Source organism: Equus caballus, unplaced genomic scaffold (genome assembly GCF_041296265.1).
Source record: "Equus caballus isolate H_3958 breed thoroughbred unplaced genomic scaffold, TB-T2T haplotype2-0000784, whole genome shotgun sequence".
NCBI lineage: Eukaryota > Metazoa > Chordata > Mammalia > Perissodactyla > Equidae > Equus > Equus caballus.
Genome location: NW_027221997.1, coordinates 11,694 through 83,782, shown reverse-complemented (window position 1 = coordinate 83,782; position 72,089 = coordinate 11,694). Strand labels below are relative to the sequence as shown.

The 72,089-nt window shown below is 35.0% G+C and overlaps 3 long non-coding RNA genes across 4 annotated transcripts; 2 read left to right on the top strand and 1 right to left on the bottom strand.

Annotated features, from left to right (window-relative positions):
• Positions 1-4,800: 4,800 nt before the first annotated feature.
• LOC138922383 (uncharacterized) lies at positions 4,801-12,956 on the top strand. The gene is made up of 3 exons (XR_011435472.1): positions 4,801-5,712; positions 7,763-7,832; positions 10,873-12,956. It is a non-coding gene; the product is annotated as an uncharacterized lncRNA (long non-coding RNA).
• Positions 12,957-39,258: 26,302 nt separating this feature from the next.
• On the top strand, positions 39,259-69,099 carry LOC138922381 (uncharacterized). 2 transcript variants are annotated; one of them, XR_011435469.1, is made up of 4 exons: positions 39,259-39,374; positions 40,322-40,414; positions 55,929-56,015; positions 65,750-69,099. It is a non-coding gene; the product is annotated as an uncharacterized lncRNA (long non-coding RNA). The 2 variants fall into 2 exon arrangements; XR_011435468.1 differs by lacking the exon at positions 65,750-69,099 and having other exon boundaries at positions 55,929-56,030.
• On the bottom strand, positions 50,084-61,311 carry LOC138922382 (uncharacterized). Its single transcript, XR_011435470.1, has 2 exons — positions 61,199-61,311; positions 50,084-52,363 (listed from the first exon to the last, which is right to left on the bottom strand). It is a non-coding gene; the product is annotated as an uncharacterized lncRNA (long non-coding RNA).
• Positions 69,100-72,089: the final 2,990 nt, after the last annotated feature.

The following is a 72,089-nucleotide window of genomic DNA, read 5'->3' as shown; positions in this document are numbered from 1 at the left end:
GGGGCAGCCTTGAGGGCCTAATGGATAAAGTTTGGCGCTCTCAGCACTTTGGCCACCCGGGTTCATTTCTGGGTCGTGGAGCCACACCACCCGCCTGTCAGTTGTCATGCTGTGGTGGCAGCACACATTGAAGAAATAGAAGAACTTACAACGAGGATGTACACCATGAACTGGGAGACTTTGGGGAGGGAAAACAATGAGGAAGATTGATTGTCCCTGCAAAAAATAAGAACTTTTTCTGTTTCATTTGCTCCCTTAGACCCAAATGCTAGCATAGTGCCTACCATGTACTAGAATCGTACTTCTCTATTACCTTTCAACAGTGTCGGTCAGATCATGAGACTTCACCAGATCAATGAAAAGAGAGCGTAAGCGATATTTCTCTCTCAGAAGTTTTGAGGGCCAGCATATGTCTCACCAAATTCCCTTTTCCTTCCTTGGAGAATACAGGTGCATGTGTCAAAGTGGAAACTCTGCTGCTACCTAGTTATCTAAGATGAGCAGAGCCTGCATGACAGGAAGTATGACTAAGAATACAATATTGGCTATATGATGTCATGAAGGTTTAGGTTTATTTGTTACTGCAGCAGACTGATTTGTAAAAATGATGCTTGAAGTAGGTGCTACTGTGACAAAAGCAAAACACAGAAACACAGCAATGGTTAAAGAGTCCGTTGATTTAAAGGGTTGGATGAAATTAGTACTGAAGTCTAGAAGGAGAATGATAAACATTATACAGCGACAGAACAGTCGGTACAACTGTCCTTGTGATCAGGTGGAATGTGCTAATGTTCTACTGAACTTTTATTTATAGAAGATGTTAGGAAACATAATCTCAGTATGGATAGATGAGTGACCAATGGTTTCAACAGAGTAAGTACTATTTTAAAAAAAGCGATGCCACCAAGATAAAATATATAGCAAATTTGAAGAAGAATGGAAAAAGAACAGAGAGAGGCTAGAAATGCAGAGACTTGCAGGGTAGGAAAACACAAATTGTTCTCAACTCTCGAAGAAGCAAAAACAAACTAAGGAGACCTACAGAGGCCAATGAAAATTTAGAATTGTGTGAATGATCAAATCAAAGAATTCCTTACTAAATTGTATGAACGAATTAAAGTGGTAATATTAAATCGCATCAATTAGACAAAAATAGCTCATGGAAAAGAGGCCAAAGGTACAACTCTCCTACCAAAGCCTAATAAACTCACATTAACCACATGAGATGAAGAGGGAGAAAGAGAGGGGGCGGGGTCTGGGGTCAGAAAGCAAAATAATAATAATAATAATTAATAGTAATAAAGCAGATACGAGACCTTATGCAGGAAATGAACTGTGTATTACGGTCTTATACTCACAGCTATGTAGCACATGGAGTTCACTGAATTCAAACAGATAAGAAGCTAATTGAGTTAAGGTTGTTTGTACTGTCATAAGCATCACTGGCCTGTACTAAATGACAATAAAAGACTCTAGTGCCTGCACACATCAACATGCACAAAGCAGGCTGAGAAAGCTGCTCAGCCCCTGGGTGTAGTTCTGGATACCAAATTCCAGCGTGGGCAGGGATCAGACTGTAAAGGAAGGGTCACACAGAAGGTGAGGCCACTGGTGATGGAGAAAAATACACAAAGTTGCTTGAAAAGAGCTTTGTCATCCCCTGGTTAGGAGGCCTACTAACAAAAGCCAAATGACTTGAGCATCATTCCAAAGTTCTACCAGAATAACAGTTACAACGCAAAACAAAGACAAAACTGTAATTATAGATCATATATATTTTGATCTTTGCCTATCTGAAAAGATCTCTTCTACACTCTGCCCCATTTGCTCCAATGTGGAATCTAAATGTCACAATACTTTTCCATTAAAGACCTTGTGATTTTTTTCCCATGGTCTTCTAGAGCTCAATGTTCTGGAGGAGCTTTCTAACACTAACCTGATTCTCTTTCCTCTGTAACCATCTCCCTGAATTAGGTAACTCACAGGCTTCCTATTTATCCTTAGAATATGTGACTTTCACTGAGTAATATTTTGTTTTGTTTTCTTTTCAATACTGTCTATTATTCAGTGGCCTTTTTGGTATTAACGATTAACCATTTCTTTATTTCAGTTTTCACCATTAGTTTGATTTTTTTATACCTCCCTATCCACCCAATTTTGTGCTCCTGGAAGTATTATTCTACGGATTTGGATGTTCTAGATCCCGTGTGTCATGTCTTAGCCCTCAGTATTTTAATCTCTTCTTTGTGTGTTTGCTCTGCATTCCAGTGGAATATCTAATATTTATCTTCCAAATCACAGACAGTATTCCATATTATCCACTCAGTTTCTCTGTTGACTTTTTCCCCATTATTTTTACCACCATACCTTTTGTTTCCCAAAATACTCTTTCTTGCCAAGCTTATTTATTGATTCCTTCCTGAAAAAAGTGCTTGAAGTTGTTTTTATTGCAAAGTCCTATCTGTTTTCTGCATTCAGCTTTTTTATCAATAGCTGGTTGTCCTAATGAATCCACTCATTTTACATCTATTTTGAAAATTTTCTGTTTCTCCTCGTATGTCTGATTATTATTTTTTCAAATCTGTCATTTTTAGGAAAAGAATGTCTAGATTGACATAGAATGATGGATTGTTCAGCATCCTTCATGAATCATCTCATTGCTCAGTATTCTGAGGAATACATTTTCTATTTCAGTTGGTCCCTGTGTACGCTGAAAAAAAATCGAGAAGAAATCTTATTTCTATCTCCCTAAATCCTTTCACAGGAAAATAAATAGAACATGCTTAATATAAGGCAATGAATAACTATTACTAGACCCATTAATTACTGGTGACAAAGTGAGCAAATCTGTTGCAGTAAACATCTAGTGTGCTGATGTCACCCTCTTGTCCCTAAGGCAGGATCCTCTCATTTTCTTGGCATTTTTCTCTGGGACAATTGGAGCTATCAATTAGAAGGTTATCAGTTAGAAGGTTAATTCCACATCCTGGACCATACATTCTGACATTATTTTGTGTTTCTGTCAAATGTGTTTGCTCCAAGAGAACAAAAATGGCACACTAATTCTAAAGGATATCATCAAAATGAACAGAATGTTCAATAAGGCAATCCCACCCCTATTGGTCTGTGTCCCAATACTTATCTTCCAAAGCAAGTGCTTTCTTCTCATATGACTGATCAACCTTAGCGTCTCTTCAGTTATGCAGGCCTAAATTATTATCAGGCTGCCTTCTATGACTTAGTGAAAAAGAAGTTAATAAATATTACTGGGGTTATACGATGTGCAAAGCTTTTACATGTCCTTTTTAAAAGCTCATTAACTTTTCAAAAAACTAAAATGAATAAATAGATGTTCTTCCTACTTCATCATCCACCCAAGCACAAATTTGTGACAAAGATCACTTCCACATCCCTCCTGGTAATCCAATCCCACATTAATGAATTGTCAGGGGCTTTGTCTAGTGGAAGTTTTATGTGCGTGTTGGTTGAGTGAGGTGTTTGACATGAGAGTTTGGGTCTGTTTAGAAGTCTTCCAATAGATGGTAAACTTCTTCAATCAGGAGATTGCCTACGAATTCCCTTAAATGGCATGATCCCTTTTAAGTTGCTTTTCACACCAAATGAAGCCTGAGTGCATAGCCTGTGGTTAACTATTCAGTGTGTTGGTCCCTGGAGGAAACCTTAAAAGTCCTGTACTTCATCTCCTCGTCTATTCCCCAGGCAGCGCAATCTTCCAAACTCTGAGGTGTTAGGGTTGTTTGAGTCCACTTAGAGTCGTAGTTCTTGAGATTCAATAAGAAAGGAAATACCACATCATTCAGGATGTTTTCCAAATATGTTAAATCATTTTTGTCTTCCAAGTTTTATTAATGGCACCCAAATGCTTGCTGTGGTAAATCCCTTCTTCTCTTTGTCTCTGTTGCCAACATTGACAGATTTCAGTGCCATATCCCTCAGTTCATTTTTAATAGTCCCTGGCAACTCGGATTGTACAAGTCAACTTGTGTGGGAATGACTAGCTCAGAATCTGAATCCCTTCACTTTCTACCTTATTACCCAGCTTGCCTTGTTTCCAGTCCCTTCTGTTCTGAGCTTTGATTGTTTTCAGGGCTCAGTTTAGAAAATCTGCTCACTTATTCCTCCAGGTTTTCCCCTTTTGCCTGCTTTGAATCAAAGGCTATTCTGCACTGATCAGCTTTGCCCTCCATCTGTTCCCATCTGCTTCATATCTCCCAGAAATTCCTCAAAATTCCGCTGTATTGAGACAACCTCTCTTATGTCCCAGGGATGCTCAAATTTTTTAAAAATTATTTCCAAGTACCTTTTTGAGAAGAGGAAGAAAACATACGTGCTAAATAGTCTATTTTTAACAAAGATAATTGAATTTACCCATGAAGTCCCCTTGCCTGTCTGTATTTTCATTTATCTTCTGTTCTACTTTGTCTTCATGTTTGCTCCATAGTTTTTACATAAGACGGTGATGAGAAATCTCAAATACTCATGTTCGTAATTTTCCCTGATAAAAACATCTTCACGATTCCCAAATATTCAAAGGTATTCCATTGGAAAACATGAAAATTTTCAATTGACTTTGGTCCCTCTGTACTTTTAATTTGATTCTATCTAGAAATAAGATAACCTTTTCTTAATCAATATTCCTGTTTACAGATTATGCTTTATGAGGTAGATTTCCACTTGATTAAATTCTTACGCTAATCTGCTTCACCTTAATATAAGGAAGTAAATTTAGAAGCCAATAAAGTGTTTCTCATGATGACTACTTGCGTATATTTAGATTATTTGAAAGATTTCTAGGTTTTCTATCAAGTCATTTCAGAAGCCTATCTTTGTGTGTGTGTGTGTACATGTGTGTGTCTGCCTGTGCGCGTGAAAACAGCTGTTCTGCTAATCAGGGAATCAAAGGCTGCAGAAGTGGATTCAGTGATGAGACATCCCTTTGCATCGGACCAAATCTAATCCAGAGTATAACTTATCTAAGCTATCAACTCTTCAAAAGACTGTGACTTCTGAGCACTCCCAGCTTTGTATGTGATTCCTGTAGACAATACAACTGATTATAAGTTAGAACTTACAACAAAGACTATGTCATCATATGCCTTCTTTACACTGTTAACAGTGTCTTCATTAATTATTGGTTACATCTTTATCATTCTATTGCATCTGTCATTGCCGTCATTTTGATGCCCTAGAATAAACTTTAATTTCTGCATTTGATTTCATGGAGATGACAAACATCGATACATTGCCAAATTTCCTTTACATGACTTATGCACAATATTTCAAAATAGCTTTAGTACCTGCAGTGAAATTTACCAAAGTTATCTTTCTTCTCTTCTCTTTTCTTTTTTTAATCTTTTCATTGGGCTTCTTATCCCCTTATGTTGAAACATAAGAAGATAACTTGTCTGAAAGCATTGTTTCTTGTTTTTCTATTTACTTTAGTAGAAGATTATTCCACTATGAGTTCTGATATAATGTTACCACTGAATTCAAGTAGCACAATTTCTGTTAAGGTGACAGTATATTGTACTTCACTGTAAATGCTTAAAAAGATTTACATTTTCTAGGCCAAAACCAAATTTTGTTTTAATTTTAAAATAATTGTTAATTTGCAAAGTAGTCAATAATAAATATCATATTTTTCACCCAGATTTGACTTTCACTTGAAGTGTTCTTGGATTGTTATTTCAGGTTAGTAGATTTGGCTAAATTCCCTAAGGCTTTGTCAGCTGCAAGTGTTTTAATGAGTGTTAAGAGACAATTGTTGGAAGACAGATTGAAACATCATTCAATCAATCAAGAACATTATTCAATATGTATTTATTTTACTAAGTTATTACTTAACTTTCAAGAAATTATTATATCTTCTCACATAGTGGTTTTAACATGTAATAGACGAGTTACTTGGAATTGAAAAATACGATATATTGATGATTTACTTTTGGCCAAACCCAAGCCATGTTACAAGTGAGAAACTTTCCTCTTAAACAGAAATTCCTTTTCGGTACCACTCAAATATGTTATTTGAAATGTTCTATTTAGCTATCTACTCATCAGTGGCTAAGAGCAAGAACTGTGTTTTCAGAATATGGGTCCTGTCAATTCATTTTGTAATCTGTGAACTTGGGGAAATTACTTAAACCTTCTTGTTATCAGCAGCATAAGACAGGAATCATAAATTTACCTTTTTAAATGGATGGGGTAAATAGACAATTTAGGTACAACTCTTAGAGTGGTACCAGGCATAATCATATGTGCTGAATAAGTGTTACCTTCTATTGTTCTATCTGCCTATATAACTATCCTTCTGGGTTCTTGTCTAGCTACATTGATTTTGTAAAATCTTTTATAAGTTATGCTGTGATATCAAACAAGCTAGTTGCTTAAAATACATAATATCCACTCATTTCTCATTTACGAAATGTCCACTGTGGTTAGGGCAACCCGCCATAGATGCTATCCCCTATGTGGGCATATTATTTTAGGTTGCTTTGATCTGGGGCACCACTGTATGAATCCATGTAATGAACTCATAAGATCACAGTGGCATGGCAAGATATCTTAACTGCTTTCATCTAGAAATGGCATTCATACTTCAGATCACAGTTCATTAGTCAATGAAGTCATCTGGCTATGTCACACGTCAAGGTGACTAGAAGCTTCAGTCCTCTGACGTGCCCAGGTGGGAAAGAGAATTAGAAATATTGAAGAGCAGTAACAATATCTTTATCTTTATCTACTGATTCTTTACCTTTCTACGTAGAAATTAGAAGTGCCATACATTCTGAATCTTCTTCACTCAATTTGAGAGGAAGAAACTAAAATCTGGAAGGGAAAATTATTTATTTAGAGTAACATGATATGCAAGTGACAGTACTAAGACTCATAAAAGGGATCTCCTTATCTTTAGTTGTCCATATTCTTTCCACTACAAAAAACACACAATAATTTCAATTGAATCCAGTGGGTAATAAATAACTATTTGGAGTCCGCAGAAATAGTAGAGCTTTAAAATGATCAAAACTACACAAAAGTTTTGGCAATAAGTATGGAGAAGAAAAGATGGCCACAAAGAAAACTACAAATCTTATCTGAAATATCTAAGTAAGGAAAGCGTGGTAGCCAGTGTGAAAAATAGAATTCTCCAACGAGGTCTGATTCAGTCCAGGGCGTCTCTTCCCTGGGTGCTCGATCTTGGCTGTAGGTGTAGTGATTGCTTCTTATACCTGCTCTTTCTGTAACTTTACAGTTCTCTTTACATCTTACCAGCCAATTCCCTACCACTTTAATCTGTTCTTGTGGAGAATCATTCTTTGTATTAAACTTTCCCTTCTCAAATTTTGTGTGACTCTCTGTCATGATTAGACTCTGACTAATACACAGCAAAACCTAAATCAAATATATAGCTCTGCTTAGGCCAAATGCTTTCAAATTTCTGAAGATACTTACTCTCCTGTTTAATAGGTACATGAATAATAAACCCTCATATAAGAATTAAAGATAATATTATATACTTTAAAGCTTAATGTAAGTGCTTAATAAATGTTTCTTGAAGCTGAATCAGGAATTAAACCTGAATCTGAATGAGGTAATATGTATCTAGAAGGGTACTGAACCCAGATTATCAGAAGTTAAGGAAACCAGATTCAAGAGATTTGTTAACTAAAGAATAGGAATGTTTGAGATATAGAATTGTCAGCTAGGTTAAATAATTTTACATTTTTACTTGGTTGTATTATAGTTGAGAACAGCAAACAATGGAATGCAGAAAGATCCAATAACGAAAGAGACTCTGAAGATGCCAGAAGAGTGTAAGTGTGAGAAGGAATGTTCTCTGGGTAATATCTATGATTATAAAGGTCACATTAATTAATGTGATATATTTTATGCAAATACAATTTAAATAAATGGAAAATTGTGATAAGAAAGATATTAACGTAAATACTAAGCTATATATCAACATTGTGCCTTTTCAAAGCAAAATTCAGTTTATGATTCTGGGAAAATTAGAGGCATAATATATTAACAATTTGCTATTAATTGCCTAATGGAATTCCAAGAAATAGTAATGAAAGCTAATATTGTTATATATTCAAATTTTATCATAATTTTTGTAGTATTAATATTTAAAGAATAATAACTTTAATTGAATATTTGTTACACTAAGATAGGAAGGAGATTGTTAGCCATTCTCATAAATTTTCGTGTTAGCATTTTGTGAGTACTCATGTACTGCTTATAGACTGGATTTGGTTATGAATATATGTGTGAAAATCAGTGTTTGAAAACATCACTATAGCTTTTTGCTCTAAATTTGCACAGCAGCTTAGAGAGGAATAAGTGCATGAGATATCTGCAATTTTAGACCTTCTGCACTTCAAATTATTGCACAGCAAAAACTCCTATAGGAGCTGGAGAAACATAATTATTTCACAGTCGATGTAACTTAAAAACAGTTGAAGAAATTCAGCTCCCATTTCTCAGCAAACTGAAAAATGAACCTTTTTGTGGCACCAATTCTAATATTCATGTCTCCAGAACGGTATTTTTTACGTCATTGTTAAGAACTAACCTGAGTTACGTCTCTGGAAATTTATTAAGAAATAAAGCAAAAGGGTAAACAATGACAATTAATAACCAATACTACCTCTGAAAGTTGCATTAAAAACAGGATATTTTTATGATAATCAATACATTATTTTTCTGCTTATTTTTTATGGTAAAGTTATTTTGCTTATATTTTACACTAGAGATAGTAATAACTTGCTCCTCACTTACAGTTCCTTCTTAGCAAAAACACTGCCTTCCTGAAGTACTCCATCACACTATCGCCTTCACCACTGTAGAGTGCTAACTCGGCCACTCTGAACTAATTAGCTTTCACTTCCCAAATGTGAATTTTGTCTGCAAAGATCCAAGCTCAAAAGTTGATGCACACTCACAGCCTAACATCCTATATTGGGCTGTCATAACAGGTATTTCCACATAGGGGAAGATGCCTGGAATTCAGTTGCTTGGGGTGGTAAGTAAAACAGTGTGTAGGAAGACCCAGAGGAGAGAAATGGAGGAAACATCAGCTGCACTCATCTAGCGGTAAAGTTTTCTGCAGACACATTTTTGGAATAGCACTTATACTTTCCTTCTTGAGGCATTATTTCTGAATGAGTTTTAGTTCTTCGGAACCAAATAATCACAAAATAATCTGAATATAAGACATGTTTGAAAAATGCTTTAGGGACCTCACCAATTTGATATTCTTTCTTAAAGAAATCTAGTAGGAAAAATAGAAAGAGTTTAATACATATACGATTTGCATATTTGTAACATATGCATTCTAACAATGAATGCTACAGGGTTCAATACCCTTCATTTTCATTCACATCTGTGATGCATTTTCACATTTGCCCTCCCCTACAGATTTCGCTGAACACATAGACTAGGACAGGAAATAAGAACAAATCCTTACGTAGAAATGTTTTATGTAAATTGAAGACCCCAAAAGACAAAGAAAAATATCCTAAAACACCTTAATGCTTTCTTAAGCCTTTCTTCATAAGCTGATCTAATCATAATTTTCCCTGTCACAGTTCATGGTAACACCTAACACCACCCTTCCAGATTCAGAGGACCAAAGTAGACAAAACAAAACAAAACAGGAAAGCAGAACTATGCTTGCCTTGTCTCCTTACCCTCTTACTGCAACATCACAGAATCCATCAATCAGATAAATCAATAAGACAATTTCCATATTCAGTTTGATTACTCCTCAATTACTTTGATTACTCACTTCCACAATTACCATTCTGTTTCAATCCCATTATTTCTCCCTAAAATAATTACAATAGCCCCCTATTTGGTCAATCTTCTTCCTCACCTTTGTCTTTTCTAAATATAATAGTAGATTGGTTCCACTGAAATGTGTCAGGTCATACTACTGCTCTGCACAAAACTGTCTAATGATTTAGCATCAAATTTTCATTTAAAACTAAGTATTTTTTAAACTGTTTGCAAGGTCTGACATGATCTAGCCTTGTCATTTATCATCTTGGATCTGGGACTTGAAAAATAATAAATTTCATGTGGCTTTAGATATAACTGTAAATTTCCTCATATCTAAAATATATATAATATTTCAATATTTTTAATTTAACTTAGGGTTCATTGGGTCATGTTATATTAATTTCTATCAAATTCCGTACTGTACTATATATTTAAAAGAATTCAAAATTAAAATAAATTTTAAATGCAAAATGCTATCTTTAACTTTGGTTGATGGAAAAATAAATCAACAATGTTGTTTTAAAACCAAGTATATATTTTATTAAAAGAAAATTGAGGGCTCAGCCCACTGGTGTAGTGGTTAAGTTCCTGTGCGTTGCTTTGGCGGCCCCAGCTTCACTGGTTCAGATCCCTGGTGTCGACCTACACCCTGCTTATCAAGCCATGCTGTAGCAGGCATCCCACTTATAAAGTAGAGGAAGATGGACACAGAGGTTAGCTCAGGGCCAGTCTTCCTCAAAAAAAAAAGGAGGGGGGAGGAAATTGAAGTATTCATACAAATAGGGAAATTAAATTTAAGTACAGTGAAAAGCGCAAAACCAAGAGGGTAAAATCTGAAGAGGATCTTATAGGAAAGCGCTAAAACTTATGAGTGTTATAATAAAATTAATTGGCAACCACTGTGGGCAATAAAGCAAAGTAAAGGACCATTCCTTCACTTTGATGGTTCCCGTAAAGGGAAACATTTCTTTACACGGCACTTAACCAACGTTGTGGGTTATTGAGTTAAATGTTTTGGCTGAAATTCAGGGAAAGATAATTTCCTAATCATTAATAACTCTGGATTTCTAGGAGCTAAGATGAGGGTGATGAAGTTTCATGCTTCAGGTAAGTAGCAATTTTACATTGACTACAAATTCATATTCGACTTCTCCTGTGTCCCAGATTCTCTAATTCAAATGCAGTGAATATATGAAATTTGTTTTCGTTACCCTCATAGTCATTCTTCTTTCCTTACCTCCTCTCTCACTCACACAATCATTTTTGTTGGGTTATTCATGCTAAACTAATCCTATGGAACTATTTCCACTTTTGATACAATGACATGTACTATGGTAATTTCTTCTTCTAACCACATTAACCACTACTTGAGATTGAAAGTACAGGGATTGTACTGGTATGATTCTTCTTCAGAGAGAAATACTTTATTATAATGTGCTACTTTGGAGAAACTAAATTTATCATGGGTAAGATTCATTTAAAAGTTCACAGACTATAAAATCAAACATCTGTGTTTGACACTTAAATCTGCCTCCTTCATTTTGCATGTTTTCAGGGAATATCTAGATTTACTAAACTTCCATTTACTAGTCTATAAAATAGACACTGGTCTGATCAGGTGGTTGTAGCTTCTGGTTCATGTATCTAAGTTGCCAGACACATGCTAGGAATTCAATAAGTGGTGTAAATCATTGGATATGTATCTTTTATTTTCTTTCTCCAATAATACTTTTACTTAAACATCAAAAACTCTTTTCCGTTATGTTCCAAATAATAATGAAATATGTTCTTTTAGTAGTGAGGAAGAAAATAATTAATGTAAAATAGGAATAAATATGCTGTTGGCTTTTAAGATGTACTACTGCAGTGACTAGTGGAGGATTACTGACAGATACTAAGGGAACTCATCGGGTCTTTCCTTGGGCTGTGCCATCATATCCAAATATTTTCACTAGTAGTAGCAGTTTCTGCTTATGTGGGTAACAGCAAACACACAGAGTTTGGTAGCAATTGTGTCTTGACAGTGATTTTTTGTGTGACCTTTGATGAATTATTTGAACTTTTTATATGTCAAGTCTTATCACACATGAATGAGAATTGTACTACCTATCTTAAGAATTGCTGTAAGAATTTAAAGAGGCAATGCATTGGGCCCATTTCCCAAAAATAAAGTAGTTTAATTTTGTTTGTTTACTTCTTTTTCATTTTGAAGCAATCATCTTCAATTAGCTACATCCCTCCCTCAGTAATTCTATTCTTTGTGATTTTTTTTTTCTCATTTGAAGTCTTGATATATGATGCCACTTGATCTATCTTACTTTTAAAAACCACAGCTAAGATTATGTCTACATTATCAGGATACAGAAATTGGACATAACTAATAGATATTCAACAGATTACTACACATGGTTGTTTTATTGTCTTAGAATTACTGGCTTCCTTGCATTCTCTTGAAGAAATATTAAACACTTTTCGATAAATGCATCTCTTCTGGTTTTTCCAGGAATGCGGTCTCTTGTGTTCCTATATTAGAAGCACTTAGATCATACTCTCAATGAATATCTTTACACTTTATGGCATTTGCTTTATAGCTCATGTTTGAAATCATTGTTTTCTTTATTCTTTTCTTTTTACAAAATGACTTAGCAACTATGGACTTCTTCTACTCAAACACTCTTATAAAAGAACTTTTGGTGAATTTCAGTTTTTTATTTCTGTTGGTGTTATTTTGGTTTTCTTTTTTTAGTGAGAAAGCCTGGTCCTGAGCTAACGTCTATGCCAATCTTCTTCTATTTTGTATGTGGGATGCCATCACAGCATGGCTTGAGGAGCAGTGCGTAGGTTCCCACCCAGGATCCAAACCTGCAAACACCAGGCTGCGGAAGTGGAGCATGTGAACTCAACCAGCACGACACTGCACTGGCCCCTTATTTCTGTTGGTTTTAATTACTCTCGTTAAATTGATGTCCAAAATCTCTCAGGGCAAGTTTTCTAAATGCCAAATAATCAAATTTTCAGTGAATTCATGTGTAAACATGCCCTCCAAATGTTGAATATTCAGATCATCTTATATAATACGGAAAATGACTAAGAAAATTTCATTTATCTCTTAGTAAAGTGTTAAAACATAACATTAATTAAAATTGTAACTAACATTTATTGCATGATGAATCTTTTTCAGACTATGGTTTATGTATATTTATACGTATAATCCTCATAACAACTCTATAATGTAGTCACTGGTGTCATCTTAATTTTACAGATGAAGAATCTGAGACCTGAAAAGATTAAATAATATGTTCAATATGATGAGTTTCTTAGGTGACAAATCAGGAATCTGATCCAAGATCATGTTTCCAGAGCCAATAGTCTAAATCATCAGACATTTTTGTTCTAGTAAGGGTGAAGAAGTTTTAATATTTTAAAATTTGCTGAGTTATTTTGTGTTATGGTAACACAATATAAATATAAATGTTCAGAGTGAACATTAAAATATTTTAAATTCATATTCAGCTGTGTAGCCAGATAAAACTAATTAAAACATTTATTTTAGCCTTTCAGTCTTCTTATTAATAATGATGAGCACCACTTGCTGAGTATGTATAATATGAAAGCCACTGACTGAAGACCTTTACATATATTGTCTCATTTAATATACATACATGCCATATATGATATAGGTAACACTGTTTCTTCCTATATTGTAAAATACTGAGAAAGTATCAAGATTAAAAATATGACACCTGATTAATCTTAGTAAGACCAAAATTTTACTGTCATATCTGGATTATTTTACCTTAAACTTTTGCGTATAGATATATATGTATGTGTCTATGTATTCATATTTCTTCTGTCTGTATGTACTTTAGCAACTCTCCATTTCCCTAACATATTTAAACATATAAAACACTGAAAACACTTCTTTATACCAAATAAATATATTTACAAGCACTGTCTTTTGCAAAGCTTCTCTAGTCAACAAGTGAATGCAAGAAGTATGGATGATGGATAACTATCTCAAAAGCTATTAATCATGAAAACACAGCATATAACAAAGTAAGTGTTCAATCATCATGCTTAAAACAGTAACCCAATTCTAAGAAACAGTATTTGAGTTCCATCAAGATTGGATTCAAATTCCTGATTTCACACCAACCTCTTTGTCGACAGATCATCCTCTCAAATGCCAATTTATCCAGAATCCTTCTCCACGGCTTCTAGTTTTCCAAGATAGTTTGTGCCTACAGGGGGTCCACCCACCCACCATCTGCCACGTCAAGTTTTCTCTATTCATTACTTAAGAAAAACAACTTGTACAATTAAAAACAAAGTGTTCTGTTCTAATTAGGATATCTTGACACATGGTGTTTGCTTGGATTTACAAATATGAGATCCTATGGTACCCATATTCTAGAATTTGAATAAAAATTAAAATTCAAAGTAAATTATCTTAAAACCACATAAATCAAATGTACAAAAATTTAAGAAAAATAGTGAGGAGAAAACATAAGTCCATATAAGGCATGATCAAGTGGAGATTTGAAATGTTCTTGAAAAATAAATATAATGTATAAGCTTTTTTTAAATCAAGGAACACACTTCTTGACCATTTTGACAAGTGCGATCTAGATTTTTACACAGCAATTCAAGTAAAGTTTTATTTTAGACACCACACATAGAGACATTTAAAAAATTCAAAACATTAGAAACACAAGTATAAAAATAACACACTGAGCTGCCACATGAGGCATTTTTATTTGAGAACATATATCAAAGTAGCAATGCCTCTGTAGATAGAAAATCATAAGTATTCTTGAGCTGTGCTCAATTAACTGGTTTGTACAGATTTTAAGGTATTTGACCCAGCAAAACACTTTGACATTGGAAGGCCACAGTTTCTTGGTTTCTCAGATTGAGAAGAAAACTCTTGGTATCATTTAAACATTAGAATCTAAGAATATTTGACTCCACACCAGAACCCAAGAACAGTTGGCTACCGAATACAAAGGCGTATAAGAAACCTCCTTGAATGTTCACTCTCAAAGCTGGAATGAGACTGATATTCCACATGTCAGATTCTTGCTTGGTAGCAATTTTGAGCAAGACTCCTGCTGGAGTGATGCCCAAGGAAATATAAACAAAACAGAATCCCCGCCCTCTAGTGTATCAAACGTAAATGCCTGCAACCCTAATCAGGCCATGAGGGTCATGCTGCTCAGTGGAGAAACAAAATATGATGAGATTAGGGAGTTCAAGATACTGATTCTAGAGATACGGATTCTACCTTAAATTTTCTCATTTTTAGATATTTAAATATTTTATTGCACTATTTATTGCCTATGCGTGATTTCAGAAATTAGTATGCTTTCATATTTAATCATTGTTGTTACTCCTGATTTATACCTAAAACACAGATCTATATAGTATATCCCAAATTAATATTTTAAATTATTTAATTGAACCAGGATTTGACTTTTAGAGTTACATTTTCAAATTTGTGTTAAAACATAGATTTCTACCTAAGCTCTACAATGCATGTAACATTAAATACTCAGTTATAAATGATAATAAACTTCGAGTTGCTGACAGGTTATAGAAGGTAGCAATGTATTTTTGTCTTTGGTTTTAGACGAAAAAGCAAGTTTAAAACACATTCTCAAAAATTCTCACAAATAATTTACACTAATAAATATTCATTTCAACATTTATAATTCTTAGGAAGGATAAGAAGAGAAGACGTGAATAAAGAACTTTCGTTCTAAGGTGTATTAAATGTTTTATTCTCCACCAGCCCTCATTTCTCCGAAAGAGTGATTAATTTTATCATACATTGTTTATACAGAAACATGAAACAAATGATTGAGAACTAAAAGATTGCATTATTAAGAGAACAGCATGCTGCAAAGAACTTGGGTCTGGAATTTGACCGAAGTGCATTCAACTTCCAGCTCGTTGTCCAGCCCTGAGAAGGTCAACAGATCGCTTATCCGTCATCCAACTATGGCATCTGATCTATAAATTGATAAGAATAATAGCTGACAGGTTTTTTGAGGGTATTTTATCTGACTCATTGACGCATATAAATAACACAAAATATGCTTGTTGTTTATTATAATTCTCCTTAATAGACCTGATAATTGTTATCATTGTAGTATTCTATTTATGTTCTTAAATTTGTAGTTACTCTCTGTAGTTTAAGGTCAAGCTGAAAAAGTCAAAATAGGTAGAAAAGAAGCTAATTCAGCATAATGAAATATATTGTTTGAGGTTATTTAATGTACTTCTCACTGAAATTACAGCTTCACTAAAGTAATAATATAATGCAGATTTTTAAAAATTAAATGCATATCTTGACTTAGAAAGATAGAGATCTATCAATGTCTTCAATGTGTCAGCTTATGCTATTCATCTATATACACCTGAGGCTAAACCATTCCTATGTTTCTCCAAATATACTTTTATTGTTATTGCTTATCATTACAACTTAGAATTACCTTCCCAACGTTGTCAAAACACCAAAAATATTTTTTATTTTCTCTTTTAATTGAAGTAATCAAAATAAAGAATTTTATGACCACAAAAAAAGCTTTTTAGATAAGAAAAGATGTTTTATACTATTCATGTGCATTTGAAGTACCATCTGACTATTCTGGTAGTTTTGAATATCTATAACTAGATAAACAAAGACTAAGTTTGCATTGTGAATCTGTCAGTATATTTTGAATTGAAACAACATAAGAATGTAAGAACTGAGGAAAAATAATTGGTGCAGAAGTTGAAGAAGAATAAATGCTTTATCACTAGTACTTACGCTCACGTATTGCATGACTAAATGAAGAAGAACAAAGGCTGAATGTAGAATTAGTTTTTCTCTTTTTTTCTATCAAGAAAACAATTATGGAGGGAAAACCTTATATGCATAAGTTGTACAACCAACTCAGACAGGCCAGGGAGTATATGTGCTATTTTTTATACGATCTCAGAAGGCATAAATACATATAAGTTAGTAACATCAGCTTATTCTCTTACATAAGGGTTCTCCCCATCTAAGCAATTAGATGGTATGATTAAGACAAAGTTGACAATGAGTATGAAGTGTACACAGACACACAGACACACACAAATATATATATTTTATACTGTACATAATATATAATTTAATTTTATATTATATATTTATTTTACAAACATTTGGGATTGTAAATGTCTATGCAATTGCTTACAAATTGTATTAAATGATAAAACATTAATATATCAAAATGCATATTTCCAGTAAATGTAATACAGCACATCAATGAAATGAAAGATAGAAATCACATGATCGTCACAATAGACATAGAAAAAGCATTTGACAAAATACAACATCCTTTCATGAGAAAGGCCTTTAACAGATCAGGTATAGAAGGGACATACCTCAACATAATAAAGACCATATACAACAAACCTGCAGCTAACATTATACTCAGTGGAGAAAAAATGAAATTATTTCCTCTAAGAAACAATACAAGGATCTCCATTCTCACCACTCACATTCAATATAGTACAGGAAGTCCTACCTAGAGCAATTAGGCAAGACAAAGAAATAAAAGGCATCCAAATCAGAAAGGAAGAAGTAAAATTGTCACTGTTTGCTGATGATATGATCTTATATATAGAAAACCCTCAAAACTCAGCCCCAAAATGGTTGTAATTAATTAACAATTTTGGTAGAATGGCAACATACAAAATCAACATACACAAATCAATTGCATTCCTTTACATTTATGATTAAGCATCTGAAAACGAAATAAAGAAAACTATCCCATTCACAATAGCATCAAAAACAATAAAATATTTGGGAATAAATTTAACCAAGGAAATGAAAGATTCGTACAATGAAACTACAAGACTCTGCTGAAAGAAATTGAAGAGACACAAACAAATGAAAAGACATCCCATGTCCATGGGTTGGAAGAATTAATACTGTTAAAATGGCCATACTATTCAAAGCCATCTACAGATTCAATGCAGTCCTCATCAAAATACCAAAGGCATTCTTCACGAAAATAGAGGAAACAATCATGAAATTTGCATGGTACCACGAAAGACCCTAAATGGCCGAAGAATCCTGAGAAAAAGGAACAAGGCCAGAGGATCACACTTTTGGATTTCAAACCATCCTACAAAGCCATGTTAATAAAACCAGTGTAGTACTGGCACAAAAACAGACATATAGACCAATGGAACAGAATAGATGACCCAAAACTAAATCCCAGTATATCCAGAAAACTAATATTCAACAGGAGAGCCAAGAATACCCAATGGGGAAAGGATAGTCTCCAATAAAAGGTGCTGGGGAAACTGAAGAAACACATGCTGAACAATGAAATTAGACCCCTATCTCACACCACTCACAAAGGTTAATTTGAAATGGATCAAAGACTTAAATATGAGGCCTGATATCATAAAACTCCTAGAAGAAAATGCAGGGAAGCAACTCAGTGATATTGGTCTTGGCAGTAAGTTTTTAAACACAACACCAAAAGGACAAACAACAAAAGCAAAAATCAACAAATGGGACTACATCAAATCAAAGGCATCCACAAAGCAAAAGAAACAATCAACAAAATGAAAAGACAACCTACAGAATGGAAGGAAATCTTTTCAAGCCATATATTTAATAAGGATTAATATCCAAAATATGCAAAGAACTCAGTCAACTTAATAACAAAAAACACTCAGAAAATTTGATTTTTAAAAATGGGCAAAAGATCAAAATAGACATTTTTCAAAAATAAAAGTGGCCAACAGACACATGAAAAGATGTTCAACATCACCAGTCATCAAGGAAATGCAAATCAAAACCACAGTGAGACATCACCTCACACCTATTAGAATGGCTATCATCAAGAAGACAAGAGACAACAGGTGCTGGCAAGGATGTGGTGAAAAGGGAACCCTTATACATAGGTCTTGGGAATGTGTATTGGTCCAACTACGATGACAAACATAATGGAAGGTCTTCAAAAAGTTAAAAATAGATCTACCATATAATCCAGCAATTCCACTTCTGGCTGTACACCCAAAGGAAATGAAAACAGCATTTTGATGAGATATATGCATGCTCACGTTTATCGCAGCACTGTTCACAATAGCTAAGATATGGAAACAACCCAAATGCCCATCATGGATGAATAGACAAAAAAGAAGTGGTACACATACACAATGGAATATTGTTCAGCCATAAGAAAGGAGGATATCCTTCCATTTGCCACAGCTTGTATAAACTTTAAGCACACCAAGCTAAGCAAGATGTCAGTCACAGAAAGACAAGTACTGTAGGATATCACTTATATGAGGAATCTAAAAAAGGTTAAACCTCTAAAAAATAGAGTAAAAGGGTGGCCTACCCAGGGAAGGGGGGATAAGACTGATGGTATTTAAGTGTACAAACTTGAAATGAGTAGTAAATCAGCCATAGAGATCTAATGCACAGTATAATGAATATAGACAATAATATTGTAAAAGAAAATGTAGATTTCATCAGCACTGAATTAATAGTATGCTGAATCTTTTAACTAATAAAGCAAATAATGTAGTTTAAATAAATATGATTTATAATAACCCAAACCAGGTGCTTTAAAGAAAAGGAGAAATGCAAAATATTTTAAGAAAATTATTAACTATTTTTGAATTAGTACTCTTTTATTATACACATCATGTTTATAAATATTTTTGGATTGCAAATTGCTGAAAAAGGCAGTCTTGTGTGTGCAGTCTTTTGACCTTTGCATGGCCCTGTAATGGGCCTGGAACATTTCCTTGCAAAAGAGATGGTGAGCCCTCACAGCATTTGCTAGACATAGGGCCTTGCTTGAGAGTCTCTTTCCCTATTCCAGGCTTGATGTGCTTCTTTGTCTTGCTTAAGCTTGTGCTTCAGATAGCTCTCAGGCACAGTCCCAGCCTTCGGTATGTGAACCCCACCAGGGAAGGATGGGATCCTTTGCTTGCAGCAGGAGGGGGGCTGCTTGCAGACCATCACACTGTGTTGGCAGTGGGGCAAGACCTGCTGGCCACTGGGGACCCAGGCTCATTGTACAAGCTGATCTCACTCTGTCTCTTCCCAGTGTGAGTAAAGCACTGTTCCATCACCAGTTCCTGGTGACTTTTACCTTTCTTGGTGACCCCAAACCATGAAGTGAGTTGACATCCTGGGATTGCTGCTCCTGCTGGAGTGGGACTCCTCCTCTAAAAGTGACAAAAGGTGTCACTTGCTGAACACAAATACTACAAATATGTGTAGTATTAAACAGGAATACTTTGAAAAAGGCAAGATGTTTCTCCTTTCAAAAGTTTAAGAACATTATAACATCTACTTTAGAATATCTTCTGGATTTACTATTATTTGAACCAAGGTTAAAAACATGATATATGAAAGTAGTTCATTTTAACAAAAATAATTTTTGGTTTATATTTATATTTTCCAATTAATCTATGTAAAATTTAATCTGTATTTCACACATTATAAAAAGAGAATATTCTGAGCTAGTTTATTACTTAGATCTATATTAGATATAGAAAATAATTTGTCTAAATTTCCCTCTAGGAATATTACTTAAAAATAGTAAAAATTAATAAAAATTCTCAATTTACTATTTTTCTTTAACATGAATACATTCGTTTAATGCCTATTAAGAACCTTGGAAAGTAAAGATGGCAAATTCAAGTTGAATTCCTTAAAGGAAAAAAAGGAAAGATAGTTAAATATAAATTAGGAGGTATATGAAGCAAATTTCCATAATTTTACAGTTCTGCAACTATTGTTTAAAAATAAGGTGGAGATTTTTATGGAATAGCCATGATCTTTTTCCTGGCTCTGGGTTGTGGAAATTTGATAAGAAATAATAGTAATGAGAAAAATACAGATAATGAAACCTTGCTCAACTGGTTCAATTATAACATCTATATTTTCAATGATTTATCACTTGTATGTGGACTCTAAAAAAGCTGAACTCATAGAAACAGAGAGTAGAATGGTGGTTACCAGGTGCTGGGGGGAGGGGGGGATAGGGAGAGGCTGCTAAAATGGCACAAACTTCCAGTTAGATGATGAACGAGTTCTGGGGAGATAACGTACAGCATTGTGATTGTAGTCAACAATGCTGTATTATATACTTTAAAGTTGCAAGAGACTAGATCTTAAATTTTATCACCACAAAAATATAATCATGTGACGTGAAACAGGGTATGAGCTAACCCCACGGTGATAATCACATTACAATGTATAAATGCCTTCAATCAACACGTTGTACACCTTAAATTTACAAAATGTCATACGTCAATTATATCTCACTAAAAAAAGAAAGAAAAGAATGTATTTCAAGTTGCCTTGATGTTACATATAACCTATTGTTTCAGAAATAAAGTATATTTTAACAATAAAAGCCCCAAAAGCTCTGAACTTTGATACTGCAGTTCTCCATATGCTCTATGGTTATTTTATCTTTATTGATCCTTGAAAAATTTTCACTGCAAAGTTGTGTATTATTAATAGTTAGTAATTATAATAATTAATTGCAGCAATTAATAGTAAATGTCTTCCACTCAAAATAAATCACATTTCATAGTATATTAAGAATAAAAACTGGAGTGACATCAGCAACATGGCAGAGTTAAACGTTCCCTTTGTCTCTCCCCATTTTTAACTATCACTAAATGGACATTCACTGACCAATGGTGGAATCCTATGAAGCACAAGAGGATGCCTGAGAGACACACCCAGCTCTACACCTGAGGTTGGATGGACTGGCCACCCAGTAAGTGGCAGAGATAGGTGAGCACTCCCTGCTCTCCCCTGGTAGCCCTGTGCTTGCAGACAAATACTTTCCACCTGGTACAAGTGAGCAGAAAGTGGAAACACGCACTGGGGTGACAGTAGGAGGAGTCAGTGGCAGGCTTTAGCCAACTCATGATCACTTTCCTAGTGGGGAGGGGGAGCCTGCCATGCACCTGTGGCACCAAGGAGCTTCCCTAGCTCAGTCCCAGCAAAGAAGCCCCACACACCAAGCACATTGGCCCATGAGCAGAGGCCCAGATCTGCAGGCTGGGGCAAGCACACTCTAGGCCTGTGCAGGCACCCATAGTACTGCTGAACCCCAAAAGAGGAAACGTGTCCTGGGGTGGCTGTGGGAAAAGGCAGTGGCAGCCATTATCCCACTCACGATCACTTTCCCAGCAGGGAGAGGGAGCCCACTAAGCACCTATGGCACTAAGGAGTGGCCCAAGCTTGGTCCCAGTGAAGAAGCCCAGTCCATCAAGCACAGCTCCCCAGACCACAAGCAGAGGGTGCAGCAGGTCAAAATGCTGGGGAAAGCACACTCCGGACCTGCACAGGCACCCATAGTCCTGCTAAGCACCAAAGGAGGGAGCATGTCCTGGGGTGGCTGTGGGAAGAGGCAGTAGCAACCGTTGGCCTGCACGTGATCACTTTCCCCATGAGGAGAGGGAGACCACCGTGCCACTGAAGTGCCAAAAAGTGGCCATAGATCAGTCCAGTAGGAGGCCCACCTGCCAAGCACAGTCCACACAACAGCCTGAACCCACTCCAGGCCAGGGCAAGTGCCGACACTACCCCCACAGCTTCCAGCAGAAGGGGTGGTGGCCAGAAATTCTTCTTCTGCTTCCCCCTAGCAGTAACAGGTGGAATCTGCAACCTAATAATACCACAATTGCCCTGACAAAAAATTAGTTGGTCAAACACCATGAGAAAATTCAGCAATAATTTAGACCAGAAGGAAAATTACAATTCTTCAGAAATCAACCCTGAAGGCACAGAGATTTACAATCTAAATGACAGAGAATTAAAAATCTATCTCATAAGAAACTCAATGATTTACAAGAGAACTCCAAAAGACAATATAATGAGATCAGAAATAAAATGAATATCTTCAGTAAAGAGCTTGAAACTATAAAAAAGAATCAAGCAGAAATCCTGGATATGAAAAACATAATTAGTGAAATAAAAAATAATCCAGAACCCTTAAGAAATAGAGCAGATGTTATAGAGGAAAGAATTATTGATTTAGAGGATAAAAATATAGTCATTCTACAGGTGGAGGAGGAGACAGAACCAAGATATTTTAAAAATGAACAAATTCTTCAAGAAATATCCCACTCAACTAGGAAAAGCAACAAAAGGATTATAGGTATTCCAGAGGGAAGAGAGTGAAAAAGGAACAGAGAGCTTGTTTGAACAAATAATACCTGAGAACTTTCCCAATTTAAAGGAGTTTCCAGATTTAAAAGTATATGAAGCTAATAGAGTATGTAATCACACCAATGCTGAAAGACTTTATCCAAGGCATAAATAGTAAAAATGGCAAAAGCCAATGACAAGGAAGAAATATTAAGAGCAGCAAGGCAGAAGAAAATAACTTTATATAAAAATAACCAATGAAACTTTCATTCAGATATGATAGAGAAATAAAACCTCTTGCAGATAAACAAAAGCTGAGGAAGTTCATTGCCACTAGACTTCCCCTACAAGAAATAATTAAAGATGCCCTCACACTGAAACAAAAAGACAAAGGTCTACAAAGCTCTGAGCAAGGAGATAAATAGACAGAAAACTGCAGCTCTCTGTCAGAACAGAGAGGCAAAGACTGAATTATAAATTAAATGAGAAAGGGAAAGAAAACATCAAGAGTAATGGTAAATGCTTCAACATAGTCACAAACTCACATCATAAAAAACAGAGAAATTTGTAACAATAACTCAGAAGTGGAGAGGAAAGGGAAGGAACCTGCTTAGGTTAATGGAGATAACAGGCTATGAGAAAAGGGACTATCTCATCAATGCCATCTTTTATACAATCCTCACAGTAACCACTAAACAAAAATCAGAGAAGAAGCCACAGTTCATAAAAAGAGAGAAAATGGAGAAAAACGTCTTCAGAAAACTACTGAAATGAAATGGTAGTCAGGAATACAAAGAAAGAGAAACAACAAATAAAGAGAACAACCAGAAAACAAGAGATACAATGGTAGTATTCAGTGCTCATATATCAATAATGACTCTAAATGAAAATGGATTGATTCTCCAATCAAAAGATGTAGAGTAGCTGGAGGGATTAAAAAATAAGACCAAACAATGTGCTGCCTCCAATAAACATATCTCAGCTCTGAAGACAAACATAGGCTTAGAGTGGAGGGATGGAAGATAATACTCTAAGCTAATGGCAAACAAAAGGAAGTAGGAGTTAGCATATTTACATCAGACAACGCATTCTTCAAGTTGAAAAAGGCAATCAGAGACAGAGTGGGGCAATATGTAATGATGAAAGGGACATTCCACCAAGAGCTCATAACACTTATTAATATATATGCACCTAATACAGGGACCCCAAAGTATATAAAGCAATTATTAACAGACCCAAAGGGAGAAATTAACAGTAACACAATAGTAGTAGGGGCCCTCAACACCCCACTTACATCAATGGACAGATCATTCAAACAAAATGTCAACAAGGAAATAGTAGATTAAAATGAAACACTTGATCAAATGCACTTAATAGATACATGGGGAGCATTCCATCCAAAAACAGCAGAATATAAATTCTTCTCAAGTGTACATGGATCATTCTTAAAGAGAGACCATATGTTGGGAAACAAGGCAAGCCTCAATAAACTTAAGAAGATTGAAATCACCCCCAATCATCTTTTCTGACCACAATGCTATGAAGCTAGAAATCAATCATGAGAAAAAAACTAGGAACGTCAGAAATATGTGGAGACTAAATAGCATGCTATAGAACAACCATTGGATCAATGAGGAAATCAAAGGCAAAATTAGAAAATACCTGGAGACAAACGAAAATGAAAATACAACATACCAACTCCTATGGGATGCATCAAAAGAGGTCATAAGAGGGGAATTCATAGCAATACAGGCCCATGTCAACAAGCAAAAAAAATTTCAAATAAATAACCTTAAAATGCACCAAAGAGAACTAGAAAAAGAAGAACAAACAAGCCCAAAGTCAGCAGAAGGAGGGAAATAATAAAAATCAGAGCAGAAATAAATGGAATCGAGACTAAAAATGAAAAACAGTAAAAAGGATCAATGAAACTAAGAGCTGGTTCTTTGAGAAGATAAACAAAATTGACAAATGCTTAGCCAGACTCACCAAGAAAAAAAGAGGGAAGGATCAAATAAATAAAATTAGAAATGAAAGAGAAGAAATTACAACAGATATTGCAGAAATAAAAAGGGTCATTAGAGAATACTATGAAAAACTATATGCCCACAAATTGGATAACCTAGAAGAAATGGATAAATTCTTAGACTCATACAACCTCCCAAAACTGAATCAAGAAGAATTAGAGAATTTGAATAGACCAAACACAAGTAATCAAAAACCTCCCAAAAAATGAAAGTCCAGTACCAGATGGCTTCTCTGGAGAATTCTAACAAACATTCAATGAAGGCTTAATAACTATCCTTCTCAAACTATGTAAGAGAATCAAAGAAGATGGAACGCTTCCTAACACTTTCTATGAGGCCAAAATTACCCTGATAACAAAACCAGGTAAGGACAGCACAAAGATTGACAAACCAAATACAGTAATACAATAAAAAGACCTTTTACCATCATCAAGTGGTATTTATTCCAGGGATGCAGGGATGAGATTCCTGGATGGGTCTCAACATCTGCAAGTCAATCAATGTGATACACCACATTAACAAAATGAATAAAAAATCACATGATCATCTCAATAGATACAGAGAAAACATTTGGCAAGATACAGCATCCATTTATGATAAAAATTCTAAAGAAAATGGATATAGAATAAAAATACCTCAACATAATAAAGGCCATATATGACAAACCCACAGCTAATATCATTCTCAGTGGAGAAAAACTGAAAGCTAGCCCTCTAAGAACAGGAACCAGACAAGGATGCCCACTGTCACCACTCTTATTTAACATAGTATTTGAAGTCCTTAGCCAGAGCAATCAGGCAAGAAAAAGAAAGAAAAGGGATCCAAATTGGAAAGGACAAAGTGAAACTCTCACTATTTGCAGACGGCATGATTTTATATATAGGAAACCATGAAGAATCTACTAAAATAGTTTCAGAAATAATAAATGAATACAGTCAAGTCGCAGTATACAAAATCAACATACAAAAATCAGTTGTGTTTCTATACGCTATCAATGAAGAAGAAGAAAGAGAAATTAAGAATACAATCCCATTTACAATTACGACAAAAAGAATAAAATACCTAGGAATAAACTTAAACAAAGAGGTGAAAGATCTGTACACCAAATACTATAGAGCATTGTTGAAGGAAATTGAAGAAGACACAAAGAAATGGAAAGATATTCCGTGCTCTTGGATTCGAAGAATTAATATAGTTAAAATGTCCATACTTCCTAAAGCAATCTATAGATTGAAAGCAATCCTGATCAAAGTTCCAAAAACATTTTTCACAGAAATAGAACAAAGAATCGTAAAATTTATATGGAACAACAAAACACTATGAATTGCCAAAGGAATCCTGAGGGAAAAGAAGAAAGCTGGATGTATCACACTCCCTGATTTCACAATATACTACAAAGCTATAGTAACCAAAACAGCATGGTACCGGCACAAAAACAGACACACAGATCAATGGAAGAGAATCAAGGGCTCAGAAATAAACCCACAAATATATGGAGAGCTAATTTCTGACAAGGGAAATCATAGGCAGCATGCTTTTTGACATCGGTCTTAGCATCATATTTTCAAGTACCACATCAGACTGGGCAAGGGAAGCAAAAGAAAAAGTAAACAAATGGGACTACATCAAACTAAAACGCTTCTGCACAGCAAAGGAAACCATCAACAAAACAAAAGGACAACCTAACAATTGGGAGAAGATATTTGCAAACCACATGTTGGATAAGGGGTTAACATCCAATATATACAAAGAACTCATACATCTCAACAACAACAAAAATAACCACCCAATTAAAACATGGGCAAAAGATCTGAACAGAGATTTCCCTAAGGAAGATATACAGATGGCCAACAGGCACATGAAAACATGTTCAACATCATTAACTATCAGGGAAATGCAAATCAATACTACAATTAGATATCATCTGATTATAGTATAGTACAGTATACTAATTATAGTATAGTATAGCAGAATGGCTATAATTAACAAGACAGGAAATAACAAGTGTTGGAGAGGATATGGAGAGAAGGGAATCCTTGTACACTGCTCGTGGGAGTGCAAACTGGTGCAGTCATTGTGGAAAAATGGTATGGAATTTCCTCAGAAAATTAAGAATAGATCTACCATATGATCCAGCTATTCCTCTGCTGGGTATTTATCCAAAGAACTTGAAGACACTAACGCATAAAGATATATGCACCCTTACATTCATCACAGCATTATTCATAATGGCCAAGACTTGGAAGCAACCTAGGTGCCCATCAAGGGACGAATGGATAAAGAAGATGTGGTGTACATACACAATGGAACACTACTCAGCCATAAGAAATGATGAAATCTGGCCATTTGTGACAACATGGATGGACCTTGACGGTATTATACTGAGTGAAATAAGTCAGAGAGAGAAAGTCAAATACCACGTGATCTCACTCATAGTAGAAGATAAAAACAACGACAAACAAATACATAGAGACAGAGATTGGATTGGTGGTTACCAGAGGGGAAGGGGAGGGGGGAGGATGAAAAGGATGATTAGGCACATGGGTGTGGTGATGACTTGTAATTAGTCTTTGGGTAGTGAACGTGATATAACCTACACAGAATCCGAAATACGTGACGATATACATCTGAAAGTTATATAATGTTATAACCCAATGTTACTGCAGTAAAAACAAACATAAAAATTAAAATGTAGATGAACAATATTTGAAAATGTAAATGGTCGGATGGATTTGCTGTTGCTTACTTTTATCAATATGTAGGTTTCTTTTTTCCTTTTAGGTTAGTCACTTGCTAGGCCTTTCTGTGTGTTTTGCTTCACAGAACTGATAAACTTACAAAGTAGAGTAAAAAGGTGGAGTCTTATCTTCTGTACTTGAGTGGTCCAGGATCTCAGAGCAAATAAAAAGGTTAAGGTGCAGAGAACTATACAGTAGGAGTCAAAGAAAAACTCTACACCCTCCTCTCTGGACGTAGATGAGTTTATATAATTTGGAAGGTACAAATTCTAATCAAGTGGACGCAGGGTTACTATCCTCCTTATATTCCTGTATTTATTTTTTAAAATGGTATTGAACTTTTATTGTGTGCCGTGGACACTGGTGAATAACAGTAGGCTTGATACTGCTCTCGTGATGCAAACACCAGCAGAAGAGACACAAATATGTAATAATAATGGAAATAAAGGTAAACTGCAGCATTATGTAGGAGAGACTAAATAAAACACAAATAGTAATGTGGTGCTTTTTAATCTGAAAAGTAATTATACAGAAATCAACAACATGAAAAGAACAGCATAAAATATAATTTTGAAAGTCAATTCTAATAATTATATATATATTTTACACACACACTATATACACCTATATATGATATCTTTTATATTATATATAATGTAATTTATCAGACAGGATGATGCCACAAGGAAATTAATATGGATAGAAAATAAAGGAGTCAAACTACTGAGTCTTGTCACATTACAAAATTAACGGCCAGAGAGGCAAGGAGGGCATATGAAGTAGATCATAGATCAGCAGTAGTTAGTAGCTGTCGGTGACTTAGCAGGAAAACCTGTCTTCTCTTGTAAGATAGATTTTTCCCCCTAGTTCACCATTTCATTGAGGGTTTAGATCTCCATGGTCTCAAGTTTATTTTGGGGCTTGGTTCACTAATCTAAATATCTCATCTTGTTTGGTCTGCAGGCTCCCTTGCCTCTGAAGTGGCTATAGAAACCAAAGCCTTTGGTCACAGTTGATCAGTGGATATTCCCACCGGAACCACTAGCTTATTGAAGCAATATTTGTTTACTTCTCTGGATTTTTTTTGCAGTTTCTCTTTTTTGGAGTGGAGGTGCAGAGAGGGGATTCTTTAATATTTTGTCTATATCACCCATTCATAAAAAAGTGATTTTTATCTGTTGTCTGAATTTTCAATTGTTTTGAGGAGTATGGATCTTTCATATACTTACTCTGCCACATTACTAGAAACATAAGCTCAATGTATATATTTTAAATTGATTTTTCTTTATCTTAATTAATATTGCAGCATCTTTCTGTTAAAAACAAAATCTTAAATACTGTAAGTTACATGAGCCTTCAAAAAATTCACTGCATAAATATGTATACACACAAATACATGCACCCACATACATGGGCTTCTGAAATTAAACTGATGCTTATATTATCTTTCATATGAGACTAGGGGCTATTCAGTTCATACTTATCGAGAATGGATACGTCAGTCTTTTACATCTCTCAGTATGGTATTAATACTCTTCAATGCACTGGCATGAGCCATATATTTCTTCAGCTCATTAAACTGAAGCATGACAATCACATTGTTGATAATGCTGAAATTGAGAATAAAGAAAAAAGAGAATAATGTCTGCATTTAATGCATATTTATGTACCTATGACTTCATTTATCCAGGGAGATTCTTTGAATATTTATTCTGTGTTGGAGTCTGTGTTAGGATGTTGTGCTTGGGATACTCCAGTGATAAAAATAAGTAACCTCTTTGTCCTAATGGATCTTACAGTAAATATAGCTGAAGTTGATGAAAAATTGCAAAAAAAAGGATAAATAGCAGGATGAATCAAATCTCCTCTTGGCATTCTAATAAGTGACTGCATCGTCCTGTGTAAGTGAATTAGTTGGTGGAAAATATTTGGGAGACGGTTGAAGAGGAGGCTATGAGTGATTTATGGAAATAGCCATACACAAAGAGGTAAATTTTATTTTTAAGAGCATTATGATTGGCAACTTTTAGAGGAATCAGAAAAAGATATGATCTCAAAGTTCTGTTTGCTTGTTTTTCTTAGCAAATCACAACTGGATGGTCTGCTGGTTAACAGCATACTGCATAAAAAATGTTTACTACGTTTTAAAGATTCCCAAATACCTTCTCCTAATTCTTGAAATTGCAGTTTTGTCTTTTTTGACAAATTTAACCCCATTTCCTGGATATGCCAGCAGCTCCTCCTTGGTGGCCTTTGAATCAGCTTTTTCAACTCAGTTTAAGCATTGTACTCAATAATTTTACCATCTGCTCTCTTAGAAATATAGTATTTTATTTTTAAGAGGTTATCCTTTGAAATAATTTCCTTTCTTTCCACAGAGCTCTTCAAAATTATTTAATGTTTTAGACCTCCCTTGATCTAATGGTTCTTCATTATGAATTTCCATTCAATATCTTCTCACGTCACACTCAGTATATTCAAAGACTAAATGTGATCCTGTTGAATGTATGTATTGTATCTTGGTCAAGAGGCTGAAAGTATATGACATTATAAGGGGAAAATAAACATCGCAACATTAAGATGCACAAGTGACTTACACCTGACCCTGTACCATATCTGTTCTTTGCTGCGATCCCAAAGCAATTAAAGGAAAACAGAAACTTTGTACTTTGTACTTTCAGCTAATCATTTATTTTATTATATCCAGCATATAACAGGTCCCTATTCTTCACCCCTTAATGACCTATAGTTTGTAGAATAATACAGTAAACTTCTTTCTATTTAAATTTTTGGCCCATTGCCCATAAACTGATCAGTACCCTTGACTTGTTTTTCCTTAGATGTGCATGTTTCAGAAGGTTTTGTCATCCAGTATATGTAGGGTATTATGTCTTATTATACTTCTCTCTAGAGATTCTTTGCTAGATTAGAATATTTCTCTCGAATATATGGTCAGAGAATGATTCTTCTTCTCTTAACTTATCCTTATGCACATAAAGTTGTTTTTTCTTGTAATTCCTGAGCAAGGGTATATTCATATCAGTGCTTTCAAGCTTATGTGCCCTAAATATCAGCTCCTTCATGTAATCAATACCTGGAAGTTTGATTTTACCCAGAATTATTATGTCTCATGAGAGTCTCAACTTTCCTGTGAACATCTCCTGAAATCAAATGAATGAGTCAGCCATCTTACATCCGTTTTTATCTATGCATTGAGGAAGAATGTTATGTTTATTGGGGCACTGTCTAAAATTATACATATGCATATAAACATATGCATAAACTGCCCCACAATTCAACTCTTGCACTTCAATTTATTCAACTTCGCATAAAAGATTCCAATTCTAACCCTTCATCACTAGTGTAAACAGCCCTTCAGTTGGATTTCTTTTTCATTCCATTTGCACTAAGAAATGCCATGTAAGCCTAATCACAATACGTTTAGCAAAGGCAGAAACGAAGGAGAAAATCATGCTTACATGCTTTGTGAGGTGGCTGGTCAGCAACTGAGTTGTCTGCCTCCATAGCCCAGTTGTTCATTCCCATCCAGAAGCCTCCTAAGAAACTAAAAATAGCCACATATCAATGACCTGCAGAGTCACTTGTAAATATCTGAACCTGAAAATGATGGGTCTGTATTTCCTGCGTTTCTATGATTCTTGATGCCATTGTTTAGAATCATGACCGCCATAATATTTCACTTTTTATTCAGCCTTTCTATATTATTTTTATCACAGAAGGATTTTTTCCACTCTAGGCCAATCTTTTACTTAGTTTCACAAGGAAAATCACATGTCTTCAAGTGCCTGCTGGATACTGAAAAATTAATGTGGACTTCAAGTCTTCTTTATGATTAGACTGGAGTACAACTTATAAATAACAATAATCTTAGACAAAAACATTTAGAGAAATTTCCCCTTCCAGAAGTGTTTCAATAATGTAGAAGCTCTTCTTTTCTTAAATACAAATACTGCTGTCTACAGATAAAAAAAGTGGAGGATTTGAGCTATTTTTTCCCTGAAACATCTGAAGCTCTGGTGGCTGCTTTAAGTTTCCAGCTTAATATTCTCTATTAAGAGAATATTAACTTTATATTAACTTTATATCTGCTGTAAAAATCAGTTCCATTTATTGTCAGGATAATAGACTCAACAACGTTTCAAAATTCCATGACAAGATTTTGTTTTCTATTTTGAGGACTAATAGTACTTATTTGGATCATCAGCATTTCTCTCAAAAGTAGAAATACATGCATCATTCACGGCAGTATCCACTACCAGATATCAGTTGTTTTCCTGTTGCTTTCCATTAAAAGATACTTTATGAGGAAATAAGTACCTGGAGCAATTCCCCAAGATAACACTGTGATTAAAGCATTCGATCTTTTTTCCTGTCTTCCCTTCATGGATAGGCTCATCCTTCTGCTTTTCCTCAGGATAAACAGAGAGAACAATTTATAAGTGTATAATTTGTAAGGAGGGTGATGACCAATGCCTATGCTGTGTGGAGCCCGAAATGTTCCTAGAATTCATGACAAAATCTTAATAACTTAGGACCACACACACACACACACACACACACACACACACAGGTCTATAATCAATGTACTCAGCAGACTCTTCACAATTTGCTATCTTATCTGCCTCTAGTTAGTGATTTTCTACTTTTAAAAGAAAAATTTTGTAATAGCCAAACTCTTTACTCAAGAACAAAATGTTAAGTGTAGATTCAATAAATGTCACGTGGCCCTGCACTAGCTCTGGTTCTCTGGTTAGAGGTGGGAATGTGGGCCAGTGATATGCCACAGCCTTCCTCCCCTTTCTCTGAAGATCAAATGAAAGCCCTAGTGAAAATAGATAAACAGCACAGCTTGAGCGATCTTGCTCTAGGTGTTTCCATGGCATAGAGGGAATATTTGAAAACTCTTCTTGATGTTAGCTTCTGTGGGAAGGGTAAGGACATTTTTATCGTTCTTGCTGTGGATTCTCCATGAAATACTCATTTCATCAAACGGGACAAGGAGGTATTGCAAACTCAAACAGTAACTAAAATGATGAGTTTTCACACATTTTCACTGTGGTAAGTGCACCATGAAAAGAATCAAGCAAATTTTTTAGTGTTAAATATTTTAAAAGAGGTTTTCAATGAAAATTTTCTTTTAATATTTGAGGGTGTGATCCTTATTCAAATACAATAATCAAAGCTTTATGTCAAACAAAATACACTTAAGTAGAATAAATTTATTTTTAAAATGAATGCTTGAAAAATGTGACATATATGTAAGTGTAAGCCAATTTGATTTCTTCAGGTTGAATTAGAGAGCTGTACGCCAAGTCAAGTGCTCAGGATGCAGTGAGGAGGTCCAGACAGAAGAATTAGGCTCAGAGTGCTGGGTGATATATGCTTTTAGTCCAAAAAGGGACAGAAGTATTGAAAAAGAGCACATGTTCAGAGCTTTGCAGTCTAATTTAGTGTTCCTGAAAATTTGAATTAAAGTATATCTTAAACTGAGGCATTTTCCTGAAGCCCATAGAACGAAGGAAGAAAAAAAGGAAGGAAGGAGGTGGGGGGAGGCAAAAACGTGGGTACGAGAATGCTTCACAATAATCTAAAAGTTATTCACAATGTGCTCTGCAGTGGGGGTTGGCAATAGCATCCAGTAAAAGGAGCAGGAGGGGTGGAGGAAGAGGGCAAGAGGCGAGAAATTCAAGGAAGGAGAGAGGGGTCATAGATGCTTTATTTTCTGATTACTAGGGTGGGCATGTGACTGCGGAAAATGACAGAAGAACCAGCGAAAATCTTTCTCTGTTTCGTTTTGTTTTAACTAACGTGCTTCTGATGCTTTATATTTCCTTCACCCAGAGCCGGGTTTTCTATCCTGCAGCACTTTAGAACCACATGGGGATCTTTTAAAAATACCTAGACTGAACCCCGTATCAGATCAATTAATAGCATCTCAAGCAAGGGGAGACCCGGCACTAGCTTTTTGTTTTTATTATTTTAATGTTCCATAAGTTATTGTAATGTGAAGACAATTTCAAAACTTATCACCTAGACTGAGGCAAGGATTGCACTGAAATTGTGAAGTGAAGCTAAGCCTGTTGAGGGGATTTTAGCACCTTTGAAGTTCTTGCCTTCCGACAATGGCAGCTCTTCCCAGCACAGGGGTCACTGTTTACCTCCCTACCACAAATCCTATCTTAACTTCTAGAGATAGCAATAGTTCAGCCAATGCTTGTTTTTTCAATTCCTTGACACTCTCCTCTAATTCCAATCTCAGGCTCTCCTCCCATAGGCTGACCCTAGAATAGTTCTCAACAATGATTTTTCACTATATCACCTGGGCTGCTTTTTAAAAATCACAGAAGTAAATCAGAACCTCAAAGTTCACCTCTGCAATTCTACCTGTATCTGTATCCATGAATCTGCCTTCTCACCTGCTGCAATGTCTTCACTCTTCAATCCATCATCAAACCCTCCATTTGAGCTCAAGCTCTATTGTCCTAATTCAAAAACATTGATTCTTGTAATTTCCCCCTATATATCACGCATCATCAGTCTTCTTTTTTTACTGTATCCTCCCCACGAGTATATTACGTGTGCTTGTGCATTAGGCACAGATCAGGCAGAGAGTGTTACATAACTGGATGGGATCCTACCCGCAGTAGAAGTGTCAGTGAGAGAAACTGTGTGGATCACCAGGTCAGTATTCTACTCACTGCAGAACACCCTGTGACTCCTCAGATCTTCATTATTTTGCTCATTTGCTGACAGTTTATAAAGGTTGGAACAAACTTGAATAAAAATATAAAACAGAAGTTTTAAAGTTCAATTTGGCCTTGCCTGAATATGTTAATCACATCAGTTCCTCTCCTACTAACATTAAAAATATAATGATAGTCAAGAAGATTTTAGTTTCCCTTGATTTATAGGTATAAAAGGCACACTGTAAGTACAGTCCTTTCAATAAGTGCTATATTTAAAATGATATTTGCATTTAACTCTCTTAGGTTACTTCTGATGGCCGTACAATGTATTTAGAGTTTGAGAAAATGAAGCCATTCATTTGTTACAGAAACAATATTTTTGCTATAACTATTATAAAGTTTATTAGTGTTTTTCTCCCCTGCCTGAGGAGTAGAAATATCTATGGAGCCTTTTATTTTACCCAAAATAAAAACTAAGTGATTTTATTTTATTTTAAAAACTAAGTGCTTTGAAAAATTAAAATTGTGGCCCAATTTCAGAGATCATAGTACTGCGTCTCTATTCCTCACAAATTTCTAAAATGACTTTGTTTAGATCCTGTTTTGAAAACTATATAGTTGATATTAAAAAATAAAATGCTTTTGATCAAATTAAGACGCCAATAACTTCGTGAAGCCCAACATTTTCTGGATTTTAATAGAAAAAAATGCCAAGGAGGAACAAAAATAAAAATTTTATAGAAGAAAATAAAGTTCCAGTGCCACACAAAATCTAGATTAATTGTCATAAAACAGTTTTATTACAATGTCTTTTATTTCAAGTTTATCATAACCCTTTCTGAAAACTTTAATTTAGGATAATTTATTATTTAAATAGTCAGAGAACAATGTAAGAAAAGCTCTATTTTATGTTTAAAATGTTATATTTTACTTTTATTTGAATTTTTCTTCAAAGAATACCTGAAAATAAGAGGGAATTGAGGTGAGGACATTGTAAGATCTGCTTTATGACCACATAAACCTAGATTTGAATTTCTGCAAAAATTGTAAAATTGGACAAGTCATTTACTTTCTCAGTGCTGCATTTTTTAACTGTAAAATTGGGGTGCAGTGCTTCTCATCAGAATTTTCTGTAGGGTCAGCCCTGGTGGCCTACCGGTTAAGTTTGACGCACTGTGCTTTTGCAGCCCGGGTTCGGGTGCCAGGGACAGACCTATACCACTTGTCTGTTAGCGGCCATGCTATGATGGCAGCTCACATAAAAAGAAAAAAGGAAGATTGGCAACAGATGTTAGCTCAGGGTGCATCTTCCTCAGAAAACAAACAAAGAAAAGAATTTGCTGTAAATTAAATTTGAGAGTACAGTAAAAGTGCTTTGCTCAATCTATTGGTTATGAGTCTGTGCTCTTACCATTAAGGCCAGGTTCCTTTCCCAGTCAGGGAACCACACCACCTGCCTCTTGGTTGTCGTACTGTGGTGACTGCATGCTGCTGTGATGCTGAAAGCTATGCCACCAGTGTTTCAAATATCAGCAGGGTCACCCATGGGGGACAGGCTTCAGCAGAGCTTCTAGAATGAGATAGACTAGGAAGAAAGACTGGCCACCCACTTCCAAAAGAACTGGTCATTAGAACCCTATGAATAGCACCAGAGCCTTGTCTGATACAGTGATGGAAGGTGAGAGGATGGCACAAAAAGATCAGGCAGGGTTCCAGTCTGCTGTACATAGGGTCGCTAGAGTCAGAATTGACTGAAGGCACCCACAACAAACTTAATTCAATAACTAGCACATAAGGAAATCTTCATGAGTAGTAGTTATAGTTTCTAATTCAACAGTTTCACATAGTTTTTCATGGGTTCACTGTATAATCTTGTGACTTTGTAATTTCTCAGTTTGCTTCATGTATATAATCACCTTGAATATTTCAAGCTATCATCTGGCTAGAGAGCAGAAACTTTAACCAGGATTCTTTTAATAACAACAAAATAAAAATCTTTACTGCTTCTTAGGCTTCTGTGCCTTTCCTAGAGTGCTTCAGTGGTCTCACAATGAAAGCCGACGGTCCTGTGGCTTTTTTGTTTGAATAAATGGGAAGCCATAGGAAGCCCCACAGTTCATTCCACAGTGTTCCCTTGAATATTTTGTGAAGTCTTTTATATAGTTTATCGGTTGTGAAAACAAGTGAAGCAGAGAGAAAGTAACAAAACCCTACTTCTTGATTCTGTATAGACACAAATAACATGTAACTCAGGAGCAGGTACGTGGTTGTGGTTAGGGGATACCTGTTTGCATGTATGCACATACATAAACCAAATTCATAATACAGAGAATAAAAATGTACTTCACATTTCTGAATTTGAAGAAAAATATATCATACAATGCTTTTGGAATACTCATTTGGGAGGACTATGATTAAAAATTCAAACAGAAGTTTAAGGTCAAAAATAAAAATTGAAAATATAAAAGATTTATGAGATATCTAAGAGAGTGTTTTACTCATATCTCAGGTTTTATTATACTTAGAAGGCTGATGCAAAAGAAAGGAGAACTAAAGAAATGGTAATGTTAACTAAGGAGAAAGAATAGTTCAAAAATGAAGTCACACTTAACGTTATCTGTCTGAACTAAACTGAGATTTACAGATTGTTAAAAACAATCATAAGTGTGCTAGACACAACACATAAAAATAAAGTCTAGCATGAGCTAATGACGATAAGCTTGATAGTTACAGAAAATCCAGTAAAATATTAAAAAAAATAAAAACAGCAAGAGTTAAGTACTGCTCTCATTCTTTTATCAGAAAAGTCATACAACACTATTTCCTAAAGAAATTGCGTTTATTAGCTTTATATTCCTTTTGCTCCAACATGTTAATATGGAGATAACAAAAGAGAAGATAATCCTAAGAAGCTAGAGAAAAAGAGGAAACCTAATACACAAAGATTGGTTGCTGTAAAAGCATAATTATCAAACAAGAGAAATAAACATTTGTTAAGTTCATGACAGAAAGTTAATTTCCTGTTTAAGGGATAGAAAATTCTCAAACTAAAACATACTGAATGTGTGATGAAATTGATATTGTTAAAATGAACGTTATTGCTGATATGTAAGCTCTTACTTTGACAATCCATAGAATGTGAATGAGTCATATGCATATCACCATGACTGAGCCTCTTAATGATTATTCTAAGATGTCCAGAAAAACTTAAATTGTATATCATATACTAAAAAAGTTAGCTCTCAATATTGTATAACTCGTCCTAATCATTATTAATGGCTTGAGCTTGGCTTTCTTAGTCTATCTATCTAGTAAATCTGATTTCCTCCTCTGCATGAAATACTACATATCCACTCTTGAGATCCATTGTCCAATCTCCTCAGATTTCCAAGTAATACCCACCTAATCTCATTGCCTGCTTACTATCTCACCTTTGTTTTCTCTTTGCTTAGGAAAATTCGGAACTGTGTTCTTGTTGTCCCAAGTGGCCCTGCATTTAATAACACATCTTTTCTTTCTTTCTCTCTGGTCTCTCAATTTCCCATTCTTCTACTAGTTTTTGTGGGATTACCTCACGTACTGCTAGTTCACAATTCCTCATCTCAGGGTCGGCTTCTGGGGGAACCCAATTGAAGACACAGTGTTCCAATTAAATGTCTAAAAGAAAATCTACAGTATCACCACAAAAGTCAACAATTATGCAAGGATATATTTTTTAAAATTAGCTTGTTTTTAATCTTTGTTGAGCAAAGTGAAGTTTGTCTTCCATGAGCTATCAGAATTAATATAAGGAAAATATTAGGTCCTTAAAATGTCAAGAGAAATGAGACATTAAAATATAATTTAAAATTACATTTACCACCTTTTGGTACTTAGTATCTATATAACAAGTCCACTTGCTGAATAAGCAAGTACCTGAAAATTGCTGATGGTGGCTGACTGAACTAATGTACATAAAATTATATAACTTATATACTGTCAACATTAGCTTTGACAGCGAACTGAGAAATAAAGGATTGGAGCTTAAAACCACCATGAGCATCCATATCCAATCTCCCAAATATTCCTTGAATTATAAAATGTGTATTCTTGTTGTCGGAATTAAACTCCCTGGTTTCTTTCAGTCAGTGGGCTATGCTGATGACTAGCCTGCCTTTCATGGTTACCTCAGAATGTTTAGTGTTCAAAAACTTTAATCCAGAATTTTGAATCAAGTGAGATTCTTCTGTAAATTGTTTTAACATTAAAGAAACTATAATTCAGTCTATTTTAAGTAGAAGTTTAAAATTAGATTTCTAATGCTATCTGTGGGTTTCTAAAAGCAAAAGGAACACCAAGTATTTAGGAGTATGTAGAATAGTGTAATACATATTTTTGTAAACTTTCAATTAAGAATACTTTCATATTAGCAGAAAAATTGTGAAGGTAATACAGAGAGTTCGTATAACTCCCCAAACTCAGCATGAGGTGATACCGACCCTGATATCAGTTTCCCCACATTAAACCTGGCATATATGGGGTTAAAACCAAAACACTCATTCCCTGCTTACTCTCTGGCTTCCCGGCTCCAGAATCCACTATCCTCCATGGAGACAGACACCGTCAAGGACAACCACCTGGACTATCTCCTCCCGCAAAGAGATACAGGCTGGTGGGAAAGCTGCTGACCAGCAAGGTCATGAGCTCCCTCCTCTCTGCAAGTGTCTCAAGGCCAAAGACAGGCTGGTGGGAAAGCTCTGACCAGCAAGGCCGTATGCTCCCTCTCCCCAACCTAAAACCCCAAATAAAAACCCTTCCTTTTAGCTTTTCGAGGAGTTTGGGATTTCAGTGTTAGCTGCCCTCTCTCCTTGCTCAGTGCTGTGCAAAGATAAAATTCCTACTTTCTTCCAGCACACCCAGTGTCAGAGATTGGCTTGCTGTGCGACGGGTGAGCGAACTCACTTCAGGTTCGGTAACAGAGGTAGTAGATAAGAAGCTATCTGAATATTTTCTTTGTGTAAAAGAGCTTTCCTTGCTGGACTTTCTTTTCCCTTTATAATAGTGTGGAGTAGCCTCAAATGTTTGGTAATTTTGGACTGTGTCCTTATTTTTTAGTTAGAATCTCCTTACATCAACTGCCCCATCTCCTTGTCCAGAATGCCATGGGAAGAGTGGGTATGGGTGTTGATCGGAGCAACTACCTTGATTCTTGCATTACAGCTTGTTTTCTGTGTCCAATGGAGAGGATGGAAGGGTGGAGGAGTAAGATTATAATAACAGGACAAGAAAGTACAGCAGGAAAAGATCTTTCACACAAATAAAACACTCAAAGGGCAAAGAGGAAATGGGGTTGAATAAGTAAAGATCCATGAATTTAAAAAGCATCCTTAGGTTTATATTTTTATTTGTCCAGTTGAAAATATTATTTTTCATCACTCAGAAAATTTCATTAAGAAGACTCAAGTGTTTTTGTTTTTGTTTTTGCTCTTATTTTTTATTTTAGCTTAACAACTTTCCAATTTCATGGATTTCAAAAAAAAAATAAACCTTTCTGTAAGAGGAGAAACAGTGTCCCGTAGGAGAGGAATAAATCCTTTTCCTTCCACCCTTCTACATTCTCTGCTGGGCTCCCCGTAACAAAAGGCAGATTAACAAGAGAAAAACAAATAGAAGTTTACTAACATGCATATCTCATATATACATGAGTGTGACTCAGGGAAAGAGTAACTCAAAGAGACGGCTTAGAGTTCAAGCTTACAGCATTTTCAACAAAGAACAATAAATTTATAGAGAAGTGACAAGACAAAAGAAAGCAGTTTTTGGCTTCCAAAGGAGGCAAACTGTGTGAAGTTAAATATACAGGAGGAAAGTAATGGAGTACCGTTTGGTTTGCAGATTCCTTTGGTGCCATCTCTGGGCTGATAAGAGTCTAGAGTCGTCTCCAGTAAAGGAGAACCTAAACCCTGCCTTTCTGCAGAAAGGATGGAGGTGAGAACTGCTTTCCAATGTTTGCTGCTTCTTAATTGCCTTCAGCTTAAAATAGCTCTTATGTCAAAGAGGCATGCTTTAGGGTGACATATTCTGGTTTCCTTCAGTCCTTTTCACGAAATGGATTAATTAAAACTAGAAATAAACTATCAGCCATAAGTAAGATCATAGCTTCTTTCTTCCCAAGGGGCCCTCTCCTATATGTGTACATTGAACGCAAGCAAGAATAAAAAACAGAAAGTACTGGCCTGCTGGTGACATGAAACAATAGACTCTGATTAGACTCTCCAGTGTAGGTCTTAGCCTGATAGATGGCCCATAACTGGAAACCTGTCACTTTTCCTTAGCTGTTTATTAATTATCCAGATTGAGTAAATTATCGTGTTATTTCACCACTTTCTGGCAAAAAATATGCGTCTGCTTCTTGGCTAAACTTGAGATTAAAAGACAGAGTGCTTGCTGGTTTTGCAAGATAATAGGGAATCAACAGATGATGCTACGTCATCATCTAAACAAAAAGGCTTGGATAGCATCCCCGATCTCACTTCTACTGTAAAACCTTTCTACTATTTCTTAGGTTGGATCCAGGTATTTCTTTGGTCAAAATGCCATCTTACTAGGACATGGACAAGGAAAACAATAGCCTCCTGGATAATTCAAAATAGGAAATATCAAGATTGTGAGTTTTTTGTGGGGGAGAGGAAATTAGAAATAATCTTATCAAACTAAACTTGGAGAAAGGCAAATTGTCTCCTTGAATTAAAAATTGAATAAATGTAACTAAGCTTAAGTCAAATAAAAACAATTTTAAAAATTGCACCACTTTGCTGCAATTATTCACTTAATAATTGTTATGATTCTAAGTTTTCTTGACTTCAGAGGAAAAAGTTTAGACTAGCTTGATACATATTACATATGGAGTACGTATTTGTTTAATTGATGTATAAATGCATAAAAGCTTGATACATTATATTCGAAACCTAGTAGTCTATAAATCAAATTGTTTATATCTTCTGATTTCATTTAATTTGTTGATAATATTTTTCAATGCTCATCTCTCTCTTTTTTTTTAGTCTTATAGTTCTGTTTAATCTCAGGGTAATCACAAGTAGGTTTTTTTTTTTCTCAAATGCAAATGCTAAAGATATGTAGAGGGGAATGAACATAACTGTGGCACTGAAGACACGGTTGCTTTTTGTTTCAGTTTTCCTGACTGATCATCTACTAAAAGAACAATATTAAGAAAATAAATTTTGCATACATTTCTTATTATAAATGAGTTTTCCTATATACGTCCAAATATCAACTACAACTTCAACCTTAAAAATAAAACTCATTAATGCTTAGGAATAGTAGAAATGAAAAAAGAGCTGTATTACATATATCCAATCAAATCATATAAACATCAAAATGAATGTTTGCCTTGGCAACAACAAAAACGAGACGCAGCTACATTTGATAATTCTGAAATTAATTTGCAAAAGCTTCGATACTGAAAAGTCCTTGCACACCATGATCTCAACGCAGTGGGAGGTTAGGAAGATCAGCCAGTAATTCAAAGCAAAGCCTCAAAGCCTCTGTAAATATTAGCAAAAGAGTTTACAGTATTCTATCGATACTGGGATGTGACAGAGTTCTCTAGAGCCAGGGAATTTGGCATAAGGTCTCATTACAACGGAGTGAGTGCACTAATCAAATTGCAGCTAATAAGTCCTGGAATGTATTCAAGGCTACACAACTTATGGTATTTGTTATTTTTCGCCAGATGGCTCCTTGATGAATTAATAAAATTAAAAGCTCGATTTTCTTATTTCTTGTTTGTCAGAGGCAATCTTTAAATTAGACTTACAAATGTTTCTATCTTCAAGCGCGGGGTTAAATATGGGTTGCCTTTTTCCATCTCCTGGCACCACTGGGACAACCGAAACCTTGATTCAGTGTTGCCAACAGGCTTAATTGAGCTTGTGGAAAAAATAAGGATGTTCTACCCAGGCCCACAGAGAAAAGCTGAGACACAATGCAAAGAGATTACCCAGAAGCCCCATCACCACTTCAGGCTTTCATACCAGTGAGTCAGTTTGAATACAGAAGACCACTGGCTTAAAGAACTGGTGTCACTATTTTACAACTTGCAACAAAAGAAATGTTTGCCTATGTTTATCAGAATAGGAAAATAATGTTATTTGAAAACTGACTGATATGAAGTTTTTGGCCTAGGATTCACCTAAGGGAAAATATTTTTCCTTTTTTAAACCAAAAAGGTATTATGGCATTACTGATAGTGCAAACTAAGCCACATGATACTATATAAGAGAAATTGAAACAAAGAAATTAATTGATTATATAACAAGGTGATAGTTTAAAATTGTTTGAGGTCTGTATAGATCTACAATTATAAATGTGTATGATTATTTCAAAAACACATAGTTAATTTGATGTTTAGTCCACTCATATAAAGCCCTACTAAATATTTTTCCTTTTTAATGTATATATTTTATTTAATATATTTATATACCATTTATATTTTATATATATTCATTATATACCTTTTATAGAGAGAGTCATGAAAACCTGCCTGCTTTCTTTGGCCTTTTTCTTCTAAAAGGAGTTAAACTCTAATTCAGATTAGTTATTATTTCTTTAACCTATTAGGCAAAACTATAATCCATTCTCCCTCCAAATTTCTCCTTAACAGGTTAGATGGAAAAACTTGCCTTAGTCTCATTCATTCCAGTGTCTGTCTAACCTTCATTACCCATGTGTCATTCACTTTGCTTTTCACAGATGCTAATTTAATGCCTGTTTTCATTAACTACTGTTTTCCTTGAGCCAGTTTTTACAATGATTTTAAAGGTGACTAGAAGCAAAAAGGAGATGAAATATGAATTCTAATAATATGCACTACTTATTGAAAAATTAAGTAATTCAAAGTAAAATTGTACCTATAGCAACACCCCAACATTCTTCCAAATGATTTTCTGTAGTTTATAGTTGAAGAAAGAAAAATAGCCTCAAGAATTTGGTAAGCAATAGCAAAGATATTATTCAAATGTAAAGGAGTAAATATATTTTTAGAATTCTGTTGCATATTAAATACAAATTTTTTTCCTGCTCTTCTTCATTTCTCCTTAATCATAAAGTCTGATTACATTCTATTTTTATCTCATAGGAACTTTTTTCCATTTTTCACATTTATTATCACAGTGTTTTGCCATTAGATTAGGTTACTGTGCCCTTGGTCATTGGGCAGGTTCTTCCTGTTCTTGAGAATACAATTCAGAAGACGAAAGGCCCATCTGCTTCCCTTTATTTCTTGCTAGATGCACTGCATTTGGAATTCCAGATGTCTCCACAACATCTATTATCTTTTTGGCTGTCAGCGTTTTTTGCCGTGAATATTATTCCACAGGGAAATATTGCAATTCTTGTGTTTTACTTTTCTTTGTATTATTTACTACCTCTTTTCTTCAGCTAAGTTTGTCACCGAGCATTCAGCGTCATCTATCATAGGACGAAAGACATAGACATTAAGCAGCAGCTTTCATTCTAGGAAAGAAAATTTGATTCCTGGAGCCATAATCAAGTTGCTGTTTTTGTTGAAATTTTCTTTCACTAAAATTATTTATTAAATTGCACAGTACAGTGGGCTAAAAATCAGTAGACCTGGATCCAAGTTATAATTTTGCCACTAGCTTGCTATGTGATATTGGACAGAGTCATTAAGCTCCACAAATTTCTGATTTCTCATCCATAAAATTAAAAAGCTGATATGGTGGGGGGAAAGTACATCTATATATATAGATATATATATATATAGATACATATGTATATCTATATATCTATATCTATATAGATATATATACACTTTTTTTTAGTTTAAATATCCTTTTACTGAAGGAAATACACTTTAAATTGTAAATGTCTTTGTTTGAATATAGTGATGTGTCAACCAATCAAAAAACTTATTTAACCAAGTATTTCATGCTCATATTGTATTAATGAAGCCACATGAACAGTGCGAGATGTATCTTGAATAGCTCACAGAACATAAAATCTCATGGAGAAATCAACCTAATTGTAACAAAAGACTGTGCATATTAATTGACAAAATATATTGTTTAAAATTGAAAGTACCAGGTGTTCAGAGGAAAGAGCAAATGTTGTGGGCTAGGATAAGCTAAGAAATAACTTACAGAGAATAAATTTCTTTAAGGTAGATGCAAACCACGTGAAGAAATTTAATAAGTGACACAGAGTTTACAATTTACTTGTAATAGGTTTCACCTATTGTTGTGGTAATTCTAATTATAAATCTGTGGACACAGCAATAAGCAGACATCATTTTTCATATGTAAGTGGTGATTTACAATAAAATGTAATATTTCATTTTAATTTATATGATAAAACTTTCCATAATGTAATAAATAATATAAAAAGAAATTTTCTGATTTGAGAAATGCTTTAAAATCAGTCCCTGTATATCAGAATCTGAAATACATAATGGAATAATTGTAATCCTGAAGGATCTCAGTCACTGTCAACTTCTAGACATTAAATATCTGAATTTGGCATTTGACCTAGCAGGAGTATCACTTGCAAAATAGGAGATATTTATTGGTTATTGTAAGGTGCACTACTTTCAGTCTCATAAGAGGCTGATCACGATAGTAGCCAGGAGACTAGGTTTCCTCCTGATGTAGGCAGAGGTCTGGAAAGTCTGGGTAGTTATTTGCAAAGTATGCTGGCATCTGGGTTCAACGCAAATTCTGATCTGGATTGAGAATGATCACTGGTACTCAGCTTGATTTATCTTCACTTTGGCTTACTACTAAACAAAAAATTAATAAAAGAAAGAATACACCAAGTAAGGATACCAGTATGTGAAAATCTTCCTTGAGTCCTTCCAAGTTCCCACAACGTTGGAGCTGCACAGAGAGATGTGACCACAATTCAGAGCAGCCAATCATCCCTCACTGTATTGCCTTTGATAACACAAGATTTGAGAAAATCCTCAAACATACCGGATCTGATACAGTACCTGCTTTTAAAAAAATAGATGGCTTATTACAAATAAATATTTTATAAACAATAAACCTTGAAATGAAATTTATATATAAAATACCCCCACTTATATGCATATATCCCAAAATCCATATTTCAAATATAATAAAAGGGGAAAATAAATAAATTGAATGAAACTATATGATTGTCTGCTCTGAAAAGGTAAAACTTAGTTCAGGTATGATTAATAATATATATCAGTATAAGATAAATTTTCTCAGCAAATTAAACTTTCGTACCTTCAAATAATAGAAAATGAATGTAAAATATATGAACTCTCTGCAAGCCACAGAGTACAGTAGTGTACACAATAATCGTTCACCCCAGAATCTTCCCCTTGGCTCAGTGTGGACACAAGCTCGGTCTTGGTAGAACTTTGTAAACAAGCACAACACAATGTGAACGAGAGTTATCTGTCTGTGCATCACATCATTTCATGAGAAGTCTCCAACGGCTTTTCCACCTGAATCTTCTGATGATGCTGACAACCCTCTACCCTCTTTTCCACAATTAAATGCCACTGACCTTCTCAAACTTTCCAACAAACTACCTTTACCATTTTCCATAAAACATAAAAACTTCTACTTGTTATGGTACATCTGTTTTGTTAGGAATACAGTATATTTTTTAAATCATGTTAGTGTTTTATTATTATTGTTACTGCTTTTTCTAGTGTTCTTGTAACAATGTCCCATAACGTTTGGTTAGTCTTTTCCTAACCCAATCTTCCCCAAAGCTCTGATACAATACAGAACTACAAAGAACTACAAAGCCATACAGAACTGAATTGGAGGACAATCTACCTCTTAGGCCACCATGAAATCATGTGGGAACCCAGACTTGCCAATGCCAAAGCTGCAACTTCCTCTCATCATCCAGGAAGTTAGACAGTGGACATCCACATGTGTTACCTAGATTGAGAAACCATATTGGAAAACCAAGAAGCCAGCATCAACACCAAACTACTTCTTGTCATTAAAGACATTGGAGTATAGATATTGCAGTGTACTGCAGAGAACTCTCATTTGCACAACCATACTTGTCATCAGAATAAGACAAAAAGGGAGAGCAAAATGCTCTCCACCTTCCTTCTCACTTTTACATCTCACCCAAGTGCAAATGATATGAGAACCTAGTACCAGCTAGAAAATCAACAATGGGCCAATCTGTGATACGTAGCCTTTGAATTCCCATCTCCTCAAACTAAAAGGAAAGAAACAAAAGCTGAAGGAGACAAACCATAGCATGCAGCACAATATGTAAAAGGTTGAACTTGACTGCATTGGAAGACGAAACTGAGTAATCAGATCCTTGTATCTGTTTTTAGTAAGTTTGTATTTAAGTGATATCTAAAGACAGAAGCCATTTCATCCAACACATGTTCTCACAAGTAGGACCCTAATTAGAAGTGCTGTGTCAATAAATACCTATTTTATAAAATGAGATAGAATTCCTGAGAGAAACAGAATTCCACAAAGCAGTTATCAAGGCACAATTCACGTTTTAGCAGCAGCGTAACAAGGGTGAAGTGGCAGGGATGTCTGCCGGCCATGCCGGCAATAAACATGTGCATTGTCTATTAATGGCCTTTAAATTATAATAAAAGAAGACTGAAGAGCCTGTTTGTTTTTCCTTAACCTCAGTACCAGCAATTCTAAATAAAATCAGAGGTAAAATGTAGTTCCTGCAAAATTCTTTCCTGGTCTAAGTTCTCAACAATTTTTATGGTTACAGGTGAGGTTTATTTACATACATGTAAACTTCAAATTACTGCATTTTTGTTACTTTTCTTTTGATAAATATTATTCTATTTAGAAGTGAATTTGGAGAACTCTCAGCTGTAGTTAGCCCCTAACACAACCAAACACTCAGCCACATGGATGTGTTTCAGGAGCAGGTTTGTAACTGGTTGGATCCTTGTGCAGTTCCTGTCTCCAATCCTGTAGGACTACAGGTTCCTACATTTAAGCAGTAGATTTGAAAAAAAAACAGTGATAGCACAGTAACTGTAAACACGAAGAAAAAGAACTATGTTACTGCCACTTTGATATTCTATATGATTGCGTGGAGTATTTATTTGTGTTGGAAATGTAAAACCCCAAGGTTATTCAATCTTTTGTGGCATGTTTATTGCCATTACATTTCACTTTCAATTGCTACCATCAAGTCCTCTCATAAATCACATGAAAGTGGACATGAGCAGTCAAGTACAGAACCATTAGAATTTCTTTTAAAGTAGTATATTCTCTGACTTGTTTTATTAACATTTTTATAATGATAATTCATATTGGTTATAAAAATAATAAAGGCATGCTGAGTATCCTAGGTTTCACAAGATAGTCTGTAAAAATTCACTTAGAAATCAACTTATTCCAGTTACAGTGCAAATTTGCTCTCTAATCATGTATCTTTTGCCTGAGAGGATTTTCAGTTAAATCAGTTATCGGAGAATTAGCCTAAAAACCTGATAAAGTTACAATTCATAACTAAAACTAAAGGAGAATAGAAAGCATTAAAGAATGAGTGACTGAAGTCTTTCATTTTTTCCTTTACTCAATCCTGATTATTTTGTCAGCATTTAAATGAGGACAGAGCAGAGCCTAATATATGTCTGAGTTTTGATTTTTCTCATTGTCTGCCTTCCAGTATCTCATTTTAAAAGATAAGTTCTACAAGTATAAACCACTGAATATCCAAGGGTATTTTCCAGGATCTCTGAGTATGTCTGAAACAATCTAAGTGTGCATTTTTATATAAAATAATCAACATATTATTCTATCTAAAATAAAATGATTCATCATGACTACATAATCTTACCAATTATTCAGAACTCAGAATTATGTTGATGTGCATATGATTACTGCTACCTCTCAGGGAATAAAGATAATCAGATTTGCCTAGAAAACTCCACAGTCCTTTGTGACAAAGCTCTGTATTCTGTGTTTACCCAAAAATCATATTGCTATCTCAAACATGATCTTAGTCATATTTATTAGTTTTAGCGTATTTTTTAATTTCAATCATAGTTTTCATTTTCAAATTCAATTTTTTGGCATGCTTTGGAAAAGGCAGATTGCTTATTTTTTTTTTTTGATATGGGTGAGAAAAACTGATATCCCTCACCGTAGTGTAAGACATGATTGTTAGGGTAATTATTTTCAAATAGTTATAATTGATGGGACGTAGATTTTATTGTTAAGAAATATATTCCATTTGTCTCATTTATGACTAGGTCTTGGAGAGAAAGTTTCTCCACTGTACAATTTTAACACTGCAAATGAATTAGCTTAATTTCTCCTTGATAATGAAAAGCTTGCTCTATACATTTCTGTGCCTGGAAGACTGTAGAGAATTCTTCTCCTGTCACATTTTTCCTGCCCCCGAGCTGGTATTATATATGTCAGGCAATCCAGGACCATCTTTTCTTTTGTGTAGGCAGCAGTATCTAGGATTTATGGCAGCTACTCCCTCCCGCTAGGAGAGTGGAGAATAAGACTCAATATGTTTTAAAATCCAGTATAAATCAAAATTGGTGAAAGGTAAACTTGAAAAAATTCTGTGCTTTTACAAAAACACCCAAACATTTGTGAGGATTTCTCTTTATACCTTCACCAGATGGTGGTGAGCAGTAATGAGAGGAAAGAAAATTACAATCCATAATTACAAGTGACTTCATAGATCTCATCATTAGTGACAGCTGAGGTACCTGAATGCATTTTGATGTGATTTGGAGCAAATCAACTTTCCTCTCTCTGGCAATTTTTTTTTTTTTACACAAAAGCAGTAACTTTGAACAAGAGATGCAGTTGTGTGGAAAGTCTATGAGCTTTGATGTCTGCGCCCTCTATCCAAATTCCGGGTGAATTACATCCTTACTTATGATACTTAGTACAGGTTACTCAGCTTCTCAGATCAGTGACCCCCATCTCCATCTCTTGGGTATTGCTATATATCTAAGCATTTCCATTATGGAGGAAAAAAAATCCCAATATCCTAATATTACTACTGCCGCCACAGTTTTCCTCAGAAGGTATACCACACTCACAAACATTATTTTTGCAAAGATAATCCCAAGAAGAGATATAACTTCTGAACTTGAACCACACAAGGGTAACAATGGAGGAAGAGTTCCATCCACATTCTCTCTGCATAAGGCCTCCTGTTGTTAGAGATTCCAGCACAGTTCCTCTTTTGAAATGTATGTCTTTATGAAGCAATTGGGGTTAAATATATATCCATCCACATTAAAACTGAATTTTCTCTTTGTATTTTTTATGGTCCCTACATTTCTATCCTAGGGCATAATATAGTGTCAGATCTCTTCTCTGCTCTAATTGCATAAGAATTCAGGGTTTTATTAAGTGACTTTATGGTAGGTTATGTCAAGTTCATAAGACACCCTATCTAGCAAGGAATATGGCATGCAATTGTAAATGGTAGCAATTATTGATAAATTATAATGGTTTATGTTTTCTAATATCAGATTAATAATTGATACTATTTTTAGTTATATTTCTACTGTATAATATTTGTAGTATTTTCTACTGTGTTGAACAATATTAGTAACATTTAATCATGTTGATTACAGAAACTCCCACTTTAGTAAAATTGAATAGAATTCAATTTTATTGAAATTTTAATAAATCCTATGATTTTACCTGTACTACTATATTTTAAGGTGAAACGTGCAATCCAATCAATTGCATGTATTCACTAATTTGACCATTTATCCAACAAACATAACTCTGAATCTAACTTTTCCAAATCTTGTGTAGGACAGTTATGTTGCAGGGAAACAATAATAAGAGCTTGTAATACAGTGCAATATCTTACACTATCCATTTATTATTGTCTTCATTTAAAAAAATATTTTAACAATCTCATATTCAAATGAATATCTCCTTTCTTTGTCTCCTTAAAATTGAAATTTTGATATTTTCTAACCATTGCTCTGTTATTTCTTGACACTTTCAGCCATTCATCAAAGTCCCCTAGAGCAGATATTAGCAGTAGAGAGAACCTGGAAGTCATGACATTGTAGTAGCAATAGCACGCCTGGCACCCACATCTTGGTTTCTAATACTTATCTCCAGTAACAGGAACCAGGGCTCCTTGGAGAAATGGCTGATTTTAGGACGGAGGCAGGAATTAGACAATTCTCTCCTAATTGATCTATAGATTCAATACAATCCCAGTCAATATTAAGCAATCTTTCTTTTTTTGGAGCTATTGGCAAGTTGATTCCAAAATTCATATGTAAAGGCTAAGTTCCTAGAGCAGACAAAGTAACATTTTAAAAGAAGTGCAAAGTTAGAAGAGAACACTACTTTATTTCAAGATTTATTTGGGGAGCCCAAAAAGAGCCATTAAGTGTTATTTACTGTAAAATCACTCCTTTTCCTGGGCTTCAGACTGATGCAGTTTCAGAACGGCTCTTAAATGTGTGGGGGTATGAGATGAGGTATTTTTATCTTTGTTGAAAAGCATAAAACATTTAGGATTGTGTCCATGTATCATTGACTGACATTTATATTTCAATTTAAATTAGCTGGCATTAGATATTTGTTTTCCATGCTCATGTGTTATTATAATTATCTGCATTATCTTCCTTAGGTTTATTTTCATGCCTGAACTCTGGGAAAAATTAAGTCTGCAGCTTTGTTTTCTTTAAAGGTTGTGCTGCTTTTATCTGTAAAAATTCATGAAGTGATTGAATATATAGTACAGAACAATTCCTTCCTTTGCATAAAACGTATTTGAACCTAAGAGTAAATGTATTCTTCAGAATAAGTATATTTCAAATTTATTCAAATCTTTGAGTACATTTATATGCAGAATTAGACATAGTTATATAGATACATGGGCAAATTGCTCTAGATTAACAAACATAATATCCATCAGAAAACTATACTTTCTGATTCTAAAAATTCATCTCAACCCATACAATTTGAAATATGGCACCTATCGTATCATATATTTCTTTTGATGTTCTTTTAATGATCATCAAGGCACTAGGAGTACTGAAATATGATTTTTAACTTGAAAAATTTATATCAATCATGAAGAGACCAATGTGTCTACAGTGTTAGAAGAAACATGTTTTCAACCCAAAACCTGGAGGTACTCAGAACATGTAGATCAGCCTTCTTGGGCATTTCCATAAGAATTGTTTTCAGAGCATTTATTTACTCATTTAACACATCTTTAACAAGTACTTATTTTGTATACATAGACAATGCTTCTGACACCAGAAGAGTTTTGCCTTTTAAGAGTTCATAGTGTAACAAAATATACATCAGATACTTTAAAGTTCACAAAGTTGCATGCATTTTTTCAGTTTTATTGTCAATTACAGAATGATATTATCTCTGTAAATAAGAGGACTGAAAATCATCATGTTTCAACGAGAAGTAAATGAAGTAAAACAAGTCTACATCCCTTAAATTTCAATACGGAACTCTAGTGGGTTAAACTATACTATGGGGTTATAATCTCCAAGTCTGGAACTAGTGCTCTGTTTAGGAAGAGAGTGACCTATCTATCTAGGGCAGGTTGGTTGAGAGAAGAATTTAAAAAACGTTTTCCTGAAGCTTCAATTTCTTTTTCTGGCCTATTCTAGAAGAGGAAACTTGAACAGTTTGAAATCTCTCTTCTTCATTACTCAACAATGTTCTCTTCCCTCAGTTTCTTCTGATGATCAGAAGGACTCGATTCTCCATCCCAGTGGTATCTAAACGGCTGCTCACTCATGTTCAATGGGTCCCCCGGACAGCATCTGTCTTCTTCCCTTCTCTTTGGCCTTTTAAAAATCTTTTTCTCCAAATTGCTCACACTCAACCTCTTCTCGTCATGTTGTTAGTCTTTCAGCTACATCAGATTTATTGAATCCTGGAGTGCAAGAAGGGAAAGAGAGAAAGTGGCTTTTAGAGTTTTCTGCCCACTGTGTGTAATAACTGCAAGATAATAAGATCTTTCACACTCATCAGGTTAGCATTTCTGTGGGCCTCTCCTGTTCTACGTCACACCAAAAGAGTATTCATCAGTTACTGTTTCGCCACATACATAGAAATCATTTACTTATTTTAGTGGGAGATTATTTAGTAAAGAAAATCAAATGTTTACACCACCATTAGTATGTGTCACAGAGAAACTGACCTTTCAGAAAATCATGAAAGACTAGAATCACAGGAAGCCACCCCTGAAAATCTCAGCTGCATTTTAGCAGTAAAGTAGATGATTGGCATCAACTTTTCAGAGAGCTCATGCGAAAAGCTGCATCTGCCATTTACACATTGTCTGTCTACCGTCATTGAGGTAAAATAATGTTTTTTCCTTCTTTTTCACGTAAGTTTTACCACTCTCAAGGAGAAGAGATCACAAAAGGGCGAGGCTAGCAGGATGTCAGCATCATCGGGATCTATTTTAGAGGATGTCTACCCCAGATAGATTTCAGGATGGCTTTTAATTGATTCCATTCATTATTTATTCACTTGCACTTGGAGTTGTGTTCATAGATCTTAAGCTGCAATGTTTTGTTTTTGTTTTTGATATATTACAAACCAATTTGAGCATCTAATAAATTTGGAACACAGTGGATTATTTGGAGCCATAAGTAATATCATCAGGTCAGTTTCAATTGCGCTATCTTTCAGTTTGTTGAAGCCACTGAACTGCAGTTAAAATGCCTCTTTTTAGCTTTACATTCAGCCCAGTGTACATTCCAAACATCAGCTGTAGACAACAAGATGGACTTTGTTGGTGCTATGGCACATCATATCTAGGGCCAACTCCTAACCACTCTAGAACTTTAAAAATGTTGCAGCAGCCATGTTTCTCTTGGGCTGCTCAGAGCTCTTTACAATAATTCAAATTATATTTCCAGTTTCTGGCAGGTATTTAAGGAGCTTAGAAGTCATCACTGTGTCCTAACATCAAGTATAGAGCTTGACAAACCAAAAAATCAACTACTCTTTTCTTAGATCTGTTAGAAAATTAGGTCACAGTGCAAAGCACTGCTCCCCAAATTGGAGAGATAAGCAGGCAGATACAAAAAGTGGAGCTGAGAACCCCATACAAAAACCACCACAGAAACCAGCATCAGAGTAAGAAAACCTGGGCTGTAATTGATGAATTGCTGGAGGCTCAGAGTAGTCAAGTCTGAGAATTAAAAACTGCTTGGGACCCAGTCAGAAGGCAGGCTTCACACTTTTGAGAGTTTTACCTCCAGAACCTCTACCAGGTTTGCAGTGAAGATGGAGAAAAACCTCCTCTGGCTTTTAACAGGGAGAGGAGAAAAGTAACCAACTTGAAATATGCTGCAGCACTCTGTTTTCTTAACGAGGCCTATGCTCAAGAGAAACTATTTTATCACAGCCTAAAATGCTGAGGCTTTATCAGAGCCTAACCAACCTGGGGCATGGGAAATACCCAACTCCAGCCCCCTCAAGCCATCATGTTCCTTCTAAAGGGGTGAGGAAAAGGAAAAAAAGAACTGAGTAACACTAGTGAAGTTCACAGTCCAGGTCACCGGACTGAGACCTAACCGTAGGTCTACAGACCTCTTCCCCTGGCCCTGCACCTTACCACTACACTACTAAGCCCTATTCACTGCTCTTCCTTTCAATCTGTATATCGTGCGTGTATTTCAAGGAAAAATTGTAAGGCATAATAAAAGGAAAAACGCACAGTTTGAAGAGACATAGCAAGCATCAGGACTAGAGCTAGATATGGCAGAGATATTGGAATTGTCAGATCATGAACTTAAAACAACTATGATTAATATGTTACTGGCTCTAATGGAAAAAGTAGATAACATGCAAGAACGCATGGATAATGCAAGGAGAGAAATGGAAATTCTAAGAAAGAATCGAAAAGAAATGCTAGAGATAAAAGAGAAAAACACTATAATATAAATGAGGAACGCTTTTGATGGATTCATTAGTAGACTGGACATAGTCAAAGGAAGAATCTCTGAGCTTGAGGGTATTAAAACAGAAACTTCCACAATTGAAAAGCAAATAGAAAACAAGACTGAAAAAAACAAGAGAATATCCAAAAACTGTGGGGAAACCACAAAAAGTGTAATATACGTATAATGTGACAACAGAAGAAGAAAGAAAGGAACAGACGTAATATTTGAAGTAATAATGACTGAAAATTTCCCCCAAATTAATGACAGACACCAAACCAGAGATCCACAAAGCTCAGAGAATATCAGGCAGGATAAACGTCAAAGAAACTGCACTTTGACATATCATATTCAAACTGCAAATAAAGAAAATTAAAGAAAAAAATCTACATTAAAGATAAAGAAAAATCTTGAAAGAAGCCAAAGGAGAAAAAAAAACCATGTTACCTATAGAGGAGCAAACATAAGAATTACATCCAACTTCTTAGAAACTGTGCAAGCAAGGAGTGAAATATTTTAAGTGTTATGAGAAAAAAATCACCAATTTAGAATTCTCTTATTGTCTGAAGATTTCCTTGAAAAGTAAAGGATAAATATTTTCTTGAACAAAATTGAAGGCATTTGTTGCCGATAGACCAGCCTTGCAAGAAATGTTAAAAGTTCTTCAAAGAAAAGGAAAGTTAGATAGGTCAGAAACTTGAATTTATGTAAAAAAAGGAAGAGCACTAGAGAAGGAATAAGTGGAGATAAAATAAAATATTTTATTTTTCTTAATGGATCTAATAGATAACGGTTTGTTCAAACTAGTAGCAACAATGTATGCAATGATTATAAGTGAATTAAATGGCAGCAATGATACAAAGTATGGGAAGGAGGAATTAGGAATATTTTGTTATCATAGGGTACTTTTCCCACCCATATAATGGGATAGTGTTGAAAGTGGACTTGGATTAGCCGTATGTGTATATTGCAAACTGTAGGGCAACCACTGAAAAAAAGTGAAAAAAGAGGAATAATTGATGTGATAAGAAAGGCGAGAAATAGAATCATTTAAAATGCTCACTTAAAATTAGAAAAGGCAGAAAAATAGTAGAAGACAAGAATAGGAAGAAACAATAAGAGCAACAAACAGAAAACAGTAAGAAAATGGTTAATATCTGTCCAATTGTATCAATAATCACTATAAACATTAACAGTCTAAATACACTGACTGAGAGACAGAGATTGCCAGAATAGAACAAAAACAAAATCCAACTATACGCTGTCTAGAAGAAACCCACTTTAACTATAGAGACACATACAGACTAAAGATAAGGGGATAAAAAAACGTATTTCATACCACAACTTGGAATATGTAAAGAAGTTTAATCTATCCCTAAGTTAATATATTCTTTCTCGTAAGTAGCCACATCTCAACAATAATATGGGAGGGTTCAGAGAGGGAATTTTTTATTCCTAACTGTTTAAAAGTTTAGAATAACATTTTTTAAATAGTTCAATAGGTAGTTTTAATAAAGAAAAATATTTTCTTTTTTTCTTCTGTAGTTCACTTGGCTGTGCTTCTCTTTCCAAGGAAATGCAACGGAGTTCTAACATCGGCATTCAAAGGGCTGGTCATTTGCTGGTCCTTAGGTATGCACAGGCTGGTTTCTAATATCAGACTTTAAAACCAATTGTCCTTAAGGCATAAGCTTTTGTAATTCTTTTGGGGTGTGCTTGATGTTTGTTAAATTTTTGCTCGGACAGTGCCCAGTAGCAGACTTTAAATGATTCAGAATCACCTTAGCTTCCACTGGATGAGTATTTCTAACATTTTGCCATCTCTTTCAAAAAGCTGGCAGGTCCAGTGTTGTTCCATTCTCAACTTTTCCCACAGGATCAAATTATATTGCCGTGCTTGGCGTATGGTAAGCCTATCAGCTCTCATCTCAATATATATAGCCCATCCCTGCCTGACCCTCAGACCCCACTTCTATTGTTATACTCCAGAGGAACAGAACAGATATCTCTTTGCCCTCACATTATCCTCTTATCCAGTGAATTCACCTTCTCAACACCCTGAGAAGTGACCTAGGTCTACAGTTTTTATTTCTTTGTTCTCTTACCTCTTACAAAAATATTTTTCCCCATCCAGGAGTAGATGATAGATAACTTTTCTTACATCCTAGTTTCCTCCTTCCTAATTTTAGCTTAGGGTTTTGGTTTTTTTTAAACATTGGCGCCTGAGCTAGGATCTGTTGCCAATCTTCTTTTTTTTTTCTTCTTCCTCTCCCCAAAGCCCCCCAGTACATAGTTGTATGTTCTACCTGTAGGTCCTTCAGGTTGTGCTATGTGAGACGCTGCCTCAGCATGGCGCCAGGATCTGAACCAGAGAAACCCTGGGCTGCCAAAGCAGAGTGTGAGACCCCCAGCTTAGGTATTTTATCTAAATATTAGGTGGACCCTCTTGTATAAGTTCCCCAGATTTGCTTATTAATAAGTTAAGTTGCTAGTTAGTAGCTTGCAAAACTAGAAAAATGTTTCATAATCCTATTTTCAATCTCAAAAATTGAGCATCAGTTACATGTTTATCTCTGCACCAACTCTGCCATAAACTATATTATCATTCCATACATATCATCCTCATTTCCCACCCTTAAACCATTCCAGACATATGAATTCCTAGGATACGCTACCAAAGAAAACAATTATTTCCATCAAAATTTTATTAGAATTCTTTACCCTGTATATCTCAACATTATTTTCAGCCTGTATCATTGTAGCTTGAGCTATATTGCCCTTGTTTCACTAAGATCTCCTCCATTTCTCAACAACATAGTTCATATTTTAGAACAGGGAATTCTACATGCTTTCCTTTAGTTTGTTGTTCTCTAGGTCCTATCTAGCAGAAGGTCCTTCAGCTTTCTGATGTCTGAATGATATTCTTTCTTAGAATTCTTGATAGACAAAATTTTCCCACTATTTATTCATTGGTTAAGATGTGGGATAGAAGATTTTGAACTTGAGTTTTGTGGAGGAAGGAGTTTGAGTCATGAAGAAATGACCTGGCTCATCAGGAGGCAGCAGCGTTTCTTCAAGACCACAAAGTTAACAGTATTAGCAGTTGCACATCACCAACGTTCCGGGAAATACTTGTTTGATTATCCACTTACAGTTTTCATTTGCATTGCTAAGAAATTCTATAACACGCAATTTCAAGTAACTCTTTAAATAATGGTAATCATTCATTTTTTCCTTAAATTAACATTCCTGTAAAACTAGCATAAGTAGGTTTATATAATAATTTCCAAAAACATAACTTGCAGAAGATTTAATTCAATTCAAAAAAAAAGTCTGACATGAACTAGTAGAATTTGAAGCAGAATATGTATGAGATCAGATGTGCTCCCTTAAAGGTTAAACACCTCAATAAGTACCTGAAGCTACAAATAGTAATATTAAGTACATCAGCTTTTTAGGTCATTTCCTAGATTCTACTACTTATAAGATATCATTGAATGATTATCATATTTATAAATGTCATACTTTTTATTCATTGTTATCCTTAATGAATTTCATGGAAAGACTAGAAAAAGAGGTAAAACAGTATAATGTGGAAAAGATTTGCATATTCTTAAATATTGTATTAGTAGGATTAGCCTCCAAAAGCCTGGTGTGTGATATCAAAAATCAAACACATTTCCCTCTATAATTTTTATTGATTTACATATATAAATTTTTACAAATATAAGGTATGTGTAAAAGGATGAAGCTATATAACAAATTAATGAAATGGAAATGATATCCAATTTTCAAAATATATGAATTCGTGAATAAAGGGAATAACTATGAAGAGATAGCCCCTAGACATGAGAAGAAATAGGTGCCCATCATTGTAGTACAACGTCAGCATCCTGGAGGCATCTCCTTAACAAAGTGATTATTGTACCCAATTGTTCTTGCCTCAAGTTACAGCAGAATTTATTGCTTTAAATTAGATCTTTGCCTCCTGTTAAAAAAGCAGGATCAGAAGTACTTTTTCAAGTGTCATTTGTTCCTCCTCAGGAGTATTTTGGTTCAGAGGAAGCTCTAGGAATACTACGAACACGAACTAGACTAGAAGGAGTTTCCCCTACAGAGGAAGGGATGACAGTAATGGGTCAGGTATGGGCTATGGCTTCTTGGTTAAGATTTTGGCCTTCAACTTTAGAGGACCTGAAATCAAATGCTAGATTTCCCAATTGTGGACTAGGTGATAATATAGAATCTCTGATTTCTCTTCAGTACAAAAAAAAATTAATAATTCTATCTCATAAAATGTTTTGAAATGAAGAGAGATTATGCTGGTTAAGTATATGGCACTTTGTGACACACGCAAAGTGTGACACACACAGCTTTATCAAAACATATTTAGTACACCTGAATATGATGAGACTTTTCCAATATTCTGTGTTTTCCTCCCAAATTTTTCTTTCTTCATTTTTTGAAAGATTGGCACCTGAGGTAACAACTGTTGCCAAACTTTTCTCTTTTTTTCCTGCTTTTTCTCCCCAAAACCCCCCAGGACATAGTTATATATTCTAGTTGTCTAGGTCCTTCTGGTTGTGCTATGTGGGACACTGCCTCAGCATGGCCTGATGAGCGGTGCCATGTCCACACCCAGGATCCAAACCAGCGAAACTTTGGGCCACTGAAGTGGAGCACGTGAACTTAACCAGTCGGCCAAGGGTCTGGCCCCCCAAATTTCTTAATTCTTGATTTCTACTCTAATATGGCTTTTTTTTCCCCTAAAGTAAAAGTGAGTAGACTCAAAGACACAGATATTTGTTTCTCAGATAATTCACTTCTTTCTGCCAAAGGAGACATTATTTCTGAAATTTTTGAAATTTCATATTGTCTATTATATCTTTTTAGACTTAAAACTCTATTTTGCTTTTCCTATATTAATATAATTCTAAATATCTATTGGGAAAATAAGAAATCACAGCTTGAAAATGAACAATAAAAGTGTGACATGATGAGCCTAAAGCATTGCTAAGAGGAAAACTTATGACTTAAAATGTACATGTTAAAAAAAGAAGCAAACTTAAAAATTAGTGATTTAAGCTTTCATGTCAAAAAATTAGGAAAAGCCTAGTAAATTAAAAGCGAAAGTTAAATGAAAGAAATAATCAAGATAAAGGAAATCATTAAATAGAAAGCAGATGAAATGTCCAGAAACCAAAGACAAAATGTTATTTTTTGAAAAAAATAATTCATAGGTCCATAATACTACCCATTAGAAATTTCATTGCATTGTCTTCTAAAGCTGATCATATAGCTACCTTATGACCAAGTAATTCCACTCCTAGATGTGTATCAACCAAATAACATGAACAAAACATTCATAGAATTTTATTCATATTGTACAAAATCTAGAAAAATACAAAATGACAACCGATAAAACAACAGATAAATAATTATGAGATATTACTGAAATGGAACACCCTAGAGCAACTTTTTAAAAAGCCAACATCTAATGAATCTCATAAAAATTATGCTGAGCAAAAGAATTCAGACACAAATTAGTATGTAGTAAGCAGTATAGCCCCATTTTTCATGTTCAAGAGTAGATTAGGTAGTTGGTGGTGATAGAAATCAGAGTAGTGGTAACCTCTGGGTATTAAGTAGGAAGGAGCAAAAAGAAGCATCTGGGGTGCCAGAAATGTTCTACACCCAACCTGTGGTTGTGTCGTGGGTTCCTCTGTGCACACACACATGTATCTCAGTAGACGTGACTTACTAAAGATGTCAGCGAGGTCAGATTACTCACATGATAAAAACCGAAAGCTCTGTGAAATGAAATAAATATAACTACTCATTAAATATATGAGAAGATGGTAACATTTACTAATAAAGGTAGAAATGCACAGTAAATGTGGTATTTTTATCTTTAGAAAGTATTTAAAAATATCCAGTCTATCTTTGAGGATTCAAGCCATCTGATGTACTACTGGTAGAATTATAAATTAACACAATTTTTCTGGAGGCATGCTGATGTTATATATGAAGAATAAAATGTGTGGATTTTTTAAAGAGAAACACTGCTTCTAAATATTAATTCTAAGGCAGTAATGAAAGAAGTGTGGTCATGTTTATGGTAAAGTGATGGTGTTAACGAATTACATTAACTGTAAAAATAGAGAATTTCATTAAAAAGCACATTTGTATTAAAAATAGGATCTTATGTAAAAGAAATATGAACAGTCCATTGCAAATGAGAAAAGACAGTTTTGGTTCAGTGGTTGTTAACGCATTTACTCCACCTATTTCTTCTATTTGTTTGACTTGTGCAATGAAAGAAAGCAGGCCGAGGGCATTTGGGGCATCTCTGTTTTGCTTCTCATCTATTGCTAATGATCTGATTGTAACATATGCTTTTACCCACCTTGTCTTGTAAACCCCAGCAATTAACATTTCCTCTTTCCAAATACAGCCCATTATGGTAAATAGTCTAGTCATTTAGAGCAGGAGAGCATAAAGACACAATCATATTCCTCAGTAAGGTTTTGTAGCTCAACGGCAAAATATTTATTATTTTGAAGGCATTTGAAATCAATATGCCTTATTCATAAAATATACATTATGAAGTAGTTTACATATGCATAATTATATACAGTATTAGCTGCAATTGATATCTCCCCTGCAGATTTAATACATACTCAAACATTCTTGAGGTTTTAAAGAAAATAAAAGGCTAATCATAAAATGGTATGAAAGCAGCCACTTAAAATTAGTCTTTTTCTAAGAATATAAAAGATGTCTAGTCTACAATATTAAACTATGTTTTGAATTACCTTAAACTCTGAAACGATATTTCTAATTTTGAGAAATCTCAGTCCAGAGAGATTTTATCTGGGGATAAAGCAGACAGTTTATAACAAAATTATTAAGTATGCAGTGATAGTATTAAAGTATAATAAGAAAAAAAAGTAATTAGCCAAATTATTTGGGTAAAGGGAAAATATAATGGGTAACCTTCTAAAACTTAATAACAAAAGATGAATTGCATATGTCCTCTTGACATTATCTTGTTTGGACATTTTTGGTAGTTATACCTATTATTATTTTACAACTACTCAAATCTTTGGGAGAAAATAAAAAACAAAATTAACAAAAAAGGTTGAATTTATACCAATATTGAAAAAATCAAACAGAACATATTCTTCCTTCCTTCCTTGCATCCTTTCTTCTTTCCTAGAACTGAATATTTATTCAGTGTAACATAAGTATTGCAGGCTTATAGTATAGATTTTGGAAACACTATTACAAATCAACTACAAGATTCTGTAAGTTTGTCACCTTGAGACAACCACATTTATCCAACGTCATTTTGGTTGAAACGGTAACGCTTGTGCACCCACATGTACAGATATAACACTCATTCAACACATTTCTGTTGAACGTCTACAGTGGAACAAGCACTTTCTGGCCGCTTGGGACACAACAGCAAACAAAACAAGATCCCTCCTTTGTGGAGTTAAACTCTAACAGAGTGACAAATAACAAACAAAGAACTGATGGACGCTGCGAATAAGCAGGTGAACAGAGAATACATTGAAAGGAGATACGTGCAAAGGAAGCAGGAAAAGAGGAGTTGGCAGTCCTGATAGGAGTGAGGGGTGGTGGAAGAATTAACTAGCAGTGAAGATACATTTGACCAAGAAGGTGAGATTTGAGTAAAGACTTGAAAGTGGTGAGAGAGTGACTATTTAGATATCTGGGGAAAACGATACAGGCTGAGAGAATAGAGTAAACTGTCAGTAGGGAGCATTGGTGTTTTAAAAAAGAGTGAGGAGACCCATGTGACTTGAGGAATGAGAGAGAAGGAAAACGGTAGGAGACGACATAGGAGAGGTGATACCTGGGAAATAAACCATGTAAGGCCTTTCCCGCAATTGGGAGGACTTCAACCTTACTCTGAGTAAAATGGGAAGGCGCTGCAAGATTTTGAGATCATCTGGATTTTAGTTTGAGAGGTTACTCTGATAGTTGTGTTGTGAATAGATTGAAGGAGGAGGATTTAAGGGCGAGTTAGGAGATTGAGGGGTGATAATGGCTCAGACCAGGGTGGGAACAGTGGAGACAGAGGGCAGTGCTGTGATTCTAGATAGCAAACACACACACACACACACACACACACACACACACACACACATATTCACAAATCTTTTGAGCTGGAAAAAGGAGCATGCTATATAAACTTCAGTATAGAACACATTTCTCTTAAACTGTAGTTAATATATTTTCATATCACTGAAGGTTTTCTATACCATTTTAATATTTTCATCCCATCCTATTACCTAATATTTTAAACATTAAGGATTTCTTGTATTTAGCTGTTCAGTTAAAATTTTGAACATATCTATGGATCTTTGTTTGGGATACATTAATAGAAGGAAATTTGCTGGTTCAAAGGATTTGCATAATTAAAGTGGTTTAAATTTTTGTCCAAAGTCCCTTACAAAGAGTATAACAAACACATTGCTGTGAGAAATATTTAAGATACTGATTATTTTGCAACCTCCTTAACACTCAGTGTTTTAGGGGTTTAATATCTTCCCCCAATTGATAGGCAGGTTAAGAAAATGAGAATACTATCTCAATTTTGCAATTTTTGACTCAAGAGGTACAATATTTTTCACATGTTTCTTGGTTCTCTTTCTCCCTCTCCCATTCTACTGTTTCTCAGTTTATAAATTCACAAGACATTGCTTTTAAGATGCCATGAAGAAGAATTAAGGATCTGGAATTCAAGAAAAGACTGAATTAAAAAAAAAAAAGCAATCTAGCTCTCCAAGTAGTGAATAGAAAACTAAATTACCCAGACAGAAAGAAAAACTAGAGTAAACAGATCTCACAAAGTAATTAGGCAGGAACTGCAGTTAAAGATAAACCTTGACACACACCACCCAATGGCACCTCCACCTTAACTACAATACAACTGTAGACAGTTTCCTGGCCTCCTCCTGTTCCAACATTTCCTGGCTTCTCTGGACCAATTTAATACTAGTTTATAGCAAAACACTATCACAGCAGCATATCACATATTTCCACTGAAGCATCAAGCTTTTAAAAGATAGGGAAAACATTATATGTGTAGGTGGAAATCCATTATTACTGAGCCAAATTAAAAGATGGACATACTGTAATTTTCTGACACAGTAGGAACACTGTAGAAAAGAATCTCTCGAAGTGGTATTTCTTTCCTCTGTTACTGGCCATAAAGTGTACTTTCTAATTAAAATTTTTAAATGACTTTAATTAATGAAATAAAAAAGGAACTATGTCAAAATTGGTTCATGCACACCAACTAGTCATTAATGTGAGATCATGAACTTGTTTAGCAGAAATAAAGATAGGATTTAGTAGTTGAAATCTTAAAATATGGAGAAAAATCTCCTATTTATGGTTGTTTGACTCTGGCTATCCCTGTATTACCACTGGCTTATAATGATTTTCAAATATAAATTATAATCTAATCCAGATGAAATAAGGATTTTGGAAAAGAAATTTACATTGACAGGAAGACTAATAATTTTGTTCCAGGGAAAGAAATAGTCATTTACCTGGCTCAAATATACTACGTAATTCTCTACCATATGACTTACCTGGTCACCTTTGCAAATAACTTTTTTTAGCAGCAAGAAGCATGAATTGCCCTTAAGTAGGTTCCACATACTTTAAAAATATGTTGTGGGATGAGATCTGGCGAGGATAAATGTCTCCACGTTGTTCACAGGTCTGGAATTGGCTAATCAGACAGATGGAAAAAACATCAACCAGACACAAAGGATATTTCTTCTTCTACAGGTAGAAATAAGCCCTCTGCTCCTCTGCTAAAAGCCTGGAATATATTTTCCACATCCATTTGAGCATTGCAAGTGGAAGACTGCATGATACCAATAACAACGTTTCCATACTATTTCATATTCTTCCATACATACACTTAGTTCCTACTTAGAATCTATTATAGACCCATGTGACTCTCACCAATCCCTCATCTCTACCTAAACTCAGCTTTTACTTCTTTATTGCATATGTTTTAGAACATATCACCCTTGTTTAATTTCTTTGACTTCACAGAATAGAATACCCACAATGCTTCTTTCTCTATTCTGCAATCTTCTTTTTAAAAAAATAATTAGGGAGAAATTAGAGTTTTCTCTGTTTTGGTTTTTGATTTTTGCTGGGAAAGATTTGCCCTGAGCTAACATCTGTTGCCAATCTTCCTCTCTTTTTTTTATTTTTCCTCCTCAAAGTCCTGGTACATAGTTGAATATTCTGGTTGTAAGTCCTTCTAGTTCTTCTGTGTGAGCTGCTGCCACAGCATGGCTACTGACAGACAAGTGGTGTGGTTCCAAGCCTGGGAACTGAACTGGGTCACCACAACAGAGCATGCGAAACTTTAACTACTAGGCCATCAGGGCTGACTGTGGGGTCATTTTTAAAGTAAACAGAAAAAATAATCATCATTCTAGCAGGAAAAAACTTACAGTTTTATAGTTAAAAAGTTAATGCTGATGGGGCTGGCCCCATGGCCAAGTGGTTAAGTTCGCGAGCCCCGCTGCAGGCGGCCCAGTGTTTCGTTAGTTCGAATCCTGGGTGCGGACATGGCACTGCTCATCAGACCACGCTGAGGCAGCGTCCCACGTGCCACAACTAGAAGAGTCCACAACGAAGAATACACTACTATGTACCGGGGGGCTTTGGGGAGAAAAAGGAAAAAATAAAATCTTTAAAAAAAAAAAAAGTTAATGCTGAGATCTATCCAAAAGGCTATCATCTTGGTCACAAAGGACTTTTTTTTGCATTTTTGGGGGGCGGGGTGGCGTTTGGTGGTAGAGAGATGAGTTTTAATTCAATTTCAAGTAACTGGTGTCATGAATATTTTAGAGTTACCATGGCCTTTGCAACAGGACCTGAGATGTGTATGTGTGTGTGTGCATACGTGTGTGCATTTATGTTCATGAACAGTATCGGAGCGGCATAAATGGTAAGAGGGGAGATAGCTAGAATTGCCTTGCCCAATAAGTGACTCTTGGATATAATATTTATGATATTGAGAAACTCAGAGCCATTCTTCTCCATCTCCACCTCTCTCCAAAGTATTTAAGTAACTTTTTCCATTTAGAATAGTTTTAGATTTATAGGAAAATTTTGAAGATAGTTCAGAGAGTTCCCACATATCCCACACTCAGTTTCCCTGTGTTATTATCATATGCATATATGATAATATATACATCAATGTAAGATATATTTCTCACAATTAATGACCCCATATTGATACATTGTGATTAATCAAAATCCATACTTTATTCAAATTCTTTATTTTTTATTTTTTCTAGTCCAGTACCTCATCTGGGATGCCACGTTACATTTATTCATCATGTCTCTTTATGGCTTTGACAAATTTTCAGAAATTCCTTGTTACTGATGACCTTGACAGTTTTGAAGAGTACTGCTCAGAAATTTTGTAGCCCATCGCTCAATTGAGATTTGTCTGGTGCTTTTGCAATGATTAGACTGAGTTTATGTGTCTTAGACAAGAAGCACAAAGGTCAAGTGCATCCGTCATCACATCCTGCTAAGGATATATTATTATCAAACTGACTTACGACAGCAGATGTTAACCTTGATCACCTGGTTGAGGTGGCATTTTTCAGTTTCGGTACTATAAAGTTACTCTTTTTTCACCCTTTCCATACTGACCTCTTTGGAAGGATGTCACTATATGCAGCCCATGCTCGCGAAGTGGATAATTAAGTTCCACCTCCTTGAGGAGTATCTATATAAATTGTTTGGAATTCTTCTGCACAATACACTTTTATATTCTCCCCATTTATTTATTAAAATATTTATTCATATTAATATAGGCTAATGAAAATCTATTTTAGACTTTGGACTATAATCCAGTACTATTTTATTTATTTTGTCGCTCACACTGGGAGTTTTTTCAGTTGGCTCTTGTGCTCTTTGATATATCTCCATCATTGTGGGGGCCTATTTTAGTTTTAGGGGATTCTTTTTGAGGACTTTACTTTCCTGCACTACAAGATGCTTCAGGCTTATTTTGTCTATCTCCTGCCCAAACATGCAATCAGCCATTTTACCAAGGAGACTTGATTTCTTTTATTGGAAAAATGGTATTAGAAACCAAGATCTGGGTGCTAAGTGTGCTCTTTAACACTGTGGTTACTTCTAGGCTCTCTGAGGTCACAGAGAAGAAAAATGCACGTGTGTATCCGAACCTATGTATATATACATACCTATAAACATCCCTATATATTACCAGCTACATCTATACTATACTAAACATGCCTTCAGGCTGATATCGCCAACTCTAAGCCATAATCACATAGATCATTCTAGCCTCTTCCCCTTGCTGGTCTGTAACGTCCCATTTTAACAATGAGAAAACTGGCTCCTACCATCTGCCATCCATTTACTTTATTGTTCAATTCTAGTACATACGTATTGTGATGTCAGAATCTTTAATTTGTGTTCCTGTGAGACTATAGTATAGTCTATAGTTTTCTTTTGCCTTTAGTCTTACAGGCTCCACTTATGTCCAAAGTTAGTCAGGTAAGGACCTTGCTTCCCCATTCCCTTCAGGGAAATTGCTTCATCATACAGTTAGATTCTTTTGTCACAATCTGCATTCCATCTTGGGATTCGCAGATCTCCTTCTAAAAGGCTTTCTTTAAATATGTCATATATTAAGTTTCAGTCTTCCCACGTTGCTGGGTAAATACTTTTAATTTTCCTCCCAAAGCATAGAACCAAACCATGTTAATTCCACCCACATTGGAAATGAGCCCCCAGCAGGAGACCCCGCTGGGCGCATCCCCCTAGCTTCGTAGCTCTGACAGTGGGAAGCTTTAAGGCTGTGCTTTATTGTACATCAGTTTTCTTTTATTCCTTGAAAATGAACCTACAGAAACTTCTTGGCTGGCTGAGTTTTTCACTTTGCATTCGTCTTCATAACCTCTAAACCCCTTTTTGGATTAATCTCCAACAAGAATGACTCAAAATCTGCATATATTTCAATTAACATTCTCCAAATTGATAAATATCATGGAGGTGTAAGAATTCCATATCATAAAGTTTCATTATGGAGAGAGTTCTTCATTTAAATCTTGTGTGTATGCATGAGTGTGTTATGCGCTCATACGTAAGACATGAGATTAAATATAGAGTTGAATTATATACTATTATATAAAGTAGGGACAAAGTATTGAAAAATCAAACAAGTTTTCATCTTCTATTTATATTTTGTGCTTAGAATATAACCGTTTTTAAAAATCTAAGGCTCTGAGTCTTTAAGGTAGCTCTGCCCCATTAATTTATTCTTTTACAAATATAGTTATTCTTTTAAATAATTAGCTCAAATATTTTATGAAGAATGATGTACTAAAAAATGACTCTTTTAATATTAAACACAATAAAATTTACCAATTTTTAAAATTAGGAATGAAAAAGCTTTAAAATCTGCTTCACATGTTGATGAATGTGGACAGAGACTAATTAGACAATTTGCTTAAATGTCAGACACTACTCTAAGGCCTAAAAAGCAATCTGGAAGCATGTTCATGTTAATTTCATGTTACTTTTCATTTTGTTCAACAAAAGGAAAAATCTTTTTTAAATAGAAAAACCAAAAAACAACGAGGAAAAAACAATTCCAGTTGGATGACTCTGTTGACAACTGCACCAACAATCTGTCTCTTTAACTCAGACGTTAGCTTTGCTCCTAAAGCTAAAAATATTAGTCATTCTTGAGCCAAAACTTGCTTTCCTAACACATTTTATCAATAATCTTAAGATGCTGTTAGACTTATGCATAATCAGCAATCATTTTTACCTTAACCTGACTGTGCCTTAAATCTTGCTCACGCTGTAATCAATCTTCGCCTAAGTTTATTTCGTTCCCCTAGAATTGTCAGAACTCTTACCCCATACGACTTGGAGCCGGAGTGCAGTACAGGATTTACTTTTGCAAGATATAAACTTTTCAAATAATTTAAATTTAATGCTCCTGAACTCAAGTACAATTATTTTTTAGAGATATTTACTTAAAAATATATTTTCAATATGCAAAATCACTGTGTGCTGTTCTTAAAAAGAATTAGCTCTAGGTCTAATTCAGACATATGCATGTGCTCTAATAATTATATTAATCTATATTCAAGATTGGCTATAAACTTATGTCATGGTATAATTTTGTTTTGTATATAATTTTAGCATGAAAATATTATAATACTTAATTCCATTTTATGCTTCATAATGGTGTTTAAATTGTTAGAGTTAATATTTATTTCATAGTCTGGGCTCTATGTATACTGTGTTCAAAGAATTCGTCATCATTTATTTGAAAAGGTGTTATCTCTATTATCTACTTTTTTATATATATTCACTATTATTTAAATATTATCTATTTTAAGTCGTTAAGAAACATTTTGTGATAAACTGAATAAGATAAAGCTCTTCTAACATTAAAAGAGCTATTATTTATCTATCCATTGTCTATTATGGTAGGTAGTAATTTGGATAGTGACCAGTGTAACTTTCTGGACACTTCTTAAAATTTACAAGTTAAGTCAGTTCTCTCTGTCTGTGAAATCAAAGTGCATTTTTCTTTTCTGATTAATTTGGCATGTAAATTATCCAGGAATTGAAAATAAAATATTCTACTCAACGTCATGTGGTTTTGGTTGTTTTTTTTGAGCTTATAGATATGAAAAAGCGAAATTCAAATCTTTAGGTCCAAATGCAACACTTGCCTTCAAGGTAATTCAGTTCTGAAATAGATTGGTTTTTTCCTACTCTTTTTTTCTAACTTTCAACTTGCTCAAGATGATTTTTTGTGTGTGTTTGTGTGAGGAAGATTGGCCTTGAGCTAACAATCATTGCCAATCTTCTTCCTTTTTGTTTGAAGAAGATTGTCCCTGTGGTAACATCTGTGTCAATCTTCCTCTATTTTGTATGTGGGACACCACCACAGCATGGCTTGATGAGAGGTGTGTAGGTCCAGACCTGAGATGCAAACCTGCAAATCCCAGGCCACTGAAGTGGGGCACGCAAGCCCAACCACTACACTATCTGGCTGGCCTTGCTCAAGATGACTTTTAAAGTTACTGAAAGAATATGTTTAATCTTCTATCTTCTGACCAAAAAACCCAAATAAATTGTAAATGTATTAAAATTAATATATATGTAAATATATGTGCTAAATGTGTATTCAAAGTCTGGTTCCAGTAATTAAATATCTGTAATTTATATCAAGACTTTTTCAGAGTCACAAAAATAGTAAGAATTGCAGATGAGTCTTTTTTTTTATTGAGGTTATGATAGTTTAAAACGTTGTGAAATTTCAGTTATACGTTATTATTTGTCAGTCATCTTATAGGTGTTCCTCTCCCCGCTTTGTGCCCACCCCCGCTGTAACCACTAATCTGTTCTCTTTGTCCATGTGTTTGTTTATCTTGCACATATGAGTGGAATCATACAGAGTTTATCTTTCTCTAGCTGGCTTATTTTGCTTAACATAATACCTTCATGGTCCGTCCATGTTGTGAATGGGATGCTTTTGTCATTTTCTATGGCTGAGTAGTAGTCTATTGTGTACATATACCACATCTTCTTTACACAGTGCAGATGAGTTTTCAATACAGAATTATTGGTTATATCCCTTTTTTTCTGTTACAAAACTGCCTCTATCCTATTCTTTTGCACAAATTTACACATCATTTCTTCATTCATTTTTAGAATCCAGAGATGTAAAATAAGCCATAAATTTCAAAATTTAAAAAAGTAATATTCTACTTTTGTTTTACTATTTATTGAGATATAATTCACAGGCCGCAAAATTCATCATCTTAAAGTGTAAAATTCAGTTGCTTTTAGTATATTCACATAATTGTGCAACCGTCACTATTATGTACTTTCAGAATATTTTCATCCCCTGGCAATAAAACCCTGTTCGCCGGTTCGGATCCTGGGTGTAGACATAGCACTGCTTGGCACGCCATGCTGTGGTAGGAGTCCCACATATATAGTAGAGGAAGATGGGCAGAATGTTAGCTCAGGGCCAGTCTTCCTCAGCAAAAAGAGGAGGATTGGCAGCAGTTAGCTCAGGGCTAATCTTCCTCAAAAAAAAATTACCTAAGATGTTGAGTGGCATTTTTCCCTTTGTGCACAGGTATTATTGACTGAGTTCACCGCTGTAAACAAAAAATTTACATTTAAAAGAGAACCTGAGTAATTGGCCAGATACTTCTGTCAAGTGCCTACTAAAAAGAGGTAGGAGCCACCTTCCTGCCATCAGCTGTCACCTGAGAGCAAGCGGAAGAGTCTACAGTGGTGAGCCAGGGAAAGTAAGAGAAGCAAGTAGATCCAAGAGAAGGCATCTTGGAGTTGTGTGAATTGTAAAAGTCACGAGAGCTCATGGTCCCTTTAAAATGGGCAGCTATTATGCAGTGGAAACAGATTAAGCCTTTATGCCACAGGGCAATATTGTCACCAGACTATCTGATTTATTAAAAAGAAGGCCGATCTCGGGTTATCAGTCTAGTACATAAGCAGTTTAGAAGTCTGCACTACATCAGTAAAACACTGAGCAAACTGAAAAATCAACAATTCTTCTTAGATTCTTCAGAGAAGTGAAGTCACAGGGCAAACCATTGTCCCCAAATTGGAGACATACACAGACAGATGCACAGAATCACAAATTTACTGGAGCAGCATTCCATGCCATGAGTAAATACCTCTATGGGAACTAGCACTGGGATAGGGAAATCTGAACTGTAATTCAGAAATTTTTGGAATCTCTGTGTAGACAGGTCCGAGAGTTAAAAACTGCAGGGGTTCCTCTTACAGGGGGACCCTCCACACTTCTGTGAGTTTTACCTCCAGGAGCTCTATCACATCTTCACAATGAACATTGGAGAAAGAACTCCACATACTTCCAGCAGGGGGATGGAAAAAGAAGCCATTTAAAATATACCAGATCATTCTGTTCATCTGAACAAGGGCTGCGGTCAAGAAAAACTATTTTATCAGACATAACCTGCTAAAGTTTTTCAGAGCCTAAACTACCCGGAGGATGGGAAAATTTAACTGCAGGCCTTGCTAGCTGACTTGTCCCACCTAAAAGGAGAAAAAGACTGAGGAACACAAATGAAGTTCACAGTCCAGGGACACAGGGTCATCAAAAAACTGAAACCTAGTCATAGGATTAGAGAATGCTTCACCTTCCCCTACAACTTACCGTTAAGTTACTAAAGCCTTGTTTACTGCAGTTTCTTTTACCCAGTACATCATATTCACGTTTCAACAAAAAACTACAAGATATACTAAAAGGCAAAAAACCTGGTTTGAATAGACTGAACAAGCATCAAAACCACATTTAGATATGACAGGGATGTTGGAATTATCAGACCAGAATTTTTCTTTTAAATTATGATTAATATGCTAAAAATTCTAATGGAAAAGTATATAATACACAAGAACTGATGGATAATGTAAGCAGAGATATGGAAATTCTAAGAAGGAATAAAGAGGAAATACTAGAAATCAAAAACACCATAACACTAATGAAGGATGTCTTTGACAGGATCATTAGTAGACTGGGTGTGACTCAGGAAAAAATCTCTGAGCTTGAGGAAATGAAAATACAAATTTCCAAAA